General features: G+C 50.1%; 1 protein-coding gene across 5 annotated transcripts; it reads right to left on the bottom strand.

Moving 5' to 3' along the window:
* Positions 1–17,995: 17,995 nt before the first annotated feature.
* On the bottom strand, positions 17,996–61,796 carry STARD8 (StAR related lipid transfer domain containing 8). 5 transcript variants are annotated; one of them, XM_037821710.1, is made up of 15 exons: positions 54,707–54,848; positions 36,805–36,876; positions 34,338–34,419; positions 33,255–33,318; positions 30,665–32,040; positions 29,830–30,003; positions 28,711–28,870; positions 28,010–28,208; positions 27,402–27,612; positions 26,992–27,106; positions 26,473–26,697; positions 25,270–25,487; positions 24,981–25,157; positions 24,662–24,775; positions 17,996–18,351 (listed from the first exon to the last, which is right to left on the bottom strand). In XM_037821710.1, exons 4-15 carry the CDS (start codon positions 33,309–33,311, stop codon positions 18,318–18,320), a joined length of 3,060 nt encoding a protein of 1,019 aa, XP_037677638.1. In that variant the 5' UTR covers positions 33,312–33,318; positions 34,338–34,419; positions 36,805–36,876; positions 54,707–54,848; the 3' UTR covers positions 17,996–18,317. The 5 variants fall into 5 exon arrangements, with proteins under 5 accessions (XP_037677638.1, XP_037677640.1, XP_037677636.1 ...); XM_037821712.1 differs by lacking the exons at positions 36,805–36,876; positions 54,707–54,848 and adding an exon at positions 61,723–61,796; XM_037821708.1 differs by lacking the exon at positions 34,338–34,419 and having other exon boundaries at positions 54,707–54,885.
* Positions 61,797–70,997: the final 9,201 nt, after the last annotated feature.

Below are 70,997 nucleotides of genomic sequence, written 5' to 3'. Positions count from 1 at the left end.
TGAAAAAGGTGACATAACTGCAGATCCTGAAGAAATTAAAAAAATTATAAGAGGATACTATGAACAACTGTATGGCAATAAACTGGACAATGTAGAAGAAATGGACAATTTCCTGGAAACATATGAACAACCTAGACTGACCAGAGAAGAAATAGAAGAACTCAACCAACCCATCACAAGCAAAGAGATCCAATCAGTCATCAAAAAATCTTCCCACAAATAAATGCCCAGGGCCAGATGGCTTCACAGGGGAATTCTACCAAACTTTCCAGAAAGAACTGACACCAATCTTACTCAAACTCTTTCAAAACATTGAAGAAAATGGAACACTACCTAACTCATTTTATGAAGCTAACATCAATCTAATACCAAAACCAGGCAAAAATGCTACAAAAAAGGAAAACTACCGGCCAATCTCCCTAATGAATATAGATGCAAAAATCCTCAACAAAATACTTGCAATTCGAATCCAAAGACACATTAAAAAAATCATACACCATGACCAAGTGGGGTTCATTCCAGGCATGCAAGGATGGTTCAACATAAGAAAAACAATCAATGTATTACAACACATTAAAAACTCGAAAGGGAAAAATCAATTGATCATCTCAATAGATGCTGAAAAAGCATTTGACAAAATCCAACATCCCTTTTTGATAAAAACACTTCAAAAGGTAGGAATTGAAGGAAACTTCCTCAACATGATAAAGAGCATATATGAAAAACCCACAGCCAGCATAGTACTCAATGGTGAGAGACTGAAAGCCTTCCCTCTAAGATCAGGAACAAGACAAGGATGCCCACTATCACCACTGTTATTCAACATTGTGCTGGAAGTGCTAGCCAGGGCAATCCGGCAAGACAAAGAAATAAAAGGCATCCAAATTGGAAAAGAAGAAGTAAAACTGTCATTGTTTGCAGACGATATGATCTTATATCTAGAAAACCCTGAGAAATCGACGATACAGCTACTAGAGCTAATAAACAAATTTAGCAAAGTAGCGGGATACAAGATTAATGCACATAAGTCAGTAATGTTTCTATATGCTAGAAATGAACAAACTGAAGAGACACTCAAGAAAAAGATACCATTTTCAATAGCAACTAAAAAAATCAAGTACCTAGGAATAAACTTAACCAAAGATGTAAAAGACCTATACAAAGAAAACTACATAACTCTACTAAAAGAAATAGAAGGGGACCTTAAAAGATGGAAAAATATTCCATGTTCATGGATAGGAAGGCTAAATGTCATTAAGATGTCAATTCTACCCAAACTCATCTACAGATTCAATGCAATCCCAATCAAAATTCCAACAACCTACTTTGCAGACTTGGAAAAGCTAGTTATCAAATTTATTTGGAAAGGGAAGATGCCTCGAATTGCTAAAGACACTCTAAAAAAGAAAAACGAAGTGGGAGGACTTACACTCCCTGACTTTGAAGCTTATTATAAAGCCACAGCTGCCAAAACAGCATGGTACTGGCACAAAGATAGACATATAGATCAATGGAATCGAATTGAGAATTCAGAGATAGACCCTCAGATCTATGGCCGACTGATCTTTGATAAGGCCCCCAAAGTCACTGAACTGAGCCATAATGGTCTTTTCAACAAATGGGGCTGGGAGAGTTGGATATCCATATCCAAAAGAATGAAAGAGGACCCCTACCTCACCCCCTACACAAAAATTAACTCAAAATGGACCAAAGATCTCAATATAAAAGAAAGTACCATAAAACTCCTAGAAGATAATGTAGGAAAACATCTTCAAGACCTTGTATTAGGCGGCCACTTCCTAGACTTTACACCAAAAGCACAAGCAACAAAAGAGAAAATAGATAAATGGGAACTCCTCAAGCTTAGAAGTTTCTGCACCTCAAAGGAATTTCTCAAAAAGGTAAAGAGGCAGCCAACTCAATGGGAAAAAATTTTTGGAAACCATGTATCTGACAAAAGACTGATATCTTGCATATACAAAGAAATCCTACAACTCAATGACAGTAGTACAGACAGCCCAATTATAAAATGGGCAAAAGATATGAAAAGACAGTTCTCTGAAGAGGAAATACAAATGGCCAAGAAACACATGAAAAAATGTTCAGCTTCACTAGCTATTAGAGAGATGCAAATTAAGACCACAATGAGATACCATCTAACACCGGTTAGAATGGCTGCCATTAAACAAACAGGAAACTACAAATGCTGGAGGGGATGTGGAGAAATTGGAACTCTTATTCACTGTTGGTGGGACTGTATAATGGTTCAGCCACTCTGGAAGTCAGTCTGGCAGTTCCTTAGAAAACTAGATATAGAGCTACCATTCGATCCGGCGATTGCACTTCTCGGTATATATCCGGAAGATCGGAAAGCAGTGACACGAACAGATATCTGCACGCCAATGTTCATAGCAGCATTATTCACAATTGCCAAGAGATGGAAACAACCCAAATGTCCTTCAACAGATGAGTGGATAAATAAAATGTGGTATATACACACGATGGAATACTACGCGTCAGTAAGAAGGAACGATCTCGTGAAACATATGATAACATGGATGAACCTTGAAGACATAATGCTGAGTGAAATAAGCCAGGCACAAAAAGAGAAATATTATATGCTACCACTAATGTGAACTTTCAAAAATGTAAAACAAATGGTTTATAATGTAGAATGTAGGGGAACTAGCAGTAGAGAGTAATTAAGGAAGGGGGAACAATAATCCAAGAAGAACAGATAAGCTTTTTAACGTTCTGGGGATGCCCAGAAATGACTATGGTCTGTTAATTTCTGATGGATATAGTAGGAACAAGTTCACAGAAAGGTTGCTATATTATGTAACTTTCTTGGGGTAAAGTAGGAACATGTTGGAAGTTAAGCAGTTATCTTAGGTTAGTTGTCTTTTTCTTACTCCCTTGTTATGGTCTCTTTGAAATGTTCTTTTATTGTATGTTTGTTTTCTTTTTAACTTTTTTTTTCATACAGTTGATTTAAAAAAGAAGGGAAAGTTAAAAAAAAAAAAGAAAGAAAGAAAAACAAGGAAAAAAAAATGATGTAGTGCCCCCTTGAGGAGCCTGTGGAGAATGCAGGGGTATTCGCCTACCCCACCTCCATGGTTGCTAACATGACCACAGACATAGGGGACTGGTGGTTTGATGGGTTGAGCCCTCTACCATAAGTTTTACCCTTGGGAAGACGGTTGCTGCAAAGGAGAGGCTAGGCCTCCCTATATTTGTGCCTAAGAGTCTCCTTCTGAATGCCTCTTTGTTGCTCAGATGTGGCCCTCTCTCTCTGGCTAAGCCAACTTGAAAGGTGAAATCACTGCCCTCCCCCCTACGTGGGATCAGACACCCAGGGGAGTGAATCTCCCTGGCAACGTGGAATATGACTCCCGGGGAGGAATGTAGACCCGGCATCGTGGGACGGAGAACATCTTCTTGACCAAAAGGGGGATGTGAAAGGAAATGAAATAAGCTTCAGTGGCAGAGAGATTCCAAAACGAGCCGAGAGGTCACTCTGGTGGGCACTCTTACGCACACTTTAGACAACCCTTTTTAGGTTCTAAAGAATTGGGGTAGCTGGTGGTGGATACCTGAAACTATCAAACTACAACCCAGAACCCATGAATCTCGAAGACAGATGTATAAAAATGTAGCTTATGAGGGGTGACAATGGGATTGGGAAAGCCATAAGGACCACACTCCACTTTGTCTAGTTTATGGATGGATGAGTAGAAAAGTAGGGGAAGGAAACAAACAGACAAAGGTACCCAGTGTTCTTTTTTACTTCAATTGCTCTTTTTCACTCTAATTATTATTCTTGTTATTTTTGTGTGTGTGCTAATGAAGGTGTCAGGGATTGATTTAGGTGATGAATGTACAACTATGTAATGTTACTGTAAACAATCGAAAGTACGATTTGTTTTGTATGACTGCGTGGTATGTGAATATATCTCAATAAAATGATTAAAAAAAAAAAAAAACAATATGTGCTAAGAAGCTCAGGTTGACCATCCCTAGGGCAGGTCGGCCCCAATTGGCCCTCAGGCAGCATATTGGATGTCAGATTCTACTTCACTTTGGCTCTGCCCACGAGCTGCTTTCACTGGTTCCATGGGGGTAAACCAGGAGGAAAAGGCCTAAGGATCCACCCACCTTCATATGAGGACACTGGGTGTTCTGGCTTCTGGTCCACCTCCATCTGGATGATGCCCCTCTCATCTCTCTGGGCCTATTTCCTTCTCCTTCCCTCTGAGACTTGGAGTTAGCAAGTAGGGAAAAGAAAGAGACTGGAAGGAAAGGCCAAAGTTAGGGTTTGGATGGGCTTTCTTGAGGGTAGAATCCTGGCACTCAGCACTGTAACTGGCATAAATATGTACTCAATAAATACTTGTCGAATAAATGAACTTGGATTAGGGAGCCTGTTCCAAAAGAGTAGCTATTGAAGCCTGCCACAGTCCCTGAATTTCCACCATTAATGGTCTATCCTTGGGGTTGAAACATTGTGTCTTCAGGGGGCCCTTTGAAATGCAAACATTTTACCATGGAAAAGAAAGCAGCATTTGGTCACCCCACCAACCTGCCCTAGTGTGTGTTCATTGACCACTGAGCACCTACAAAGGACCAGACACTGTGTTAATTAGGCACAGAGTAAAGGCACAGTGGAACTCACAGCTCCATGTTGGAAATGCCCACACCACAGTGTCAGCCTGACTGAAGACAGAGTAAGGTTTACAGCTTCATTTGAAAGATTCCAGTGCTAATTCATTCAGCATTTATTTCTTGACTATATAATAGGCGTCAAGTACTGTTCTAGATGCTGGAGGTACACCAGAGATCAAACCAGTCAAAAATCCCTGCTCTCACAGGGCAGGGTGAAGTCAGATCAAGCTCCTGCAAAGTTCATTAACCTTCAGCAGTGCAGGTACCCCCAGTGCAGGTCCCACCTAACTTGGAGAAAGCCCTGTGTGTTTTGCTGGAAGGAAGGGAACGAGATCTCTGGAAGGCGCAGGTAGAAACCCTGAATCCAACCTGGGAGAGTCATTGGGGCCAGGGACAACTTTTGGGGACCTGGTTCTTCCCTTGTGCCCTGGGTTCTCCTGGTGCAGGAGGGTATAGGATGCTATGAGGTGCCCCAGAACCTTTCTCCATCCATAGCCTCCTTTAGTGCAACTTAAGTCCACTCTATCACTCCCAAGACCTTTGAAGGCTTGTCAGAAAGCTGTGCATGCCGGGTTTCCTGGATAGAGCCTGGGGCTAGGAGGCTAGAGAAACTTAGGAGTACCCAGCTATTTGACTGGGCAGGGGAATAGATGAGGCCTTTTACCAAAGAATCAATAATCGTTGTTGGAATGGGCATCTGGTCCAGAAAGAAATCTGAGTTTAAGGTGGCCTTGATATTTTCTTTGGAGTCCATGCCTGCTGGTCACTGGCCTGGGGAATGGAGAGCTCAGTCCCCAGTTGTAAGTGACCTTGGATCCAGGAGTTACACTTATTTTTTTATCTCAGGGACCACTGGTTAGGCCTGGCAGAACATCTATCACCTCTCACTACTCCACCCTTGGTCTGTGGACCAGGATTGTATATTGTGTCTCTAGCAATTGGATGTGTTACACAGAACCTGCTCTCACCTACTCCCCACAACAGGCAACACTGGACACTGGTGAGCTGGCTGACTAGAAATTTGCCATGTAGTTCTCTCTTAAATCAAATTCATTCTTGAGGATTGCTTTTCCACTCAAGCCAGCCCGCCTGGGCCCTACAGAATACCCATTGCCCAGATAAGCCCCATGCCCAGCCCTGCTCTTGCCTCTGAGTCTGCTCTGTCTTTTTAGGCCACAGCTTTCATAATCACATCTGCTCACTGGCCCCACAACCCTTTTAGGATCTTTCTGGCCTAGAGTGGCTGTGAGTGGCTTCCTTCCTACTGAGGGTGGGGTGGAAATGAGGAAAGTCAAGAAAGGAACTAACTGAGACCAGTTCGCATAGCAGTTTTCTGGCAGTCACCCATTGTGCTTGGAGGAATCAGGACAACGCAAGCTGAGGGCCTGGCAAGGCCCACCTTTGGAAGCCGACTTCATCTCGGATGTTTGAAAACTTCCTGGCTCCATTGTCCCTGTAACTCTGTGACGCTTTCCTGGAGGCTCTCCAAGCTGAAGGCAGCAGTCAGGGGGAAAAGCAGGTTGGAGACCATGCCTCTGGCCACTCCCCATCTCGGAGCTAGGCCACCTGGGTTTGGCAGCTCCGACACGCTGCTTCCCTCTTGCTGAGACTTGTCTCCTCACAGGATGTTGGACAATAGTAATCTCATCCAACTGCTCCCAGACACCTTCCTGGGGCTGAATTCCTTGTACTTTCTGTAAGTTCTTGATCCTGTTCTCCCTGCTCCCCACATTTGCTCTAGACAGAGAGCAAAGAATCTGGTGTCTGTGTATGTGTGTATGTGTGTGAATTTGTGTGTACACACATGGGCATTGCACATATTATACAACCTGCCAGCGGGCCTGTGTGTGCATGCATAAGCCTGCCTGCACATGGGAGAGGGTCAGGGGTATCTGCTCAGAGAACAGGGAACTAGTGTGGAGGGCAGACCCTGGTTCAGCTCCCTGGAACCACGTCTCTACTTCCACCAGTTGGGATTTGATGACAAGCTGAGTGATGAAGAGTTGATCTTGTTCAGGGTCACATAGTTCAGAAGTGACAGAGCTAAGACAAGATCTCCATGGCTCCCGATTCTCAGAGCTGTTTTTTTCCCACTAACCTAGAACAGAGTGAAGACTCTTTGTCCTGCCAGTCTCAGGCAGTATTCATGAGACCTAGATAAGCCAACAGACAAAGCAATGTTTCATGTGTTGTAAAGGGTTGTTTGGCTCTGAGGGATGATTCTTAGGCATTATATCTGCCTGGTATGTCCAGCAGAGTGCTGAGCTCCTGGAGGGACTCAGTCCTGTCTGCTTACTTGCCTCCTTCTAGTTACGTATTGAACAATTCTCAGGCTGCATGCCTTCTCCATTTATCTGCATCCAGATGCCCAAGCTGAACTGGCTGCCTCTTGAGTGCTCTGGGCATAGGGCTGGGGGTTACAGGAGCTGGTTCCTTATAACCCTTCTTCACTTCTCCCTTTATCTTCTCACTCTTCATCTCCTGGCTTTATGGACTTTGGTCCCATGGACCTTGGCCAGTTAATCCCAGTTGCAGCTGCAAGAATTTTGGTTAGACCAGGGTTTCATGACCTTGGCACTCTTGACATTTCGGGTCGGATAATTCTTTGTTGAGGGGGGTTGTCCTGTGTGTTGCAGGATGGTGAACAGGATCCTTGCCCTCTACCTGCTAGATGCCAGTAGAAACTCCAACCCCAGTTGTTACAACCAAATATATTTCCAGACATAGCCAAATGTTCCCTGGGGAGCAAAATCATTCTCAGTTGAGAACCACTGGGTTAGACTAAGGCAAATGCTTCACATTCTTGGGAATGCTGAGGTACAAGTGATGGGCCCGGCCAGCTCTAAAGCTCTCAGTACTTCTCTGAGACCCTTTTCCTGCCGGCCTCGTTTGCCTGCTTGGCCACAAGACCTTAATTTCAGGGGCCTACACTTGGTGGCTAGGCCTGGGCACACCCATCCACACAAGTCCTGAGGACCCAGGAAATGGATGACAATGAGAGTTGGTAGGGAGAAAGGGGGACAAAGGCTGGAGGAGGATACCAGGACTTGCCTATGTGTTTTCAGCTTGATTGTATGCATTGGAAATGCCAAGACATATGCCAATGTATCTCTTTCTTTTTGGAGCCCCAGCTTGGATTTTTTAAAGGCCTTGCTGTCCTGCTAGGTGCTCATCCCAAGGCTGACCTCACAGCTCCTGGCTTTCTCCTCTCAAGGCTCTTTGCCATCACCATAAGCCAAATTCCTCTGGGGGTATTGAGCCTAGGCTTGTCCCTGGGCTCCATCCTCAACTCTGATGCCCACGTACACCTGGAATGCTACGATGTCAGTGGCCTGAGCTCTGCCACATTTCAGGACTGTGAGGCCTTCATTATGCTGGAATTAACCCCATTCTCACTGCCCTTGCCCACACTGCCCACTGCTACCCTGCTTTACCACCCCTTAGGCACACTCACTTTTTCAAGCCTATGGCATGTGTGGCAAGAGTAGCCAAGGTTTTGAGTTTGTTCCTCCAGAGGCTCTCAAAGGAACCTTGGTAAGGCAGAACCACAGGGAGAACCACAGCCCAAATTCCTCATTTGCAGTTTGGTACACTGAGGCCAAGAGAAGGGGAGTGGATTTGACCGGGGTTACCCAGTGACCCAAGGGCTCAGCTGGGTCTAGAACTGAGGTTTTGGGCTTCCTGTTCCTCCCTTTTGCCCTCTCTCACCAGGAGTCTTAGCAATAATCTTTTCTCTGGGTTTCCTGCTTCTAGACCCTCCTCTTCTATTCTACCAGCCACATGCTGCCAAGTTTATCTTCCTTAAACATAGCTTTAGTCATGCCACTCCTCTGCTCAAAAGCCTTCAATGGCTCCTTATCACCTAGGCTCTAGGGATTTAAATCCAAAGTCTCCCTCTGGCATGTAGGGACAGCTCTCTGCTCCACCTCCATCCTCTTTTACTCCCTGTCCTCACTATGTTTACGCCAACCCAGTTCCTTAAGTTCCCCAGATGGAATCTGTGCTCTCCCAACCCTAGCTCGTTCTCTTCTCTCCTCTAAGACACCCCCCACCACACACACACACACACACACACACACACACACACACACACACCAGCCTTCCAATACTGCCCGTCTTCTGCAATTGTACTCACTCTTCTGACCTTCTCTCAAATAACACTTTAAAAGGATGCCTCCTCTGCAATCATTAGGATGAAATCTGGCCCTCCTTTAAAACTCTGACACTTGGTACATCCCCTATGTTTCCTCTCCCATTCTAATGCTCTCTGAATCCCAGTTTCCCTGGCCTATAAAATGGGACTCTAAACCCTTGGCTCATAGGACTACCGTGTAATTCAGATTAAAGGAGCCTATGTAGCATGAAGGTGTTTGACAGTGGTCTGTCCTTACTTTCCTCACCCTACCAGCCCCAGTGGCTGAGTCCTCAGCTGGTGAGGTTCCTAACTCTTTGATGCTGTCCCGACCTCCCATCCTGTGGATGGGCTGGGGGCGGAGTGAGTCTCCCTAGGTGCTGTACCTCTAACTTACAGCAGTAAATTTGCCACTTGGATATAAACAATCAACTACACAGCCAGGGTCCAGACTTGGCCCAGGAGAGAGCCAATGGTGTGAGAAATCCAGTGTTTGGGGTTTAGGCCAGTTTCTACTCCTCCCCACCTGCCCCCATGAGCTGGTCTCCAGAGTAGGAACTCAGCCTTGCAGTTTTCTGGGCAATTTGGATCTTTGCATGTCTTCTCTAAACTGCAGTTCAAACTCCAGTTCTCACGGCGGTAGCTCCCTGCCTCCAAGGAAGATGCTGCCGATAAGTGGGTGCTTTAGTGATCTTCAGAATGAGAAAGTTCTTCCTAATGTCCAGCCCCAATCTCTCCAGCTGTTCCCTAAACATACTTCCTCTGACTCTTGGACATGGAAAACCACTGCTCACTGCTCTCTGGATGAAGACTAGGCTCCGTTAGTGGCTGCTCCTTCTGTGACTACACTTCATTTTCAGCCCCCTTTACTCTACTGAGCTTACCAACTGGTTCTATCACCTCCACCCACCCACCCAACCCCAGCCTTTCTTTGGTCTTTAGAGTCTAACTGACCAAGCTTCAAATCCAGTTTCCATCATTTGCTAGCTCTGAAGCCTTGGGTGGATCGTTTCACCTGTTTGGGTTTCAGTTTCTCTCATCTGTAATATGGGGCTATTAATAATAAGGTTGTTGTGAAAAGTAAATGAGCTAATGCCCCTGGCATAATGAGCACACAATAAACATTAGAAAAGGGACTGGCATGTAAAGCATGCAACCCAGTGCTTGGCAGATAGTAGACACTAAATAAATATTAGCTACAATTATGCTGATACCACCTGAGGGTCTTTGGGAAGTAAATCAAGTATATTTAATGGAGCCAGTGCAGAGACTGACCTGGCTGTCAAGATGGGTAAGACCATGAGAAAAGGGGCTCCTGCCTCACTTACCCCTCCCCACCACCTCACTAAATGATCTTTTCCCCACTCACTCCAACACATCAGAGTCACACAAACCTGATTTGTTTAAATATAGCATCACCACCAACTAGCTGAATATCACCTTGGGCAAGTTCCTTGCCTTACCTCTTCCAGCCTCAGTTTCTGCACCTATAAAATGTGAATAAAAATGGTACCCACCTGCAGAGTTTTGTAAGCATCTCATGAGAATACAGGTGGGCAAGCTGTGTCAACCACGCTGGAGAGGGATGAGTTATTATTTCTGTGGTTCCTCCTCCTTGCCCTGGGCCCTGGGCCCTGGGCCTTGCCTCCCTTCTCAGCATCCTATCCTCTTACCTCCCATCTCACTCTACCCCCAACTCCACCCTCCATTTTCCATCTCCTCTGCTTCCCCTCCTCATAAAGCTACCACAGGCCAGAACATAACCACTTCTTAGGCCTACACAAGCAGCGTTTGTTTATGATGACAATTTTCTGTGACAGGCACATTGTGGCCCACTCCATGAACAAGCTGGAGTGACTGATCCAGCAGCTCCTCACACCCTATCCCCACTTCATCCCCTAACACTCCCCCAAACTCTGGATTTAAAGGAGACTGGCTTCAGGCTGGCCCTAGCTCTTTCCCCTCCCTTCAGATGTGAGGAAGCTGGCTGTCCTGGACTCTCCCCTGAACCTCCCAAGGCCTCACTTGATGTCTTTCAAGTCAGGAGCCCTGTGGCATAAATTGCCCACATTTGACAGTAAGGGGCTTGCCCAAGATCATAGGAGTCAGAGGCCCTGACCGGAAGCTGCTTTTCCTTTGGACTAGGAAGTGTGACCAGGGTTGGGTGTGGGAATAAGAAGGGGTATCTACATTCTAACAAGGGTGGCAGGAAGTGCTGAGGCACACATCCTGGCTGGCTGCACCCCAAGTGTAACAACAGGCTTCCCGCTGTCGAAGCTTCGGTATATCTCTCCCCCTGAGCAGCACTGTTTTTACTTTTTGACTGGCTCTGTGCTGGCCTCTGCCAGGGCCAACTTGTCTGAGGCACAGTAGGCCCAGCACCCAGGGCCCACAATTCTCTTAGGGGCCCACAAAAATATTTTTATTTTAATTTCTTTTACCATCAGAAGAAAAACATGACTATAATAATAATAATGAATGTATGCCAATGAATCCAACTTAGATTATATTCATCTTTATACCAATGCAGAAAAAAATAAAATTTTTAATATTGTTTATGGAGGAAGGGGCCCATAGAAGCAAAAGTAGCTAAAGCCATGAAAATCCATAAGACAGCCCTTGTCTCTGCTCAATGCCAGGCCCTCCCCATCAGCGCTGAAAGACCAGCTGTCTTAGAGGTGCTGTGTCAGCCCGGGACCACCCTGGGACTCTTCCTGACTGGGACCAGAATTCTGGAGACAGGACAGGGAAAGTCAACTCCCATCTAGCAGTGGGGGTGGGGTGGGGGCAGAAAACGTCAGCCTCTATGGACAACTGCACATGGTAGCAGCCCTGCCCTTCTTCCCTTCCTCCTGGTCTCACTTCTCTTCAGCCAGCTTTCCTCAAACACCCTCAGTCAAATGAAATTCCTTCTTTGTTCAACACTCTCACACATACCACATTCTACATGCCTCCCCCTCTCAGTCCCCTCCCCACTATTGCCCCCCTCCATTCTTGAAGCCATTAGCAGGACACGGGCATCTCCTCTCTCTTTGCATTGGGCCGCAGTGGAAAGAAAACAGATTTGGGAGTCTGGGTTGAAGTCCTGGCTCGGCTGTTTACTTGATGCATAGCCTGGGAAAATGGGGATGCTAACACCTCACAGGGTGTTTTTGAAATTGAAAGGACCTCCTGTGTGGGAAAGCACATGACATCGTCCTGGTACACAGAAGGCACTCAGTATCCATGCATGCCACCCTTGGGCAGCCGAAGGGTTTTGTACCATCCTCACCTGCCCTTCCCCAGGTTCTTTCCAGCTCCAGGGTCCTGTCTCATCTCCACAGGCCCATCTCATGTACTCTCATGTGTCCCTGCACCTACACCCAAATATTTAACTGCATTCAGCACACACTCTCTGAGCTCCCTGAGCACCGACTCTTCAAGACCCCCCTCTGTGCCAGGCATGGAAACCACAGAGATGGCTCTCACCTGGACACTGACATCACAGCCTAGGTGAGGAATCTGGCTTGTACATTTGAGGATAGTTTATGTGACAAGTGTCCACTCAAAAAGTGCTTCAGGAGCTCAGGGGTGGATTGATTAGGGAAGGCCCCACAGTTAAGAAATGGCAGAGCTGGGACTCAAACCTGGCCCTTGGAGTCCAAGACCAGTACTACCTCCACTCCTGGCAGAGGGAATGAAAGGATCATACTCAGGACAAGACTGGAGAGGGCATGTGAAGGGAAGGAGAAGTTTTGCAGACAGGCTAAGGCCACATTGTGGGATTCTGAATACAACAGTTTAGTAGCTTATTAGGGGTGTGTGTGTGTGTGTGTGTGTGTGTGTGTGTGTGTGAGTGAGCAGTGACAGTTTTTAAGCCAGAGAAACCTATGATGACACTTGGCTTTAGAAAGATTCAACTGGCACCCAGTATAGGTGGAAATGGGCAGAAGTGAGAAAGAAGGTGAGAGACTCTCCCTACTATCCAGGTGGGAGGGAATGAAATATGAACTGGGATGCCTCAGGCACTGGGGGTAAAGAATGTATACAAGGTCCCTGTAGAGGTAGATTAGGATTTGTCCTCAGAGAAGCCCTCCCTGACTCCCCAGATCGAAGTAACCACCCAGTCACTGCCACCTCACCCTGCTTTAGTGCCTTCATGGCCCTAGTGTCTAGCTGGTTAGCTTGTGTGTGTATTTGTTTATTGTCCACTGCCCTCCACTCACCAATCTACTAGAAGTGTGCTGCAGGATGGTAGGAACCTTGCCCTGTTGTGTGTACTGCCATCTTCTCAGTGCCTCAGCAGAGCTTGGCATGTAGCAGACATTCAACAACCACTCGCTGAAAATGGAGGAATGGATGAATAGATGGATGGATGAACTGGTTGTGGGGGGAGGCGAGAGGGAGAGAAGGATTGTGGCTTATTTGTGGGGGTCTGAGCTGGGCAGCAAAGAAGATAACAATGCCACTAACAGAGACCGAGAAGGCAGCAGGGAATCAGATTGTGTGAGGGAGGATGATAAGTTTGACTTGGCCCTATCAAATTTGATATGCAGGTGGGGCCTCCAGGTAGAAATGTCCATTCTTGCAGTTGGAAACACTGGTCTGAGTTCAGGGAAGAGATGAGGACTCTGGATAGTGATGTGGGGGCATCTGCACAGAGGGGTAAACTGAAACAATGTAGGTTGGTGAGGCCTCTCAGGAGGAGGATGAGGCAGGGAGGAAAGTGATAAAGAAGAATCCTGAGGTAAGCCTGAGGTTGGGGTGGGACAGGGGAGTAGAGGGGTGGGAGGAGCAAGGAAAGAAGGCCAAGATGCTGTGGTCAAAGGAGTGGGAAGAGGTCTAGGAGACCACATGGAGGAAGGAGGGGTTCAAGGAGGAAGGGGAATGCAAACCAACCAGTAGATTTGACTGCAAAGAGGTCACTAGGGTGTTTTGAGGCTGGCAAGGAGGTGAGTCTGTTCCAGAATGGTTGGCGCTGAGGCTGGAGGAGGGGGGGTTCTGGAAGCAAAAATGACAGGTAGGGCCTTGGATGCCAAGCAGAAGATTACATACATACCTACCCACCCAAAGTGGGATTGCACATCTCAAACCACGATTTTGTTCTGACACCCACTCTTCTGCTCCCAAATCTGCCCGCCTTATCCCTGCCCTATCCATGAAACCTGATCACATTTCTTGAAAGATGGACCCATAAGGCCAGAGACTGGATCAGAGGAGAAAAAAATAGAGCCAAGAAAGCCAATCCACTTGTAGCTGCATCCACATGTTTCGCATGAGATGTGTCAGAAGGGCACAGAGGCTTTATCCTTGCCATGGGCTCATGTAAACTGTGCTAACTTTAGCGAGACTTACTTCCTCCTGGCAGTTGAGCACTGCATCCCAGTTGCTGTGCACTGTTATGGTCCTCCTTACATCTGGCTCTCCTAGGGCCACCTACTTTGCCTTCTCAAATGGCACCTTCTCCATAATAATCATCTTATTAAAATTACAGCCACCACTCCCCTGCCCCAGCACTCCCTGCACCCCCCCCCCCAAAAGTACTTTTCATCTTCAAACATATGGTATCATTTGTTTATTATGTTTGTTCCTCCCTCTAGAATGCCAGCTCCAGGAAGGCAGGGATTTTTGTCTGTTTTGTTCACCACTCTATCCCCAGTGCCTAGCACGTAATAAATGCTCAGTAAATGTTTGTTGAATAAATGACTGGCCTAATGGAAAGGGCACACACTTAGATCCCAAGGGACATAGGTTCCATCCCGGCACTGCCCCTTCTCTCCTAGTGACCTTGATTAAACAAGTATCTGTAACTGTTAGTTCCTCCTTGTCTTCATTTGTATAATCAACTTGGACAGAAGTTCTCCCATCCCAGGAAATCGTCATTGGTGGCACATGATCTGCTGGCCCCAACATCTATGGAAAATCACTGCTACAGCAAGCCACACAAGAGTATATTTCTTAGGAGGACTGGGGCAGAAAAAACATCAGGAGCCACTGAGTGAGAAGACATAACATTTCCCTCCAGCCTTGTTATTTGGCTTATGGTTGTGGGACACAATTTAAAGTTTGTCAGCCCTAGAGTGACAGGCAAAGGCAGTATCCCAGGAAGACTAAGATTGACCTAGCAGCAGAAAGTAGAGAGACTCGATGCAGGGACTGTTTAACATGTGGCAAGGGCTTGGGCCAGAGTTCCTGAAGGCACCAGAACAAGGAAGAGACAATGTGAGCTTCTGCAGAAATGAACAGGGCTTGGAGACCAGACAGGGATAAGGGAAGGATATATACCCTATAATACACATGTACATATACTCTGCTAATCTTTACCATCACCCATTCCCATTGGCACAATTAGTAGATGAGGAAATTGAAGTTCAGAGAAGGTAAGTAACTTGCCTAAGGCTGCACAGCCAATAAGGAAGTAGTAGAGCCAGCTTTCAAATCCAGTTCTGTCTGATGCTGAGGCCCTTCCATTTCCCACTGCTTCACCCTGTCTCCCTAAATATTTGAGTGGGAGGTCAGGAGAGGCCAGGAGAATGGCACTGTGAGAAATGAAAGCAAGGAAGTTGGATGGGGGGGGGGAGATTCCAGTCGAAATAGAGAGTGGGTAATTGAGAGGAGAAGGAAGAACTAGGCACAGTACTCTTCAAGTAAAGCCAGGGAAGGGGAAGATGGTGAGGAAATTACTGTTTTGTTTCATACCAACCATGTGCCTAGCAGGTACATTATCTCATTTGGTCTTCTCACAAACCCATTTTATGGGTGAGGAAACCCTGGCTCAGAGAGGAGCCATGACTTGTCCATGCTCAAAGTCACATGGTTAGGAAACAGCCAATCAAGGATTCTAACTGGGGTCTTGTTCACTACAAATTTAGAGTTCTTCTCTACTCTACTGTGCTGAAGAATTCAATCCCAGACCATACTGAAATCCAATCCTCCAATTCCTGACTGTGCTACCCTCAGTCATATCTGAGTTAGAAGATGAGTACATTCAACTCCCCTCCATTTAATGAGAACATCAAGTGGATAGAGGAAGGCACCTTTGCTGAGCTGCCTCGGACTGTGAAGCCTTCTGGCTCTGGCATGAGGGTGGTCTCCCTACCTCCCAAGCCAGGCCTGGACCCCAAATCCCTTTTCTTCATGACCTTGCTAGAGGAGGATCCTGCTACAGCAGTCAAAAGTCAGCTAAGGGCCTCCTTGCTCCCATCCCCACCCCAGGAGAAAGCCCTACCCTCTCCAGACCCTCCCATCCCAGCAGGCCTCTCTACTCTACTCCTATAGGGACCTGTCAGCCAACCGACTGGGGGAAATGCCCCCAAAGCTCTTTCATGGCTTGTGGGATTTCCAACTGCAGGTGCACAGAACCTGCCAAAGGGACTGGAAGGGGGGAGTGTCAGGGATGCTGCCTTCAGGAGATTTCTTTGCAGAAAGAAATGGAAAAAGGCATAGACAATGGGTCTCCTCTCCTGCCACATAGCCCCACACTAATTTCTCCAATTTGGGTAGGTCAGGGTCGTTGAAGTACATTTCACAGATGGGGAAACTGAGGTGGAGAGAGCTCATGAAAGAGCCAGGACTGAAATCTTCTTCTCACTCACCCTTGTGCTGTTTGCAGTGCCCTGCACCCTCACTTGTCACCCATTGCCTGCTCTCTGCTCCCAGGAGTCTCTCTGGCAACTCCCTGAAAAAGCCCTCCATGGACCAGTTTGACAGCCTCCCCCACCTAGGCTCTCTGTAAGTGTGGGTACCTCCCTCAACCCTCCTGGAGCACGGAAGGATGCTCACTAGAGGCTGAAAGGTTCCTAACACAGAGCTAGCCATAGAACAAATCTCCCCTCCCTCCACCATTTCTTCTGGAGGCCCATTTCCATGGTCCTGCAAACTAAGGAGCTGCCCCTGTGGCCTCACACTCTGCTTTTCTCCATTCCATGCACTAGAGCATGGAAGACACTGAAACCCCCAACATTCAGAACTGCAATGTTCCAGAGAATGTCTAGTCTGTCCCACATTTGAGTGCCCCTAAGAGTCATAGACTGAAGGCCCCGAAGGGGAGGGAAGGGAGGTGATGGGAGAGGGACAGACATTGGAGAGTCCTGTGATAGAGAGGAGAGGGGCAGGGGCTGGGGGAGAGATGAGGGGACAGGGAAAGAGACAAGGTCTGGGGGACCCTGTGAAGGGAAAGGGGCAATCAGTCACCAGGGGCCACTGAGAAGACATCAGGGGCAGGGGCTGGGGCTGCGAGTCCCCAGCAGCTTTCTGTCACCTTCAGCCCAGAGATCCACATAGAGCAGCAGTGCCCCCTTGTGGACTCTGCTGGGACTTCACTGTCTTCAGGCTGCCACCCTCCCATATCTCCCAGCCCACTCCCTACCGCCTCCAGCCCCAGCTCTCACGCAAGCTCTCTTTATCCCATCAGTTACATCAAGCGCTTCCAATACTGTGTGCAGCTGCAAAGACAATTCAGACAGCAAATCCTCTTTGAGAACCTACTGCTTTGCATCTGCATCTGGGTTATTGCCTCTACCACCTGCCTAGGCAACTTTTTTGTGTTGTGTGTGCACTCCTGCTTTGTCCCCGAGCACAGCTCCCATGCCATGGCCATTTAGCACCTGTGCTGTGAGTTGGGCAAGCACCAGTGTGGGGGCAGCACCGGGAGGCCCCTGGCCTATGCAGGGCCTGGGCCTATCAGGGACAAGGATGCCTACCCACAAACCTGGCAAAGGAGGCACATCTTTTTGCAAACACAGATCTGAAGCATAGGGTGCAAACCCATGGGCTACTCGTGTTTGTGTGGTTGGTTGACTGTGGGATATTTTAAATTTTGCTAATGTGTTGCCAACATTTAAAAATGGGGAGATTTCACATGAAAATCTGAATTTCTAGATTCCCTAATAAAATCAGAAGGTACAACTGTTTTGATTTGGTCCTACATTCCCACCTATGCAGCGTGAGTAAGAATAGAATAGCTTCTGCCCCCATTAGATGAGAAACGCGCTCTCCAATGACCAGGCTCCTTATGTAGCATGCTTTAGCTCATCTGTGTTACATATATGCTGGATTAAATCTGGAATTTTCAATCCCCCCCCCCACCCCGCCACACTTTTCTTCTGGTCAAAAGGCAAAACAGGAATTGAGCCATACTCCTTGAGAGGTCAGAGGTAGCTGAAATGAACCAAATGGAAAATGCACTGCAAAATCCAAATATAGCTTTTGCAAGCATTTTAGGTCATAGTAATTGGTAGGAGTCACTTTTAGAAACTGAGACAGCATCCTATCATCATATAGTTTGGAGACGAAAACAAACACATGTAAACACAAAGTTAAAGTTTGACACTCCTGTAGTCTGCCAGGAAGGGAATGGGCAGACTTATTAAAGTGAAACCCAAGCCATCAAGGCCTGATCAGAAGAAGCCCTTGGAAGGAGTCTTCAAGTGGGGAGAAAGTTAAAGTCAGGAGACCCAAGGGGTGATGCAACTTGGGGGTCAGGGGCAGGAATACCAGCACAGACACTCTTCCTGTCTTCTCCTGCAGACTTTCCTCCCTGAGCTCATCTCTGCCCAAACCTGGAAGTGGGCTCTGTCCTGTGTAACAAAGGAACATGTGTGTTATCATTGTTATTATTCCTATTACTATTTCTAACAAGACAAATAGCAATAAGGTGGGTACTACTTATTAGGCACCCACCACATGCTAGAAACATGATTGACAAGTTATATTTTTATTATTAATTTAATATTATCCCCATTTGAAAGATGAAACAGGCTCAGAGAAGGATAAGTATTGCACATAGTTAGAAAGGGGCAATGCCTTTGAGCCCTTGAGTCCCTTGAGACTGAGGTGGAGTTCAAACAGCTTTTGATTTGATTTCCATGGAATGAATTTGTGTCTTCCTCCCCCTCCTCATTTTATAGATTAGAGGTTTTTGAAGTGTGGTGTCTGAACCAGCAACATAAGCCTCACCTGGGATCTTGTTAGGAATGCAAATTCTCAGGCTCCAGCCCAGACCACATGAATCAGAAACTCTGGGTGTGGGGCCCAGCAATCAATGTTTTAACAGGCCCTCTGAGTGATGCTGATATTCACTAAAATTTGAGAACCACAGGAGTAGTCCAGGCACAAGCTTTGGTCTCAGGCAGCCCATATGACCACTAGCTATATGACCACTTTAGAAGATGAAGTAAGGTCACAGAGATAGTAAATGGTGGTGCTGGGATTTGAATCCAGGCAGCTTGGTTCCAGAGCCCATGGTCTTAATTACCATCCCATCCTTTCCTGATTTGATGGCTCCCCACCTAGACTTACTGAACTCCCAGGTTGTGGCGGTTGGAACCATCTTTTTGATTCCTTAAAAGCTTAAAGAAAACCAGGTTTTTGTCCCCAGTGCCTAGAGCCCACCTCAGATAGCTAATTCTGGCTATTTCATTTAATGTCTCCTTAAGGGCTCCTTTGAATTTTACCCTTTCCCTGTAGACCCCATGTTTTACACTAGCCCATCACTCAAACAAAAACATTCATTAAGCAATCATTATTTTGTTAGCAAATTTTATAAATTTGCAGACATGGAACCACCCATGAAAATTGATCCAGGCCAACCCTTCTCCTTTTCCATTTGGGGGAAACTGAGGCTCATAGAAGAGAAGCAGCTTTCCCCCAGTCATAGAACTAATGAGTAGCTGAGGTGGGATTAGAATCTGGCTCCACCTGACTCCCAGGTTAACACTTTCTGTGCATCGCTGGGAGGCTTGGGAAGGGGCCTTATCTGACAGCTTACACTTGTGCATGCATGGGTCCAAGATCCCTCTCCATAAGCAATGGGCCAGGACAGATCTAGGAGGTTCTGTGTGGAGGCAGTGGGAATCCAGTTGTCATTGTCTCCCTGTTCTCTTCCAAGTTCTGACTTAATCATGGGCATCTTCTGTTTCTTCACAAGTTGTAGTGTGATGGGAGAGTCCAACAAGCATGTCAGTGACTGGATGGACAGTATCCAGTGTCAGGCCATGGACAGCCTGGCCACACTTTCCTCTGAACTCTCCAGCCTGTGGCTCATCTACATGACTCTGAAGAAGTACCTGCGCATCGTCTCCCCATTCAGTGTCTACCGTGTCGGCCACCAGCAGTCCTCAACACCATCACACCATGGTGCCCTTCTGTTGCCATGGCCCCTTTGACAATTACTAAGGCACCAGTGGCATTTGCTCTCCTCTCCAGTTTGATGTGTATGAGAGTTCTGCTGCCCAGGGCTACTCCACTTCCATCTTGGGTGAGGATGTGGCCTTTGATAAAGGGGAAGGTGCTGCTTTGGCTCCCTCCTTAGCACTTGGTGGGGAGCTAGTATTCAGACCCTGCTACTGATTGGCTCACAAGGCAAGGGGCTTTCTGCTCAGGAAGTATCACATTGATAGTCTGCCCTAAGCCACTTTCTAAGGCTTTTCCCCCACTGCCTGCAGCTTCATGCCATGCCCATCTCTGAATTCTTCCTGCTGACTTGTCCTGCTGAGGGCCCTGACTGCTGGCTTCTCTCCATCACTAGGTGAGGGGCACCAGCTCCTGAGGTTTCCTGGATCTCCATAGCCTGAACCCTGTCCCCTGTGTACCTCCATGCCAGGCGACCTTGGGCTTTCCCCTGCCCCTGTCTCCATACCCCTGGGCTTTGAGAAAGGAGTGCAGAGGCTGTCTGTGACTTACAACTATAAACCTCTAGGCCATCACCACCACCGTCTTTGCCTACACCAGCATGTTCTACTGAATCCACACCACTGGGGCCCAATTGCATGGTGTCCTCCCTGGTGAAGTTTCCATTGCAAAGCCTTCTGCTTCATTGTCTTCACTGATGCCATTTCCCAGCTGCCCATCTTTCTCCCGATGGGAGAGGAACCCATCAGCTCCTCTCCCATTGCAGCTGGAGAGGTGAGGGGCCTGGGCCCTCGCCGTGAAGCCTGCCTGGCAGTGAAGAGGGAGGGCAGGGGGGACTACCATTTATTGATGTTCATTTACATGCTATGTTCTGTGAAGCCACATTAACAACAGTTGTATCTTTTAACTGCTCTGAGACCTTGCCAGGCATGAAAGATTATCCAGATTTTCTGGAGGAAAAAGAAATTTGGAAAGGTTAAATACATCACTTAAGGTCACACAGACAAGAAATGATGTAATAAGATTTGAACCTGAGTCTGTCTACCATCTACCCTCCACCACTGTACTGGTTTGAATGTATTATGTCCCCCAGAAAAAGCCATATTCTTTGATGCAGTCTTGTGGGGCAGACATAATAGTGGGGATTAAGTTGGAACTTTGGATTAGGTTGTTTGCATGGAGATGTGCCCCACCCAGCTGTGGGTGGTGACTCTGGTGGGATACTCCCATGGAGGTGTGGCTCCACCCATTCAGGGTGGGACTTGATCAGTGGAGCCATATAAATGAACTGACTCAAAGAGAGGAAACTGAGTGCAGCTGTGAGTGACGTTTTGAAGAGGAGCAAGCTTGCTAGAGAGGAACGTCCTGGGAGAAAGCCATTTTGAAACCAGAACTTTGGAGCAGACGCCAGCCACGTGCCTTCCCAGCTAACAGAGGTTTTCCGGACGCCATTTGCCATCCTCCAGTGAAGGTACCTGATTACTGATGTGTTACCTTGGACACTTTATGGCCTTAAGACTGTAACTGTATAGCCAAATAAACCCCCTTTTTATAAAAGCCAATCCATCTCTGGTGTTTTGCATTCCGCAGCATTAGCAAACTAGAACAACCACTCTGGCAACAGGGCACTGGAGACTGGAAAATAGATCCAAGATTGCAGATAGATTGTCCAATTTCCATGTGGGACTCATCAACAACTTGATTTCCTTGAGGGACTGGGTCAATGGAAGCAGAAGAGGAGAGAGTATAGGCAACATGGCTGGGAATTTGAAGGTGAGTGTTTTCTGGCACTAGGGAAAGGAAGAGGCCAACTCAGAGCTGGATAGAGATACAAGTCTAAGGGCTACAAATGATCATGAGAGGGTGTTTGCAAGGTGCTGTGGGAGTGAGAGGCCTGGGAGGCCTCATCATGATAACAACCACTCCCACGTGTATAGGACAAAGCAGTCAATTCATGGACTGCAGGGTGGGGCAGGACTGGTAGCCTCTGCTTTATGCATGGGGACCCAAAGGCCCAGAGAGGCTCCTCTGCTTGGAACTACCTCTCCCAGTATCCTGGGTCTAGGTGAGCCATGCTAGGCAGCTTGTCCAGAGCCACACAGAGTCCAGAGCTAGAAGCCTGAGGACATTATCTGGCCCTTCCAAGAGCCTCCCTCACAACTCATCTCCTAGGTACTAGTAACTCCTGGGAGATAATTTCCAGACTGCCTGTTAACAGCTTGCCGAACCCTATTCTTTATACCATCGCCACAGCCTCCTTCCATGAGAACTGAGGTGGGGGGGGAGCAGTGCCTGTGGCAGAAGGCCCCCTTGCTGCCTTCCTCAAAAACTACTGGCCAGGGCATCACAGAGGTGTCCCTCAACCCCAGCACCACTTGAGCAATCTCCCACCCCACACCCACAACATGGGGAGCCTCCATTGGGTTGTCCCAGGTGCAAGGGGCTGACTGGTCCCCTGCTCCATCTCCCTCCCTTCCAGGGCCAGGCATGACCCCCAGGAAGCAGCAGTGAGGAAAAGTGTGCAGGATGACTGAATCCAGAAGGAGAAAGTGAAGAGGTGACAGAAAAGTGGGACCTGACAGGCGCTCCAATCTGTTTAGGCCTGAGTGAGTTGCAGACAGCGGAAGGGGCAGAAAACCCGAACACCTATTGAGCCTGGCTTGTGATGAGGTATTGTGGGCCTCATCTGACCTACCAGGAGGCTGAGGTTCATAGAGAAGGGCATGCCTTGCTTGCCATGGATACTGGACAACATTTAAGGAATTCAAACATAGATCTGCTTCCAAAGCCTGTACTCATGCTCTACTGCCCCTCTGAGCTTGGGAATTTTATGGTCACCTCAATAGTCACCAAGACAAAGGAAAGCTCCTTTCTTTGGGGACGTCAGACAAGGGGCTGCCTCAGGGTACTCAGATCTCTCTCAGGTTGGCTTAAGGGTGGAACAGAGCCCTGAAGCTTCCTGGGCTTAGGTCTCTACCCTTGGTTCTTCAGCTTGTGCTATGTATACAAGGGGAAAGAAGGAGAGCACAGCCTGGGTCATCTTTCCCTAGGGCTAACGTGAGGAAGTCTGAGGTCATGCTTGTAGGCTCCTCAGATTGGAGGCCCTGACGATGTCATGGGATGGGGTGGCTTCTCTCTCCACCCTGTTCCCCAGTCCCTAACCCTTCATCTCAGCAAAAAGACTGCCACACAGCCATAGTGCAACTCTAGTAGTGCTTTATTGTTCTGCTGAGGGATCATGCTGTACCCTGCTCTCAATCTCTCCCATCTCATCTAAGTGCCCTGCCCCCACCCCGAGGCTTTCCAGACCTCTGCCCTCACCCAGAGGTTATAATACACTCGTGATAGATTATATATATATATATATATATATATATACATACATATATATATTCCAACTGTACAGTATTTATAGGTACAAATAGATAGGCTTAAAAATTACAATTAGAATAGGGTGACTGGGACCCATCCCACTCCAGTTTATTCAGACAAAAGAAATTAAAGCACCCATTGGCCTTTGTATTTCCATATGAACGGCGGGAAATCCAAATTCCACAATGGACTGTGAGTGGGATAGACCATGTTTGGACCAAGCCCTGTCTGGTTAAGATGATATTAGGCCCTTCCATCTGCCTGGCTGGCTGCCTGACTTGGAGGCTAGACCTCTGTTGGAGGCAGGGGTTGTCAGCATGCTACAGCAGGCAGGAAAAGGAGAAAAAATGATATGGACATCGATACTCATTTCCTTGCCAATATCTGATTTTGCTAGGCCTGTGCCATGGGAGTGAGCCCGTTTCCTCTCCAGGCATGGCTTCTGGGTTTGGGGAAGTTGGCCCAAGGGCTGAGAGATGTCAGGCTTTGGAAGCCTGTCCATTCAGCCCCCCGGGTCCTTGGCCAGGCGTGACAGCTGACCAGGGAGCAGATTATGAGAAGGTCCGCACCTCATGTTATAGAGAGGAGGCTGCTCTTGTGCCCCTGGCATCTGAGCTTGCAGTGCATGGACAAAGGCTAGATGGGACCCCAGGGAGTGGCAGATAAAGCCTGGGTCCCCAGTCAGGGAAGAATGGATCATTGGTCTCTTGAGACCTGAGAAAGAAAGGTCTCCCTCCCCTTCTCATACCCCAAACTCCCCCAAATTGTCATGTTGCCTAACTAGGGTGCCCATCAATGTCCACTCTTTAAACCAGCCTCATAAAAATCAGCATTGTATTTACACAGAAAAAACAGCATGTGGGGGCTCGGACTGCCCCTGTGCTCTGCCCCAGTGCTCATCCACTCCAGTCCAATTTCTCTGGAAAAGCCAATTCAGGGCCAATATTGGGTCCAAAGGCAGGACGAGAGTCTCCCGTCCAACCTCAAAGGGACCCTGGCAGGGAGCTGGGACCACACCCTGGTCTCTCGTTCCTTCCCCCTGCAGGTGGGGAAGCTATGAAGGCTTTGGATGGAGTGGTGGCTTTGTGGGCAGGTGGAGGGCAGCAGCCTTCTTTCCGTTAAAATGATCCCCCTCTCTTGGGAGGGCAGAACCAAGAGGGTTGGGGGTGATGGTGGAGTGGAGACAGGACACCCAAGTTCTCTTGCACTCCCTTGGGTGTGCAGAGTTGCTTTGGGAAGTAAGGGGCGACAGGCAGCTGGAGCTACAAGTGGGGCTCTGCCTCTGTCAGCAGCATCCAGAGGCCTGCCCTGCTCTTAGTTCTCCCCTTACTCCCTTGGTGCTAGAGGGCCTGGGTGGGGCCACCCTGGGACCAGCCTGCAGCTCACAGCTTTGTCTCAGGGCCACCGGACTTCAGGGTGGGGAAGGAGTCCCGGATCTTTGCCACTTCCATGGCACACAAGTGCCCAAAGACTTTGTTGTACCAGTCAGGAGAACGGCCCCTGGGGAGGTAGAAGAGCCAGACATAAGCAATGGGCCCATCCCTGGAGCCCGCACCAGGAGGAAGGATGGACTTTCTCCCCAGCTCCCAGGGATCAAAGGGCAGGGGGGGTGGGGGTTGGGCAGAAAAGCAGTGGCTGAGGCAGGGGAGGGGGCCAGGGCTAAGAGGGTGGGGCAGGCAGTACCTGCCTGGTATGGGCCTTGTACCTGAGGTCAGCACGGCAGATGTGAGTGAGCCTAGAGCGGCCCAGGCCGCAAGGCTCCATGAGGTACTGGGATGTGAGCATCAGGGCCCGCACCCCCGACTCTGGCACGGGTTGCTGGGGATCCAGGGACTGGGAGACCAGCAGACAACCGCCGCGAGGCAGGTCCGAGCGCCACATCCTGTGGGGGCAGGGGCACACAGTCAGATCCCCGGTGCTGGTTTGCACCTCATCTCCCCAGGTCCCCCAAGCGAGCAACAAGAGCCCAGCAGGATGGCCACTCAGCCCCTCACCGCAGCACCACGAAGTCACGGCAGGGATGTGGTGCCATGCTGTCAGTGACATAGTGGTACAGCTCCACACCCGGCATCAAGGCTTCCAGCACCTGGGCCCGCAACAGGTCCTCGTCCCAAAGGGCCCGCTCCCGCAGAACACGGTGGAGCACCACAGCTGGAGGGGCTGCCACCTCCGTGGATGCTTTCCACATCCTCAGGGGGTGCCCATCCGATGCCTGGGGTTCATGGGGGTGGGGGCAGAGAAGCAGCTGTCAGGACTGGAAATTCTAACTCTGCCCACCCCACCACCCCTCCACCAGTTGAAGGCCATAGACTACAAGGCCTGAGGCTCCCCTCCCTCCAGCCCATGAAAGGGAAGGTTGCAAGGCTGTTCTGCTAACCCTATCCAGAACCAGACAGGGCCACTCCCATGGCCCCTCTCCTCTATCCCTTCTGGATGTCTGCTTCCCAGCCTGCTTAATAGCACAAATTGATGATGGGACACGCATTCTTAGAGACCTATGTGGCTCTACCATGAAATGAGCACAGTCCTTGGCATTTCTGGAAGTGGGCAGGAAGATATAAGAGGGTAATCATCTTCAGGGAACTCACAATCTAGTATGGGAAGTAAATCAGCACACAAGAAAAGCCGTCATTTATTGAGCCATTTGCATGTGCGAGTTCTCAACCACTCCTATACGGGGGTTTTTATGGTGACAATTTTAACCATGGAAAACTTCAGGCTCGCAATCTTACAATCAGAGCTGGAGAAAGAACATGGCTAGTGCCGACAGAAACCACCTCCAGTCTGGGGCATAACAGAAGGCTTGGAGTTGAGAAGGGGGATTGAAGTTTGGGCTTATAGACCGTGTAAGTATGTTACAGGCCCTGCAAGTATTAATTCCATAAGCAGAAGCACAAAGGTGGAAAAGTTCAGCTAGATTGTAGCACAGGGAGAGGTGGGAGCTGAGGCTAGAAAAGTAGGGGCATGTCTAGAGTGGGGCTTTTGGAAGGTGGTTCTGGCAGGAGGTTCCTGAGAGAGACTCCTTGGTCTAAATTGGTTCTTGATTCCTTAAGGCTGACATTCTCCAGTTATCAGGCCCAGGCACAAGACTGGTGGGATGGCTCCTTCCTGGTTCCTTCCTTTGGTTCCCTTGACCCACCCCCTTGCACCATGCCCTCTTCCAATCCCATGCCAACCATGAGTGGTGTGGCACTCACCTTCTTGCAAGCCAACTCTGTGCGCTGGGGCCCTGGCACGCTCATCCAGCCTTTGAAGCGTTCAGCAGCATCACGGAGCAGCTCCTGGATGCTCTCCTCCATGTAGAGGCTCAGGCTTATTCCAGCAGCTCGGGCCTGCCGCAGCTCAGCCAGGGCTGGGCCGGGGGGACTGAGCTCAGCTGCACTGTAGGAACCACACAGCTGCAGCACCATATCCTGGGGCACCTGGAAGGGGACAGACACATGGGGCTGGGGGCCTTGGGGAGCCAGAGAGAGTCAGGGAACCCCTCTCCCCCATGCCAGCCCTAGAACCCACAGGGTCAGTCAGGTTCATGTGAAGGGCAGTGGAGAGGCCCAGCTACTGCAGTGAGGTAGATGAGAAAGTTTGTGGGGAAGAGTTGGAAGTACAAGACTGAGGGGGATGTCAAGCTTGTCCTATCCCTGATGTGGGGTGCAAAGGTCAGGCCTGATGGTTCCCCCAGAGCTGGTAAGCAGGCACCATGGCCTGGAATTACTCACTTGGAAAAGTTTCTTGCAGTCACTGATCATGTGCAACAGGCCCTGGGTAGCAGCCATATTATCACTCAGGTCCCTAGGGCCTGGCCGGCCAACCAGGCTGCGTTTGCTCTTGATTCTGGGTGGGGGAAGAGGGTGGGGGGAGAGGGAGGCACAAGGACACAAGACAAGAGGGCTGACAGGCTAGCTTTCAGCTTTCGGGGAGCTGGCTTGACAGTCCTGACCACCAAACCACCTGCTACCTTTTGGAAGATTCTGCTCCAAAGCATCCAACCAGTCCCTGGGGCCCCTGGGGAGTCAGACCTCCCCGCTGTGGTGAGGCCTGGGAACTGCAAGGCCAGTTATCAAGGGCCAAAAGTCCTTCAGGGCCCACCCCTTCCCAGTTGGCCCTGACATGCCCTGCCTTGTTTCACCTGGGGGAGGTGCTGTCCTTCTTGGAGACATTGAGGTGGAAGATGGAGGGAGCCAGGCACACTGCCAGGTTGCCGGCTGTCATCTGGTTTTCCTCAGCTGAGGCGATGTCACTCAGGAAGTAGAGCAGGGTCTGCAGTACCTCTCGATTCTCATCAGGGAGCAGCAAGGTGGCGGCTTGCGCTGCTGCCAGCCATTGATCTTTGGGAAGGACTGCAAGGAAAGATTGGCAGAAGGACCTTCTGTATTCCCCCAGAGGCTTCCAGGGAGGCAGAAGGCACACTGGCCCCTAAGGGCAGATGATGAGTGGGAGGGAGATCTGCTCTGGGAGGTCAGAGCCCTGGACACCTGATCTCGCCCTGCTGCTAACTTGCAGTGTAGCCTTAGGTAAGTACTTTTCCTCCTTCAGGGCCTCAGTCTACCTTTCTGTGCAATGGGTATGGGGGAGTAGAATGTGGTCTCTTTTCAAGGGCCTTTCCAACTGCAGATAGTAACTGTTTCATGAGCTCAGGGGCCCAGCTACACTTGCCTACACCTGCCCTACACAAGCACTAGGATTCAGGGAGGTTGAGAATGGGCAGGCTCTTGGGGATAGGTGCAGGCAACTCACGCTGGTAGATCTGCAGGAAAGTGGTGGTGAGCTTGCTGGTGAAGATGGGCTCAGGCAGGTCCCGGAAATACTGCTTCAGCAGGTCTGCCACATCATAGGCTGACTGGCCCTCATAGCAGACATTGTCAGGGGAGGTCTCATTCATTTGGCGCAGGTTCTGGATCCTGGACTTCACCCCAGACTTGCGGAAGATGCCCACCTGGCTCATGCAAGGGACGGGGGGAAGGGAGGGGGAGATTGGTGGCAGGGAGGAGACTGCGAGGCCAGCCCTGGACTAGATGTCAGGAGTGTGGGCCACCCCAGAGACTTCCAGGCCTGGCAGGCTTCCCGCTGGGCAAGAGGGGAGAGAAATGGCAAAAACCAAACAGAAGGGATGTTATAGCTCAGAGCCAAAGAGAAAAAAGGCTTTGGTAGAGACAATATAGGAAAAGGTGGACCGAGGCGAAGGCAGGCTCCTAGAAGATGGGAACTACAAAGCCTGTCCAGAAAGAAGCTGGCACAGAACCAGGCAGAAGGTTCTGACTCTCAGGAGTGGAAGGGACTTTGGGCTCCATCCTTTCTGGGCCTTCCTTGGATAGGAAAGGTCTCTGGTGTATCTTCCCCAGCCAGGGGGAAAGCCAGAGCAGTTCCCCTCCTCAACTCCTCAGACTTGCCCCCCTCCTTAGTTCCATCTCTCCACAGGCTCCTCTGGGAAGGCTCACCTGGTCCAGGCACTGGCTGCGCAGGTAGCGCATGGCTTGCTGAATGCTCTGTGGCAATGGCTGGCCTGTGCGCTGCACATGGATGAGGGGCGGCACCCCAAACACATGCTGGCCCCGGTAATCTGGCATCTTGTTCCTTTTCATGAACTTGGGCACTGACCTGTTTGGGGTAGATAAGAGGTCAAGGGTGGGGAGGGATTGGTACAGGCCTGGGGCACAGTTTGGAGACTCTGGCTGCAGTCTTGGGTGGGTACAGGTAGGGATGGGGGTGGGCAGGATAAGAAACACACCATATCCCCAGATTCAACACTCACTGAGCATCTGCTTCAGGCAGGAGTCAAAGAGGAGTCTGGTTAAGGAGACAATTGTGTCAACAGACAGTGATAATACACGTGGCCAAGAGTAGGTCGAGGACTCAGGGAAAGAAGTATGAGGGAAGGAAACTGTACCTAGCAGATCAGGGAAGGCTTCAGAGAGGAGGTGGCAATTCAGCAAGCTCTTGAGGGACAGGTAGGTGTTGTCCAGAGGAGAAATGGAGAAAAGGCATTCCAAGTAGACGGAACAGAATGAACAGAGGCCCAGGGACAGGCGAAAGAGCAGGGCACATTCAGGGAAGGGTGACTATTCCCACGAGCCCATAAAGTGGCATCACTTGAGAGTGGCAGGATGAGAAGCCAAAAACATGGAGCAGGGCCAGAGAGTGAAAGGGTGATGATGGGAAGGAATCCAGACTTTATTTTTTGGCAATGGGGTTCCAGAGAAGGGTGACATTTTGGGACCATCTTGCTGGCAGCAGCAGGGAAGGTGGAAAGGAAAAGGTCCCACTGAAGAACCTACAGGCCCCTACCCCACATCTATCCTCACATACGGCACACATGCACACGTGCATTCCATGTGCACCCCCCACAGACATACACAAGCCTACCAGGGCCACGTTGACTTCTCAGGCCATGGCACCTCCAGCCTCCGGGTATATCACACCACTCTGCTGGCCTGAGGGCTTGACCTGCTGCCCTTTCCCTCTGGGGCCGACCCTTCCAGGGCCTTGAGATGGGGGCAGGCAGGGACCCAGAGCCTGGGTCAGCAGATTCTGCTCACCATGGCTCAGGAGCCACTCACCAGACCCAGCCCTGCTTGTGGGGCACAGTGTATTTCTCCATGAAGGCAGTGAGCCGCAGCAACGAGCCCTTGTGCAGGAGGTTGATCTGGCCTGCAAACTGGCGGTTGATCTCCAGTGACTCTGAGTTGAGGCTGGGCCGGTGAGAGTTCTGGAAGCTGTGCCAATGGAGCTTCCTGGGAAGGGGAGGAGGGGGGAGGCCAGAGGAGCAGGTTTGGGCAAACCTTAGCCCAAGGTTGTGTTCTTCTGGTCCCTTTTTCACGAACAAAAGAAAGAAAAATGCAGGAAGGTGGGAACCACTCTCAGTGCTGCTGCTGCTGGGCCCCAGGGTGAGAAAAGCTTAGTGCTTAGCTTCCAGGTCTGCCCAGCAGCCAAGAAGCTCTCAGGGAGGGTGGCACAGAGCTCAGACCCATCTAGTGCCAACAAGCAGTACCAGCCCCTACCCATTCCAGGACAACTGTGGGCGGGCTGCTCTAAGAAACCCAGAGTGGTAAATCTGGGGATCAGAGACCATCTCTTATAACATCCTCAACTTACAGATGGCGAAACCAAGAACCACAGAGGTGTCATAATTTACTCAAGGTCACAGCAGAGACAGGTCCCAAACCTAACACTAGGGATTCCCAAGTCCCATGCTCTGTCTACTTCTCTCCTGGAGGCCATCATCCCAGGATGCCCCAGAATCCTGCCCCTGAGCCTCACAACTACAAAATCTGCTTCCCTGGGGCAGAGAGAGAGAGAATGGGGTGTGGGGAGGGGGGGGGCTGGAGTGGAGAGAAAGACACACACACACACATAACAGAGACCCCTAATCCCACCTCTACCCTGGACTCCCACCTGCAGGGTCTGGTAAGTGAGGCCCCAACACCTGAGTCACGCCGTTCACGGGGTGCTGATGCCTGGATCCCAGCTGGGGACCCTGCTGCCTCAGCCTCATTCATGGAGTTTCCACTACTGTCAAGTTCACTGGAGGAGGCCACAGTGTCAGAGATGGAGTGTCCTTCTTCCACGGATAGGCTGGAGGCTGAAGTGGGTTCCCTGCCTGAATTTGCCTCCTGCTCATCGTACTGGGCTGGGGCCTGGAGCTGGGCCTCTGCCTGTGCCAGGGCCTTGGCCTTGGCGGGAGCCTGCACCTGAGCTGAGATTACTGTCTGGACTTTGGCCTGGACCTGGGCTAGAGCCTCAGCCTGGCAATTGACCTCAACTGTGGCTATTTCTACTGATGGAGTAGCCTCCTCCTCTTCTTCCTCATCTTCTTCCTCCTCCTTGTCTCCAGGCTCCAGGTCTGGGTACATGGCCTGAGACCAGAGCTCAACCTGCTGCTGCAAACCCCACACACGCTGGAGGATATCATCCAAGTGGGTGTAGCTGCCCTTACCCTCCTCCTCATCTTCGGCTTCAGCCCCAGCCAGCACGGACTCAGCTGGGTACAGCTCAGGCAAATTGTCATAAGTACTGATGTGGCTGCCCGTTGAACCACAGGAGCCCCGGTGCCCTCTGTAGCCCCAGCGCCCACCTGCTTGCCAGTCTGCCAGGCGGTGTCCATCCTCAGGACACAGACTCTCGATGGACAGGGAACGAGGGAATGTGCCCGGTTTGTGGTCCCCGGGCACATGCACAAGGCAGTCACTCCGGTGGACCTGCTGAGGATGCCGGAACATGGCCACCGGCCAGGCCTCCCAGGGCCTTTGCGTCTCGGTGCCACTACCATTGGCCGAGGTGGCTGCCCGGTTCTTGGCCCTGTAGAATCCAGCAGATAGGAAGCTTCGGCAACTGCGGAAAGATGAGGCTTTGGCAGCCTTCTCCGAGGCAGCTGGGTTAGGTTTGGACTCTGTGTGCCAACTGCCATTCTTCTCCTTCCACCTCAGAGACTCGAGATGCCTGAGGAAGCTGCGGGAACGGTGCTTCTTGGTTTTGTCCCGGGGTCCCTTCTGGCCCTGGGTCGGGCTGAGAAGGGGCCGGTCACTTGGGCTAGGGGCACAGCCCAGCAAGGGCAAGTCTGCTGGCTCGGATGCCAAGCTCACAGTGATGGCCGGCAGGGAGGTGGTGCTCAGCTCAGTGAGGACGCTCTCACAGCTGGAGGTCACTGGCAGGCCAGGGCTCGGTGGGGCCAGCAGATCAGAGGAGCCCATGCGAGACCAGCGCTTGCTTTCCCTCTGGAAGGCCCATTGACTGCTGATGGTGCACTGCTGTTCCTCCTCTGAGTCTTCATTCTGGGGAGGGTACCACAGGGTCAGGTCAGGGGAGTCTAGCCCACAAGCCTTTGCTTGTGCTCTCAGGGGACTTCGAGGTGAAAGGCCCCAGTTGGTGGTTGAGGAAATGGCCTGGGAAAGGAGACCAGGCTCTGGGAGCACCAGAGGAAGCAAGAGTTATAGATGGAGCCCAGACAGATATCAACAATCAAAGATTTTAATCTACCTTCCCCATTTTACAGACAGGGAAATCAAGACCCATAAATGAGAAGCAACATGGCCAAAGTCATAGAATGGCATGCAGAACCAGACTTAGAACCTGGGTCTCTTGACCTCCTATTCTTGGCAGCCTCCAGGATCTCTAGGATGTAGCCTTAGATTAGAACCACAAAATGTCAGAGATGAAAGGAGATTTTAGATTTTCTAACTCATCTCCTTTGCAAGGTGGGGTAACTGAAGCCCACAGAGGGGGAAAAAGCTTCCCTGGGATTCCTTAGGAGTCAATGGCAGAGTTGGGACCAAACCCTGGGGGTCTTGTGCTTCCCAGGCCAGGGCTTTGGCAACTTGGCTGCTTCACCGGGCTGCAGGCCTCTGGTAGAGGAAGCCCCAGAAGAAACCAACAAAGCCTGTCCCCAGGAAAGGATGGGGTCATTAGGTCCTCATTCCAGAACTATGTACAAAACAAAAGTCCTCTCAATTCCTGTAGTTCCAGACTGGCAGAGTGAGAAAGGCCACTGGAAGAAATGAATTCTCCCCAGATTCATGTAGAGATGGAGAAGATGAGGTTTGGAGAGGAAAGAGCTTGTGGGGGTGAGGATGGGGGTCCTGACTTCTAAGACCACATAGTCCACAATATTTCCACTGCATTATTCTGTGTCTGCCCCCTATTCAAGGAATTTTAGCCTTCACCAAGCAAGTAGTGGAGGCAGAAGGATTTCCCTGAGGAAGGGGCCATCGCTAGTTCATGTTACCAAGTGGAAGAGGCGGGCTGATAAGGGTGGGTGAGTCCATGTGTCAGGGTACTTGCTCTCACATGTAAACCTCTAGATTGGACTCCCCAAAGCCCAGCAGCCATATGGAGCCCCTTACACCCCCAACCCCAGGCTGGAGCAAGGCACTGCTCTGGATACCTCAGCCTCCCTGTGTACTGGAGGTTGTCTTGCAAGTGGCTAATGTATGTCCTGGGTTCCTTATGGCATCACAAGACCACAGACCTCACCCCTGCCATGACTTACCTGCTTGCACTGAAAATGCACCTCCAGTTTCATCGAGGCACAATTGTTCAAGGTCATCAGCCTCCTGCAGTGAAATGAAGCAGTATTCACCCAAGGGTCCCAACCCCCAAAGCCTGGCACAGCCTACTGAGATACCCCAAAGATGCAAAAATCTAGCTAGTGCTTCACATGCCCAAGCCATCAAAACTTATCCCTATCCTCAGTGTTCATGAAAGTTTAAAAGCCAAGCAAGATGCTGGGAAGATTATGGGCTCTATCCTCAAAGAACTAATAGATGGGGAAACAAACCACTACAAAGATGGAACAGGACTGAGAAAAGTAGAGAGAAGGCATGACAGACACATAGAAGGTAAGTCAAGGAGTCTCCATGAAGGGAGTGGAGGTGCCATCAGAGAAGGCTTCCTTGGAGGACAGAAATGGGATTTTGAGGGCTAGAAAAGCTGGGATCCCTCTTCCAGTCTTGGCCCAGAGCCTGTGACAAGGTATGGAAGGAAGTGGTCAGTCAACTGACCAGTGGGGGTGTGAAGGGTGGGATTGAGGTTGACAGGGTAGGTCAAAGCCATATTGCAAAGGGCCTTGGGGGTCATGTTAAAGCTTTGGATAATTCTCTGCAAGCAGTGGGGAGTCAGTGACAAATTTCAAGCTGAAGAGCTTTAAAAAGCTGACTCTGGTGGCTCTGTAAAGAGAATGGATGGTGTGGAGGAAGCAGATTTAGGGTAGGAAGGCCTGTCAGGAGGCCACTGCAATAGATCCAAGGAGAAGTCGTGGTTTGGCCTCAAATAAGGACTGAAGTGCCGTGAGGAGAGAGGGGCTAAATCGGAGGAATTAGGGGAGGGGGGGATAACTTAAGGGAGCAAAGAATCAAAGCCAGATTTTGGCTTTCTAGCTACAGTGACTGGGTTGGTGAGGGTGTCACAGACACAGAAAACAGAATAAGCAAGGTGAGTGCAGAAGACGAGAGCATGGCTTTGTCTGCACTGGGCTTCTCCCCTGTTACAGGGCACAAGGAATTGTTTTTTTTTTCCACGAGGAAGCCCCAAGCCAGGCCCCTGGCTTCCTGAACCTGGCTCTCAGCACCCCTACCTGCTCAAGGCCCCCAGAGAGTCCTCGTCCAGAAAATCGTGGTCCTTCTTCACAGAGCCAATATCCAGGGGAAATGAACCTTCTGCACGGCAGAGAGAAGCAAAGATGAGTCCAGGGTGGTCGGTCAGAAATTCAGCCCCAAGAGCCCTGGAGCTGAAAGGGAAAGGCCAGGAAAGGAGGGAAGTGGGAAGGCAAGAGCCAAAGCAAAAGGACAACGGCCCAGAGCAAAGTAGGGGGATCCAGAGAGCTCACAGTTGGAAGTCTGAGGAAAGGTCAGAGAGAGGCCAGGAGGGTTGAGCTGGATGAGAGGAACCTATGATTCAGTAAGGCAGGTCCATGAGGGGACAGCAGGCCTGATGCCCTGGGTGGCTGCCAAGAGCCAACCTGGGCTCCCCCAGCCCCCTTCAAATCCTGGACTGCTCAGCCAGGGAACCTCTTCCCTGGCCCAAGGTGGAGAGGTGTGAGAGGGAGGGAGGACAGATGGGATGGTGAGTAGCCAAACAATACCTCACTTCCCCTTATTGTCCAGAGCAGTGAGAGCCCGCTCCCTGGGATTTAGGGAGGGGAGAGGAGTGCGGAAGGAACAGAGAGGAGGGGGAAAGAAAATCTGAGACGTCCCACACCTCTCTGCCTTACTGGTAAAACAAGCCCATTTATTCACTGACAAGTTCAACTAATATTTATTGAGCATCTACTGTGTGCCAGGCACTGGGCAAGACACTGGGGATACAGCCCTGAACAAGATCAAACTGATAAAATGATCACTGCCTTCATGGAATTCAGATTCTCATGGGGGAGATGGAAAATAAGCAAAACCCTAAACATAAGATAATGCAGTTACATAAACATTATGAAGGAAATGAGCCAGGGTGATGGGGTAAAGACAGGCTGGTGGGGGCAGGGGCTCCTGGTAGAGAAGGGAGTTGGGGAAGACCTTTCTGAGGAGGGGTCTTCTGAGCTGAGTCCTGAAGGATGAGAAAGAGCCTGGGAAGAGAGTTCCATGCAGGGGTAACATCAAGGCTCTGAGGAGGGAGAGAGCTTGGTGTGGACAAGTGGTAGAAAGGAGTCTGGAATGTCATGAGCAAAGGGGAGAGTAGTAAATTGAAGTTGGACAATGCAGAGTCTCATCCTCAGCCAGAGCACAGCATTGGGGTTTATTCTGTTCTGAGATTGCTGGAAGCCATTGCAGGGTTTGGAGTAGAAGAGTGACAGAGGAGGAGTGATCCCTCTAGCCGCTGTGTAAAAAACAGATGATAGGAGGGCAAAAGCGGAAGCAGGGATGCCAGGAAGGAAACTAGCGCACTAGTCCCCACAAGCAACAAGGGTAGCTCAGACAAGGGTGCTGCAGTGGGAGGTGGGGAGAAGTGGAGCAATTCCAGCTACCATTTTGGAGGGAGAGAGGCTCAGCAGAGGAGTTAGATATATGGGGATGAGGGGAGAAAAGGGTGGTATTAAGAATGATTCCTGGATGTGGGGCTTGAGCAAGTGGGTGAGTGGTGGTGCCATCTGCTGGAATGGGGAACGCAAGGTGGGATGCGTTTACATGGCAGACATCATCAGGAGTTTGGTTTTAAACATGTTAAATCTGAGATGCCCATTAGACATTTGAGAAGAGAGATTGTGTTAGCAGTTGAATATATGAATCCAGAGCTTGGGGATGAGGTCTAGACAGAGAGACATTTGGAAGTCAGCAGAGAGACATTTGGAAGTCAGCAGAATATACACAGTACTTAGATGAAGATTATGTGGGAAAGAAACATTGAAAGAGTAGAGGGCCCTGGATGGAGCCCTGGGACAACTCCCTCCCCACCCCAACATTTAGACAGCTGTTAGAGGAAGCAGAGTCAGCTAAGGAGACTGAGAAGCAGCAGCTAGAGGGGCAGTCAGTAGTGGTCAGGAGAGGCATGTGTTCCAGAAGCCAAAGGAAGGAGTGGCCAACTGCACTGAACGCTGCTGAGAGATCGAGCTACATGAGGCCTGAGAAGTGAGCGCTGAATTTGACCACATGGAAGACCATGATTGAGTTTGATGAGGATGGTTTTGTCGCAGAGGTGGGGGTGAAACCAGTGTACAGTGGGGTGTGGGAAGAAGAGGGGAAGGGGAAACAGCAAGGATGAACAACTTGAAAGGAAATCAGAAAAATGAAGGAAAACAGAGAAATGAGGTCATCACTGTGAGGAAAGCAGGGCCAGGGCCAAGGCAGTGGCTTTGGTCAAGAGAAGGTACTTTAAAACATGGGAAACATTGGAGCTTGCAGGAGCTGATGAGAGCCATCCAGTAGAGAAATGATGATGTAGGAGAGAGTGTTTATAACTGCTGGAGCAAAGTCCCTGAGAATTTTTTAGCAGAACCAGGACACACAGATTCTTGCATGGCAGGAGAAAGGATCTGATGCGCCCCATTCTACAGGTGAGAAACAAGGCTAAAGAAAGTTTGGGGTTGGGGGGAGAACAACTGAGTGGCTTGCCTTCAAAAAGCTGAGCATACTGAGGAAATCCTGCTGCTCGGAGCCACTGACATGCTTTTTTGGCCTCCACTTCTGAAAGAGAACAAGGGGAGAAAAACAAGAGGAGAAATGGGTTCAGCAGGGAAATGGTAAGAGAATTGCAGAGGGGCTGGCACATTTGCTCCAGGCCATACCCTGCTAGGATTTACCCCATGCTCCTCTGTATGTCCTGGCCACAGCCTTCTTGAGCCTCTTTCCCCTGCCTGTCCCCAAATCCTCTTCCCACCCCACCCCTAATCTGGCCCCCTGTCCAAGAACAGCATCCACCAACCAGCAACCCACAGCAACGGCCTGGGTCAAGGAGCATTGCTGGGATGAGAAGCCACAGCTATGTTCTCTATCCCCACCCCTCCTCAGGGAGCCATCCCCTTCCAAGGTTCTGAGTAGACCTTCCCAGTCCAGCAAGGAGATATGAAATGTTAAACAAAACTTATTCTTTCTCTTATCATCACACCTAACACTCTCTAGCACTTTGATAACCAAATATCATTTCATACACACAGCAACCTTGAAGAAGGTTCTACAATCCCATTTTACAGATAAGCAAAGTGAGTCTTAGAAAGGAAGACTGAAAGACTTCTCCAGTCTTGCAGTTGAAAAAGCAGCAGTGCTGGGGTTGCGGTCCAAGCTCAATCTGATGCCAATTCCAGGGGCCCTTCCCTCCTAACATAGCAGCACCCCCATTGCTCTCCTTCCCTACCACTCATCAGGTTCCAGCCCTCTATCCCCTGTGAGCCTGGACTGCCCCTGCTCTCCTTGGGGGTTCTGCATATTTCAGGCACAGTCTGGTGCTGAATGTCATGCTGACACAGTGCTGGCCTGCGAGAGAGTCTTGGAGGGCAAAGGCTGGATGGGCTCCCACCTCTACCATGGGAGTGCCCACCTGGCACAGAGCTGGGCACCCCAGCCAGCCTCAGTGAAGAAGTGCAACTTGACCGAAGCCATAGAAGAGACCCCTTGGTTGGGGTAGGCTGCATACCAGCCGCAAAGCTCTGGGACTGCTCAGGCAGTTATTTGCTCCCCACCCAGGCGGTGCCAGAGAGCAGTGGGGCTCAGACCATGGGAGCGGCTCTGGCCATGGAATCCTGCCCCCAACATTTCCTCCATTTCCTTAGTGCCTGTGGCTGGAGTCTCATCTGGCCCTGCTGACCAGAAAACTCCAAGGAGACTGGTAGGGTTTTTCCAAGACAGGAAGAGCTCTCTCTTCCCAATCCTCTCCCACAAGGAAATCCAGGATGAGATCCTGGCAGCCAGGGCTGATAAGATAAAGGACAAAACCGTATTTCAGAGATGCTGGGTGGGTAGTCCAGGGAGGGAAGAGTGGGCGAAGGCAGAAGAGAGTCAGAAAAAAATAATAGGTTCCTCTAGGGTCACACACTGATGAGGATTCGAGGGGGAAAAGAGAAGGTCCAGCAGCCTCTGAAGCCCCAGAAGGTTTGCAGGCCAAACAGGGGTGGAGTGCATCTTGGTGAGTGCATGCATAGGGTAGGTGCCTATCCCAGCATCTGTCTCTGCATACAGCTGTAGCCAAGATTTGCTCATGTCCATGATTTGTCTGGGTCTATGTAGGATATGGGATCATGCACCTTGTGGTAGGTTGAATTATTTACCCCAGGGGGACAGAAAACAAGCAAATGTTCTTAATCTCCACCCATTCATGTGGATTTGAATTCACTGTAAACAGGACCTTCCAAAGATATTATTTTTAGTTAAGGTGTGTCCCAACTGAATGAGGTTGGGCCTTAATCCTATTACTGGAAGCTCTGTGAAGAGAAAGCCACATGGAGAAGCAAGAAGCTGGAAGTCAATGGAACCCAGAAGAGAAAGGAGAGGCATTGCCATGTGTTGAAAAAGCCAAGCAGCCAAGGATCACCAGCAGCCAGCCCCAGAATGCCGCAGACTTTGGGGAGAAACCATTAGCTTGCTGACACCTCAACTTTGGACTTCTCCTAGCCTCAAAACTGTGAGCCAATAAATTCTTGTTGTTTGAGCCAACCCATTGTGTGCTGTTTGTTTTAGCATCCAGGAAACTAAGACATGCCTGTATGCATCTATAGTATCTTGGTCTGTGCATGCATGCACCTGCATCTGTGTGTGTGTCAGTGTGTTTCCTTGCATATATACTCAGCTGTCCTGGCATGTCTCTGTGCAGACTCCACTGGCAGGTGCAATGTGTGAATGGTGGTGTGCATTATGTACACATGTGTGTAAGGGTATATCTGCAGCTATGCTGGTGTACACCTGCTCCTGTCTGGGCCTGCCCATTTGAGCAGATGTCATCTCCTCATCTGACAGCATTTCCTAAGCACCTACTGGATGCCAGACATTCTTTAAGGGGCTCTCAGGCTAGTGAGGGTGGCAAATGAATAAAGAGACAAAACAATGCCCCTTTGGCAAGGAGCAAATGACAGAGGTTAGCAAGGGGGCTGCAGGATGCAGCTTGGGGTAGAGGAAGTGAGTGTGAACATCTGTACCTGATTTTCAATTGGCAAAGCCAGTTCCAGATCCCAGGGCTCTTTCCAGAAAAGAATATATGTGTGTGGGGGGTGTGTGTGTGTACGTGTGTGGGTGTGTTATATGTCAATGCAATTTTCTAACCTATGATAGAGAGCTAGAGATCACCAGGACCTTTGTGATGCCCAGAGAAATGTTTGTTCCAACAGAGCTCCAGCTAGCAGTTCTTCTGCTCCCATCCTACCACAGCATAGCTGGCAGGGGGCAATGGAAGTCTGGAAAGGGAGCCAGGTTTCTGGGCCAGTGGTGGTCTGGGTGATGTGGTGAAACCAGCCCTAAGGAACTTCAGGACAGCCCAGGGAGCATTTGAAGGACATGGATTTGTTGCTAGGACAGCAAATCCCCACTGCCACAACCACTTCCCTGTGCCCCGCCCCTACCACCTCCTTCCCGGAGAAGGCCCTCCTTGGTGCTCCTGGCAGCAGCCAGCTCTGCTTTCCTGTCCTTAGGACAAAAAGGAGGTGCCAAAGGATGGGCCAACTCAGAATTTCCAGGAGGAGCCAGTGACCCTAAAGAGTCTGGGATGGTCACCCCAGGCAGGGGAGCAACGCCCAGGGAGAGGCCTTTATGCCATGAACACACACTGTTCTCACTGCAGCCCTCAGTCATTTACAGCTGGAAGAAGAACAAAGAGAAGAAGTAAGGAGACAGATGTTTCTCATCCCATCACTCCTATTCTCCTTCCTAAGCTTCTTACACATCTGCCCAAGCCACAGAGCCCATGGGAGAATGACAGCCTGTGCTAGGCAGTGGCCTTGGCAAGGGTTGGCAAGAAGTGAACCATCTCATTCAGGGTGGGGGCCCAAGTTCTTTCATTCACATCTAGAGACTTCTAGCCCCTTTTTACCCAGACTGTGATCCCCAGAATAGCAGCATCAGCATTACCTGGGAGCTGGTGAGAAATTCAGAATCCTGGGCATCACCCCAGGCCCAACCAAAATGACCAGCGAGGACCTGGGGAACAGGCAAGACACAGGTCCCAAGGCAAGCAATGGATGGTTGTCACAGGGACTCAGAGGAAAGGGTCCTTTGGTAACTGCTGGAGCTTCTTAAGGAGGAGATTTGGTCTAGTGGCAGAGGGCTTGTAAAATCAGAAGCTACCTTCCTCAGCATTTGGACCCAACTCTCTAGGACCAGCTCCTTTTGCCCTCCCATGAGGATATACTATGAGGCCTAGGCCAAAAGAAGCTTGCCCACAAGCCATTAGACCCAGCACAGGGCTGCATCCCTAGGAGGCAGTGTTTATTCTAATTTGTCCAAAGTTACCCTCAAGTTGGCAGCAAACCTGGCAGAGATTCTGCAACAGACAACTGACAGATTACTCCCCCTTCCTCTGGGGGACAGAGGGACAGGGCCTTCCCAAGAACCTGTATCAAAAGGTGTCACGGATGCCAAAACTTCCCCCTCCTGACCTTGCAGCAGACATCCAGGGGGGTCTGCAATACACTTGTTGCCTCTGCCTGCTCCTGCTGCTGTTAGCTGGAATAGTGACTCTAACTAGATTCTTGCAGGGGAGGGAGGCACAGGGAGGGAGGGAGACAAAACCAAAATAGCTCTCATCCCACATTCCAAACCTCACAGAAGGGGCACCAGAGCAAGGGCCGCTGTATTTCAACAAGCCTGGCTTGGCAGTGCTTGACACTGGCTGGCCTCTGACTTAGTAGGTTGACGGAAAGAATCCAGGGCCCCTGCTACACCTGTTCAGATGCCAGCCTCAGTCTCAGCCCATTTGAGCCACACTTTGGGAACACCATCAGGGCCCCCGGGGGGGGCCATATGGCAATACCTGGAAACATTTTTGGTCATCACAAATGGGAGGTGAGTTGCTACTGGCATCTAATGGATAAAGGCCAAGGATGCCACTAAACACCCTACAGTGCAAAGGACAGCCCGCTCCCCACAATGAAGAATCATCTGGCCTAAAATGTCAACAGTGCTGATGTTGAGAATCCTGCTCTACCGCAAAGCTCAGAACATAATTATACATTGTCTTGTATTGTTTCAGGAAAAGCAGCTGGTGTTGGAAACTCCAGAAGATAAGAGGCCCCGGGGTCTGGTCTCGGCCCTGCCAATAACTCCCTCTGGATCCCAGGCGACTCACATTCTGTCCTGAGCCACAGTGTCCTCATCTGTAAAAGAGAGGTAAGAATAACAACCCTCTCTTTTGCCTCAGTTTCTTCATCTGCAAAATGGAAAGAATAATGGGACCTACACCTTATCCAGCTATAGTGAGGAAAAATGAGTGAATACATGTAAAGTGCTTAGAACAGAGTAAAGGGCTTCTTTGAGTGTTTGCTATCATTGCCTTAGTTTCCTCATGCACATAATAAAAAAGTGTGGTCATATGAGCTCGTGGTGAAAGGCCTTTGTGAACTGTAAAGTGCTTTCTATGCAAGTTATTAAAGGCCTTCTGAGCCCATCCTGGTACATAACAGGTCCCACACACAGGCATACACAGACATGCCATTCCTTGGCCTATGAGTCCCTTAGGCTATGATTCAGTTACTAGAAGCAGGAAGGAGAGCTCCTGAGTTCAACCACCCCCTAGCAAATGTTTATGGGGGTAATGGGGGCACAGAGACACCCTGGTCTGTATCTTCAGAGACATTCCCTATTGAGCACCTTTATACCTACTCTGAACCAAACCAGACCACCATGCCAGAGTGACCCACGACTAGATCTCACAGGCCTCGGAGGTGGAGGTAGGGCAGAAGATGTCCCACACCAGTGGCACTGAGAGAGACAGACTGCATACCTTTTGGTTTCATCCATCAAAACCCATCTCCCCAGCCTTTTCAGGATTCCACCTTCCAAGCTACCAGCTGCTGGTTCAGGGAAGTGGGGAGATCAGAAGACCCTGCCCTGGGAAGAGCTTCTTGGCTCAGCAGGAGAGGCTAGGTCCACCCCTACCCACTCACCTGTCCTTTCTCCCAGAGCCCTCACCCAAGTGGAGCAAGTCAGCCTGGCATAAAGGAAGCCAAGGAGCCAAGTGGGAATAAGGTCCAGTGACAATGATGGCATTGTGCCTCCAAAGCCCCCAGCAGCTTAAAAGCTCAGCAGGGCAACAGAGGTCTGTCATACAACAGCCAAGTGTGCCTATGCACATACAACCTGGGGGGTGCACACAGAGCTGCACACAGGGGCCTGGAGCCCACAGTGCCAGTAGCTGTCTGGTACAGCCTATCTTCCTCCACAATGGCAATCAAGCCAAGTCACCATGAATTGTCCACCTGGCAAATACCAGAGCAAGGAAGTCTCAGGACACACAGCTGTTTCCCCTGGGGAGGTTGGCACAGCCTTCCAGGGGCAAGCCTGGGATACCCACACTTTGCAGGGCCCATCCTATTTTGAGGTTGGCTCTGGGAGTCTCAAGTAGCTAGAGCACCTGATCCTGACTTGAGGATTTCCTGGGGCCTAAGAGAAGAAGCACTGGCTTCTGTGTCAGACAGAGCTGGGCTCCCTGCTGGCTGAGTGACCTCAGCTCAGTCCTTCACCTGTCAAGCCTATTGCCTCAGCCATAAAATACCTGACATGATTGTTGTAAGGATTCCCTCTCATAATGTAGGCAAAACCTGCTGTGTTACTAGCACATTCTAGTGAAAGAAAGGTGGCCTTCAGATCCAAAGCTGTAAGACCATAAATGTCAATCTCTGCCTTACCTGGGGGCCTCAGGTACCTCTAGGCAGCCCCCCACCAACCAGACTGGGGATGTCCTGAGGGGTGAGGTGAGGAATGGATATGACATTCAATGGCTGTTCCTTGTCTTTGGACACTGTAGACACTTGCAGGGCCAGCTAGGGGGAGGTGGCAACTCCAGTTTAGAGTTTTTGTAAATACAGAAGTTATACTAAAACCCCTAACCCCGTTCCATTCTGTGAAGCTGTGACCTGAGCTCCTGTATGGGGATGTAAATAAATGAATCATGAAGGCCCCGTGGCTAAACCAGACCTCTGGCCTGCTGGGGTGATTGAGGATTTGGGTCCAGAGTTGGCCTGGCCTGTGATCTCCTAGGTTGGGCCCTTAGAAATTGATGCCATGACCAGTGCTCGATACAGCAGGGCCAAGGCAGACAGCTGACATTCCTGCTTGGCCCAGGACTTCCCTGTGACAGGGAAGGTCAAAGCTGCCACCTGCTCTGCCACAGTCACTCCACTAGCTTTCTTGCCCCTAGAAGCTCCTGCCCCTAAACCAGTCCTAGATGCTCTGACAAGGTCATGGTGACAAGGAAAAACAGGTGTTTTAATAAGCCACGTGATACCCCACCACCTCCAGTTCCCAGCCTGGAGGCAAGAGGTGCCAGCCAAACCAGTCTGGGGCAGATGTTAGACCAGTGGTAAGTTGCTCCCCACTGTGTATGGGTGGGAAAAATATTGGATGGAAGGTCAGGAGAACTGCATTGTGGCCTCAGTTCCACCAGGAATTTGTTGAGTGACCTTGGGCAAGCCACTATCTCTGTCTGAGCCTCAGTTTCACTATCTTATAATGGCCACTCTCCAAAATCCAGACCAGGAACAGAGGTATCTGTGACTGGCAGTGACTGGTTCTGTAGAGGGGGTTGTCCCCTTCCTTTGCATTCCCTCCTGGAAGACCCAAATGGAGGTCCTAGGTGGGGACCTAACCTTTCTGCCTCCACAAGCCGGCTCTCCCAATGTTCCTGCCTCCAAAGGCACCAGACATCTAGGCTTAAACTTCAAGGCATCCTTGTCTGTCTTCTCTCCTCACATGTATTTGGTCACCAAGTTTGGTCAATTTTTCCATCAAATCATCACTGATTCTTATACCCAATCGTGCTCCAGGTTCTCATGCCTGGATTACTTCAAACCTCCAATTTCCCACCCTCCAGTCTCTCCTTTCATCCTGCCTTCTTCATCTTCCAAGAGCCTGGCTCTAATCTGGCCACTCTCCTCCTCCACAACCTAACCAGCTCCCCATTGCCCACAGCCTTAGCCCAATATCAGACTCATCTCTACCTGGCATTTCAAGGCTCTCCAGATTCTAGACCCTGTCTGACATGAAACTGCAAATTCCTATTTATTCATGAAGTCGCCAAGTTGAACATCCCAACCTGTGAAGCCTTACCTGACCTCCCACCCAATGACTCAGTTAAATTAAGTGCCCCCCTACACATTTCTGTAGCACATGAGTCTGCTTCCCCCATTCAACTGGGAGCTCCTGGAAGGCAGAGACTGGATCCTATTGGTCTTGGTGTACCCAATGCAGTGAGACAAGGGCTACTGAATGTTCTGGCAACACAGACAGGGAGTCTTGCTTCCTGACTAAACATCATGCTTTCTGAATGCAGACTTCTGACGCCATTCTGTCCTCTGGCATCACCACTGCGTAGAGCACAGAACTGGGTGCACATTTTCAACTCAGTGATGACTCACTGACTGGCAGATAACCTAGCCCCAGGGCAGAACCCCAGGGCTAGGCACCAAGGCCCAGAGGTGTGAGAACTGAAAATGGACTTTGCCTCAGGGTGGAAGTATATGGGCCTCAAGGAGCGAGAGCTTAGCTCCGCCACCCAAGCTCATCTGAAAGGACCCACGCTTACTTGAGAGAACCGAATCGTGCCACTTCCTGCTTCCCTCTCCTTGCCGGCACAGTCCTAGTGCTTGCCTGTCTTGATCCTGTGCCACCACCACTGCGTCCCACCCCCTTTGCCTACTTCCCTTTCCTTTTGCCTAGGCCAAATATAAACTCCCGGGCAGGAAATGCCTTAAAGGAGCTGGCCCCACCCTGAGATCCAGAGAAAACTGTCTCTGACTGAAAGGAAATGAGCCTCAAAGAAGTTGCCTCCACAGGCCAGACCAGTTCTCCCTCAGGAGGCAAGCAGAAACAGCCCCTCCCCCGAGCCCAGCAGGTAGCCAAAGGGGACTCAGGGGCCTGGAGCCTTGGGGACGGGGTGACAACTGGCATGTTGGGGCCATGGTGGTCCAAGGGAAGAGAACCCCAAATGGTGGCCTAACAGCTGTGTAAAACCCAAGGACAAAAACGTTGTGGAACTTGGTGGAAAGAGTAATAGGTTAGCAGCCTGAACACATGGGTTTTAGTTCTGGCTCTGCTACTTAATAGCTGTGCCTGTGCTCATTATTGAGAACAATGTTCATGATGCTTCATGTAATTATTAATAATAATTGCTAATAGGTACTAATATTTATTGAGCAGTTACTATGTGCCAGGCCCTGGGCCAAGGATGTTACAAAAATCATGTTGGGCAAGTTACTTAATGTCCTGTGCCTCAGTTTCCTCACCTGTAAAAGAGGACTATAATCATAGCACCTACATCATGAGGTTTTTGTGCGTGTAAAATGAGATTATAATAACCTAAGTGTACTGAGTCATTATTATGTCCTAGGCATTACTTTAGGTCCTTTTTATACAGATTATATCATTGACTCTTCACAAAATCCCTGCAGGTAAGTGCTATAATACAGGGAAGGTGGGACCCAGAGATATCAAGTAACTTGCCCAAGGTCACACAGCTAAGAAGTGGTGGACCAAGATGCAAATCCAGGCAATCTGGCCCCAGAGGCAGAGCCACCAAGTTACAATAAATCCTCATTTAGTAGGAGAAATTGCCTAAACCAGGGCTGGGCACACAGCAGACACCAAAAAAACCTATCAGGGTTTTTACAGTATGAACCATAAGATTGAAGTAACTTCCCATAGCTGTGAAAACACTTGATAATCTGACATCTCCTCTGGTCCCCACAATGACCCTGTCCAAAGCAGGTACCACCCATTGCACAAACGGGGTAACTGAGGCTGTGAATGGTCAAGTGGCTGCTATTGCCAGAAGCCTGCCGAAATGTCCAAAGCCCTTCTCCTGATCTGTTTCTATTTCAGCCCCCCTTGGCTCTCCCCTGCAATCCAACACCCCCACCCACCCACCCACCTGAGAGTGCACCATTATTCAGCTAATAGCACCAGAGCAACTACTCGGTGCCAAGCCCTTTGCTATGCTAGGCACCAATGTCTGAAAACTGAACGAAAGTGGACACTCCTGGAGAATTTAGCCAGAGCTGCCACCAGGCTCATCCTTCTCAGGGAGGCCAAGGTCAGGACAGATTGTCCTTTGAAGCACCCCCTGGAGATGGTTTGGGAGGCAAGATAACAAGAATGAGCTCCAGAGCAGTGGAGCTGGCAGCTGGTATGGCCACAGGGAAGGAAGCTTGAGCCCCCAAGGCCCTGAGATGCAAATATGGTGGGGAGTGGGGTGGCGGGCTGGACCTTCTGGACCAACCACCCTCCACGAAATTCTAGCAATGGCCCTCACCATCTGGAGAGATCACAAGAGTTAATCCAGTTAGCATCCTTCCTGCCTCTAGCCACCCACGCCTTCTAAATAATGCAACCTCATTGTCAAGACGGCTCATTAAAACATCTCTTCTTTCCTGATGCCACCCAGCACTATGCTGTCCACCCCCAGTGCTAGATGGTGCTAATCAGGCGGGCCAATCCCCCCCCCCCAACTCTCTCCTGCACGCTCTCCCCCCACCCAACACAGCTCTGTTTTCGAGCATCAATACCTACTCCTTCGTGGTTTCCCTCCTAGCCATTTGTCCACTTTGGGGGCGGTGGGGCAGAGCAGGCAGGAAAGGACCTGGGGACTGTCTTTCCAGGAGTGAATGATCGCTGATGGGTGCCATGTGCAATCAGGGGCAGAAGGGAAACCCGGACCTTAGCTCTTGCCTCGTGGCCAGGCATCTGGGAGAGGGACGGTCAAGGCACAGTGGTTAAGAATGGAGGCAGTGGAGTCTGAATGGTCTGAGTCCTAATCCCAGCTCCACCACTCCATAACTGTGTGACCTTGGACTTCCTTTAACCTCTTCTCATCTTGATTCCTTCATATACGAAATAGGGATGATGATAGCAGTGCCTGCCTCACAGAGCCATCAAGAGGGTGAAGTCAATTAAAACGGGCCGAGCACTTAGAAGAGTTCACTATTATTATTGGTGTTCTCATCGTTACTATGGCCTGTTGTCGTGCCATAAATATCACCAAAGGAGGCCAGACGGAGGGAGCCCTATAGGTGAGGATGGCCAGGGAGAGATTTCTGGATGAGGCAGACCGTAAGTGACAGAAAGCACTCCAAGTAGAAGTCCAAATCTAATGCCCAGGAGGTGGCAGGTTTGAGCACTGCATATCCCCAGGAGAGTGAGGGGAAAAAAAGGTACAACATTGCAGAAAGCACTACTAAACAACAACATGAGTGGCTAGAATTCTATTTACGTTATTGGATTTAATATCAACAACCCCATGAGGTAGGTACATGTTTCCAATTTATAGCTGACAAGATGGAGGTTTGGGGAGGCTAAGTAATTTGCCCAGTCCTCCAGTGCTGAGGATCTTAGAGCCTGTGCTCTAAAGCGTGACACTCTCTGCTCCAGGCACCCTGTGCACAGCTCAGGATGTGTTTTACTTCTGCTCCACTCTGGCCCCTTTCCCACATTCCCCTCTTTGTTTTTCCCATTTAGAAGGCCGTGCTGGGGTGGGAGCAGCTCAGCCCAGATGTTTGGGGCCAAGCTTTTCCTACAATCTTCCTGCCCTTGCCCCGGCCCCTATCCCAGCCTGATTTGGCTTCAGCCTGGAGCAGAAAGGCTGGCTGCAGATACCTATCTCACACCTCAGAGAGGCCAGTCATTGGACAGTCCAGATAAAGGGTAGGAAATCCTTAGCCTCCTCCCCTGGGGGTCACAAAGGGAGCAGAGTTAGGGCCTGGGGCAGAGGTTCCTCTGTGGTGTGTGGTGGGGAAGCTGCTGAGTCAGCCCCAACTGCCTTGGCTGTTGGGTGTGGTTTGGGAGAATCACATGGGGAGGGCTGAGAGTCAGGAGACCTGGGCTCCAAATCCTCCAGTACTGGGAGACTGTACCCTTCTCCTCCCGGGGCCTCAGCTGGGGACCACTAAGGCTCACACCAGGGGATCCCACAGGGGATCATATTGTCTACCTTACTGGGCTGCTGTGAGAACAGAATGGGTCATGGAAGTGAAAGTGCTTTGTAAACTGTAAAGCTCTTCCAGAAATGGAAGGTCGTTGCCATCGTCATCATCTGCTGGGGGAAGGAATGGCTGAGCTGGTGTTTTTCCCCGTATGATTCACCCTTCTGGGCCCCACTGTAGGCATGGCTCACACTCTTTTCCTGCTCCCGTACTCCCTAAAATATCCCCTTCCCCTCCATTCCCCACCGGGTAGGAGAGGACACACTGGAAGTCCCACATATTACATTGTATTCAACTCCTCAAAGTGAGCAAGTAAAATGGCAGGCTTGTTCTCTGCTACGGGAGAACCAACAAGAAGGCCCTACCCTCCAAGGGCTCCCTGATCCTGGGAGCTGGCTGGACCTGAATGACAAACCAATCAGGGGGAGCTGCATGAGGTGTTTGAACCCAATACAGCAGGGGTTCCAAGTCTGCCTCTTGGAGTCACCAGAAAAAGGATTACAAAGAAGTCATCTGGAAAAGTTAAGGCTGGAAATAAACAGAGGAGAGGGAGGAGCTCCCAAAGTCGCCATTTCCCTCTCTAGCACATTAAGGGGGCCACAAACAGGAACATGTACAGAGGACAATGACAAGGCTACTAATGGGGCTGGAGCACCTGGAGGAGCCGAAGCTGTTTGGCCTGGAGAAGACAAAGGGGAGTTGGGTTCTAAACTCAGACCTCTGAAGGGCAGAGAGAGCAGACACAGTCTAAGTGGTCCCAAGCAGCAGAGTTGGGACCCAGGGGTAGAAGCCTCTGGGAGACAGTCCAGCTCAACACAATAAAAAACTTTCTGACATTCCATGGATGAAAACAACTGCTGTGAAACACACTGAGCTCCCGGATACTGGAGATAAGTGAGCAGGAGCTGGACAAGCACTTGGTGGGAAGATTTAAGCTTCAGAAGGCAGAGCCTTTAAAGGCCCTTCTACCCTGCACTCTGTCTGCATACCTACCTCTGGGGGTATTGGTGGGAAAAAGCACAAAGGTGACTGGAGCTTGCTAGGCCCTGGGCTGATTCTCACAGAGACCCGGGCCTGCCCCCTCCCAGCATCCAGGAGCACCTTGGTCTGGGACTACCCAGAGGAAGTGGGTCACTCATTAACTTGTTGTTGAATGGGTCAGAGGATGGCCACCTGGGACAGATGTAAGCATGGGGGTGGCAGAGGAGGGAGACACACTGCACAAAAGCCCATGCTCAAGGGGAATCCACGCTGCGGCAGTTTGACACCTGTACAGCCCAAAGTGACCCAGCCAGTTGAGGATATTTAGTGACTGAGCCTGTAGAACTGGAGGCGAGCTTGCCTTTGCTCTGAGGATAAGAAAAAGATCTTGACTGAGAATACATGGTTCTGCTGGAAGGGAGCCTAAGAGACCACTGAGTCCATGCCTCTCCCCCACCTGTGTTATAGGTGGGCCCAAGAAATCAAAGGTCTTCCCCAAAGTCACTTAGCTGAAGAGAGGTAAAGCCAGAAGCCAAATTTCCTGGCTCTGTAGCTAGCCCACAGGGTTCACTAAACATTGGTCTCTTCTCTTCCCACTGAAGTGGCAGTAAGCTGCTTGTGGTCTGGAGCTTTCTAAAATTGGGTTTGGGTCCCGGACCAACCCTCCCCAGCCCCCACTGCTTGTCTAGATATAGACTCTCTGAGGAAGGCATCCTCCACCACAGAGGCCCTCACCCTCTTATCAGCAGTTCACCCCCCCCCCGGGCTGGTGTGGAGGGACCCTCAGCTGTGCCGAAAACATACACACACAGCCTCATCATATCCCCACTCCCAGCAATGGCAGACCCTTTAGGTGGGCATTTCTTGCCCTTTTAGACTTTCAGATGGAAACCAGGGGAGTCAACTGCTCCTGGAAACACTCCCCCCATCCCCTCTGGCACCTTTAATGATTAAAACTACCCCGACCCCACTGCCATCCAAATCCCTATAAAATCAACTCCTCTGACCTTCTCAACACCACCCAAACTGAAAGTAGGTCCTTCGAGCAATGTGAAATAACTCCTGTTTTTCCAAGGGAAGGACAGAGGGGCAGAATTTTAATTGGCTCCACAAGTTCCCATGACTGAATGTTTTTCAGTGTCCCCTCAGGGGAAGAGATTCGGGATGGGGCCCCTTTAAGGCCTGGGATGGACAGGGAGTTAGTTAATGGCCAGCCCCTAGAGGTGACTTTCCAAGGTGGTTATTATGTGGCTCAATCATTAACCAAGCAGTGGCAGGACCCCAGTCTTGTTGGAAAGGGGCCACTCCTTTCCCAAGGACAGCCCAAGAACAGAAGGTGCAGCCATGGAGAGGACTACTGGGGTCTTTCTCCCCTTCTCACTACAACCTGTGGGTGGGGTAGGTGAGAGAGCCCTGAACTTAAGAAATCTCTCCCTTAGCCCCACGTGGGGGTGGAGGAGGGCTGGCCCGGATGTGGAGGAAGTCAGCACACCCTTACTGGGGCGTGAGGGAAAAGCGAGACAGTGAGGGTTTTTATCATGAATGAGAGAGGAAGCTCAAAGCTGGGTCGTGGTGATTAGATGACAAACTGGGAAAGACGCTCATCCTGGATGCATCCTGTTTTGCTCAGAACTGGCCTCAGGGGCCGGGGGAGGGGAGGGGACTGGGTTGAGAGCAGTCTCCCAGGAATTCTCCCAGGCCTGACTACCTCAAGCTCCTGGGTGTCCCTAGAGCTGGAGAGGCAAGTGGGTAGGTTATAGAAATCCCATTTACCACTAGAGAAATGAAGGCACAGGAATTTTTGCAATAATCCTCCACAAGTCAGCCTCAGGATCTGGAGCCCCAGAGGCCAGGTAACATCTGTAGTGTAGGGGCCAGTGCTAGCAGTTTGGCATCTGTAAAATGTGGGGCTGAGGCTCCATAATTCCTCTAGGTCGGATCTTTTGTGGATCTCTCTTCCAAGGTTTAGCTCAAATGTCACTGTCTCAATCAGCGACCTTCCCCTCAGTCATAAGCAGTCACTCCCTGGTCCAGGCTCCCAGGGCCAAACATCCTCCTTGACATATTGCAAATATGAACACTGACTGGATATTTGATGATATTAAGTGACTGTATTAGTAGGGCTAATGGTAGTCTGGTTATTTTTTATGAGTCCCTAGCTTTTAGAGATATATATTGAAATATTTACAGATGAATCAATAAGGTCTCTGGGATTTGTTTCAAAATGACAAGAAAGAGGGTGAAGCAGACAGGAGTGTGGGTAGGGCAGAAATGGCCATGAGCCAATAACCATTGAAGTTGGATGATGGTTACCTGGGGTCTTATTGCACTAATTATCTCTACTTTTATATAGGTTTGAAATTCCTCACAATAATCATTCAAAAAAAAATAAACTAACAAAGCCCTTGCTGAGGTAAAGAGTCTTAATATGTCATGTATTGTTTATGCTGCTAACCCCAGAACTAGATGGTAAATTCCTCAAAGGTGGGGGCTAAAATCTCTGTGTCCCCGGAAGACATAGCACTGAGCCTGAACTTAATGACAGATAATTCATATGGCACTTGGCAGTTTACAAAGGTCGAGTGAAGTGGGAAAAGCAGGGAGAAACCAAGGGTCTGAGATGGTGAGCAGGCAGAGCCTGGATTTAAACCTCCATGCATCCAACTGGCAAGCCCCTGGTTCTTTGCTCCACACCACCCTGGACTCCTAAGGAACTTAACATTCAGTTCTGAAGTTCTGTGTGTGGTCGAGGTAAACAGGAACAGCAACTGTCTGTGTGCAAGTTCCCAAGGAGGGCTGGGCAAGAGGAGACTCAACTCACAAACATAGTGCTTCAGGCTTGTGACGGGGGCCCAGACTGTGGCCTCTGGTCCCCTGGTTCACATCTAACCAGGACTCCTCCTAAAACATACAAACCAAGATCCCAAGGCACAGATGAGTAGAGTCTTGGTACACACTTGGTGCCAACTGTGTGTCACCCCAGTGCACAACTATCTGTTTGGGACTGCAGGGTGGGAGGGAGAATATAAAACTGTCTTGGACTTCACGGAGCTCACACTTCCCATCCAGAAGCCCTTATCCCTATTTTAGCTGATGAACAACCTCCCCAAGGCCTGGGGCCATGACACTCAATCCTACCCAAACTGTGAGCCTAAAGAAAAAGTTTTCTCTATGGCGATCAAGCCAGGAGCAACTCCTTCCATTCTGAGACCCCTTGTCTCACCTCCTCCAAGAAGGAACACCTACCTTTGTGACACCTACCATCTGTTGAACCTGCACTCTCCATGTCTGGAACAACGGGCTCTAGGAGTCTACCAGCAGAAAAGCATGGGCAGCTGGGACAGCATCCCAATTAGAGACTCATCCCCTCCTCCCTTTGGGACTTTCCTGCTTTTATGTCACTGCTGCTAACCCCACACCTGGCCCCAGGGGTCCTCTGCTCCCTCTCCAATATGTAGCCCCAAGAATGGAATTTTAAAACTTCAAGAAGACAGAGAGGTCCAAAGTTCAGATCACTTAGTGTCACCTTCTTTATTCCTTGGCTCAAATTCAGGCAGTATTGTGTTTTTAATAAAGAAGGCCCTTATATCCTCCCTGCACAACTCATTGCCTGCCCCCAACACACATTCAGTTCACCTTCACCCCTCTTGTTCTAAACACCTCCAAATATCAACTCCCAACAGCCTCTTCTCTCCAGATGGGGGAGAGGAGTCACAGACGCACAGAAAGGGTTAGCCTATTTCTTCAAGAGCTGCTAAAGGGGCAGAAAGAAGGAAAGAGGACCAGGTAGACCTGACTATACAGTGTGGTGTTTCTAGCCCTAACTAGAGGTCCAGGGAACAGAAATTCCAAATCCGAAATTCAGAACTCAGTCTGACAAAAGGCCGAATCCCTGAAATGAGGACCAGCCCAGAATGTCTACCTAGATTTTAGCTGTAGATATAGGATGAAAGAGTCACACACCCCACCCAAACACCATCATTCCCATCACACACATTCATCCCACTTCCTCTGCCCCCCAGAAACCACCTGCAGCCTTCTTCTCTACTCTCTCGGGCAGCCCACCCTCCCATCCCCAGACAAAATTTGTCCCTCCTTCATTCCAGGAGGGTGAAAGTGAGGGCAAAAACACAGAGGGCAATAATGCAAAAGGTGGGTGGGGACAGCAACCCCTACAGTGGGGCCAGAAGCAGGTCGCACAGTAGGAGTCAAGGTTTGAAAATAGCTCCGGGTGTGATTCATCACCCTCTCTTCCCCAGTGGGCAGACCTGGGTGCTTGGAGTGGGACCGAGACAAGCCAGAGCCCTGGGACTTGGGGTGAGTGCAAATTCCAAGCCAGCCCAAACTCTGGGTCTCAAGGCAAGGGGTTGGGAAGCAGCAGCTCCAGAAGAAAATGCCCTCAGCCCCACCCCTCCCTACCTTCAGTCTGGCTTCTGTCCTGCTCTCCGCCCCCACCATCACTAGTTTTCCAGCTGACTTAGCTGCATAATCACCACAAAGCTCTCCATCTGCACAGTTCCTATCGCCCCCAAGCGTCTCACAGGCAACACTTTACCTGCCAGTTAGGAACCTGGACCCATGCACCAAGTCACCAAATGTCAAGGTGGAAGAGACCTGGTCTTTTAGATACTGACCTCCAGCCCACCCCTGCGGTGCCACTGAAAACACTCTGGCCCTCAGAAGTGGCGTGACTCACCCAAGGTCACATGAGTTAGTGGCTGAACCCCGGTTTCCTGAGTTGTAATTCAGTGCTCAATTTTAAAGTGTTGGAAGAATTGGAGAGAACCCCAGAGTACCTAATTTGGAAATCCTAAAAACTTCCACTAAAAGGCCTTTCCTTAGAGGTTTCTAATCCAAACCCATTGTGAGCTTCCTAGGGAATCTGAGCCCTGGAGAGATGTGTCTTATCCAAAGAATTTCCACAGCTACCTTCATACTATATGTCCTAGGCGTTTCTCAGAAAGGAAGACAGTGACTGACAGGAAAACCCATAGGGCCTGACCGGGGGATTCCTGGAAATGCCCTCGAAAGCTAAGGAAGGAGAAAAGGGTAGGAGAAGTCGCGTCACCCGGCCGCAGAACCCAAAGCCCCGCCACCCCCGCCCAGCACCAGTCCCCTCCGAAGTCCCAAAGCGACAGGCTCCAGCCAGGCCCGGGGGTACCGTGCGGACAGCCACCTTACACCTCTCCACTCGCGGGACCTCGCGGGGAGACGCGCGGCCAGCACGCTCAGCGGTCTCCCAGTTTCTGAGACTCCGACCCCAAATCGCGAGGGCAGATGTGGCTCGGATCGCTTCCTCCCCGTCTCCTTCCACAAGGAGGGGTGCCGGGCCAGGGGCGCCAAAGAGGATAGGCAGGGCAAGGGAGCCGAGGTGTCCCCATCTGTCCGGAAGGGTCTCCCCCTGCCGTCGCCCCGACTCCTACCTGGAAGCCACGTCCACCCCTCTGGTTTGGGACCCGGACCCAGCGGCCAACGGGAGGGAGACAAGCGTAGGCGGGACTGCTCCGTCTGGAGCACGCGCGGAGCCTGGGGTCGAGCGGGGGTAACAGTGCCAACCAGAGGATCAGCTGCCGCTGCTGCTTAGCTCTTGTCAACCGGAGTCCACACGATGCAGGTGGGGCGGGAGCAGCTGCAGAACGGCTGCAGAGACGCCCCGCCCACCTACAGGTCCCTTGACCAATGAGGGCGCAGTCCGGCCCACCGGACTTCCCAGAAAGTCTCCCAAATTGGGGTGGGCGGGGTTCTGCATTCTGGCTCCTCCAATCCCCGCTTGGTTGCCACGCCCTCGGGTCACACGGCGGGGAGGGAGGAGGTACAAGCCGAGAGCCAGCGACCAAAAGCGAAGGAGCGACTTGGCCAGGCGCACAGACTAATATTTGAGTTCTGAATGTGGCTGGCAGCGTATGAGGGCTTGGAATACATATGGCATGTGCACGGGAGGGTTCAGCGACTTCTCAGGATAATTTGAGGGAAATCCAGAAGAGACAACCTGGGTGAGATCTCCGACTAGCAGGGCAACCAAAAGAGAACTGGGAAATTGGGCAGGAAGTTGCAGTCCCCAACCGCTCAGGCCCCGCATTCTGTGACTTCCCCAGTACCCCTATCTTTCTGCCTCAAGTCCAACCTCTACCTCCCCAGAGAAATGCACGGAAACCTTGGGACACCGGAATTAACCAGGGCAGGAGATATCGTCCCAGGACACTCTGACAGCAAGTACCACCATAAAGCCCATTAAAATCCAATAAGACATACTTTTAAAAAAAAATCCAATAAGACAGAGGGTTAGGGCTTGAGTACTCTCTTGCCTTTCCTTGCAAGGGTCGGACACAAGTTCATGACCTTGATTTCATTCCTGATTTAAGGGCTTCTACTAGTCAGGGCTGGAAGGATCCTAGATTCCATGCAGTCCAACCACCATCCCCCAGATTGACAAATAAAGAAACTAAGGAGAGGTGACTCACTGAAGGTTGCCCAGCAAATCCATGGCAGGGGGACAATCCCTGCACACTGGTTATTTTTTCCACACCTAACGGATGGAAGTAGTGAAGCTGAGGTTCCTAGAAGGCAGAGACTATATCCATCTAACTTGCCCAATAGCAAATCCAGTATAGAGGACAGCAAAAACGAATGCTTCTGAGGATAGCAATTTTCTCAAGATCACCTGAGACAATGACCCAGCCAGATCTACCCCAGGCGCCCTCCCCTCTGTCTGGCCTTTGATCCACTGGGCCAAATTAGAATTCTCCTGCCTCCTTTCTGGACTGGCCCTGATGAGAATGAGAGGAGCAATGATGAAGCCAGGCTACTTCCATTGTTTACCACCCGCCTCCTTTCCTGTCAGTGGTAGGGCTCCAGCTGTAATCCTCTGGCAAATTGTTCAAGGTGACCCTGCAGGTCTTGGATGTGGACGAGGCCTGCACATCAGAACTCACTCCTAGACACAAAATCCAACCCAGAGTCAGAAACTCTTATAATGGGGTGGGAAGGGAGATGACCTCCTTCCTGAGGCTGAGCTCCTATATATTTAAGCATCCCTAAGGTTCTGAGTTGGAGCCCAACTTATTCTGCTTCTAGACAATGCTAGAAGGACATGGAAGTGGAGGTCCTACAGTGATTCTGCCACTTACCCATGGGCAAGAGCCATGTAGAGCTGATTCATCTGCCCCATGGCAACAAGCACAGTGCCTACTACAAAGTTCTGACTAATGTCTGTTAATGGGAGAATGCATGTTGAAAGATACTCAATAGACACCCAAGAAGAAATCAGAATCACAGGCATAATGAGCAAACCCAGCTTACCTTTTAGTGGATACATGTAACTGAACCAGATAAGATAGGTTCTGGTTTTTAAAAAAACGGCAATCAAACCAGAAACATATGTGTACCTAAGGGAAAACTACAAAAAATGACAAATGCTATCAATAACTATAATGAGAACTTCACAGTGCCTGGCATAGAATAGGCTCTCAATAAACATTTGTTTTACAAATAAGGAAATTAAACAATCATGAAAAGCTACAATCTGAATATTTGCCATGCACTTTGTGAGATTTTGAAATGGCCCAGGTGATCTGGTTTCAGAGCTATTCCTTTGGGTCTTTTTTGTTCTCTCTCTCTTATCCTGGGAGCTTCCAAAAGGCAAAGAGAGCTCAGCTGTTTCAGAAGGGCAAAGAGCTCATCACCTTCAATCTCCTGCCAGCCTCTGCCCCCACCCCCACCCAGACCCCGACCTAAGCCAGAGCCTTGCATAGAAAGTATATTCAGTAATTGTGCCTGGAATGGATGAGGAAATGGTGCCTGGTCACAAGCTCCTTTCTGGGCTGTAGCTTGAGTGGCTCTGGAGAAAACCAGAGCCTTTGCATCCTTGGCTTCCCTTTGTCCTACAAGCACCCACATTTGCCTGCGTGTCCTATAGTGCTGCTGCTACTACCCTGGATGCCAGCTCAGTCACTGGGCAGGGAAATGTAGAATGTCTGGATGTGTGTGTGTGGGGGGGGGGGGGTGGTGTTCATGCCTGAGTCATGGGACTTCCCCTGTTCTGCAACCATCACAGCCTAGCTGTGACAGAAAAGAAGCAGTATAATGGACTCTAGAGCCAGTAGGCCTGGGCACAAATCTCAACCTTGCCACTTAACTGCTGTGAACTTGGGCCTTTCCAACCTTCTGTGCCTTGGTTTCCTTATTTGTAAAGTGAGGGTGATAATCACAGTACTGAACTCACATGACTGTTGTGCAGACCCACTGGGAAAGATAAACACAGAAAATGATGGCTGGCACATAGTAAGTGCTCAATTAATGTTAGTATGGTGATAGAAGCCCTGAGAAATGGTGGAAAGAGCCCTGAATCAGGAAGTAGGAGAGTTGGATGCTAGTCCCAGTTCTACCACTTTCTGGTTGTGTGACCCAAGGCAAGTCATTGTACCACTCCGAACATCAGTTACTTCATCTGCTGAATGCAGATAGTGTAAAATACCTACTGGGCAATACTGAAATAATGGAGGTGAGAGGAAAGGGTGGTGACAGGTAGCAGGAGCTGTAGCTAAGCTTCCTTCCAGGACTAATCAGCATTTTTCTTCTAAGCTATGGCAGAGAGAAACTCCATATGTGGTTACCCTTAGCAACATTCCAAAACCCTGGGGTACCAATAAGGGCCTATCTGAGGTCCCGCAACAGTCCCTGCACCCCTCTCTGCCTGGGAGTGGGGGTTTCTTGGGATCTTGCAGGCAGACTTAGAACCCCACTCTGAAGTGGATGAGATTAACGTTAGGGAGGAAACCCAACAGACCTTTCCATTGATCTTCTCAATGAGGGTTAAATGAGCACAGCAAATCATTCCAGGGAACTCAGGTGGGAAAGAAGAAGGGGAGTGGGAGTGGTGAGCGGAAAATGAATTATACTCAAACCAGCCGTACCCATCACGTGACCACAGGTACCCTCACACACATACTTTCACAAATACACGCATTCCTGCATGCCTCATCTAGAGCCCACCAGTCAGTCCTGGGAGAGTAAAGGCCTGCTCCCGGCTGGCTAGGGGCCCCCACTCAGCTTCATGAATAGGGGCTATTGACCAGGTTCCCACAAGGTGGGATAGTCACGGTTCACAAAAAATTCCTGAGGAGCCATGGCCAATGGAGAGGAGTTTGCATTAAGAGGAGCCACAGAGGCAGAGGCAGATGTAGGGGTGAATGTGGGAGGAGGCTTGCAAAGCTGAGGGACACACAGGGACCTCACTGTTCATGAGTTGCCAGGGTGGGGTGAGGACAGAGAGCTATGTCCTGGGGGGAGTGCAAAGAAACCCTCACAGCCCACAGCCCAAGGGACCACCTGGCTGTGCCTGCCCTGCACCCCAGAGCACCCTGGAAGGAGGAGTGCTGTGCTAGGCTCAGAGCCATGGGCTGACAGGGATGGGAGCTGGAGTACATGCCAAGCCAGGGTCACTTAACCTCTTTGGGCAACCCCTCCCTAACCCATGAAAGAGGGGGTACTCATTCCCTGCTGCCTTCCTCCTGGAGCGATTGAGACAATGCAACAGCTCCTGACCACCTTCCAGGCACCTGGAATGGGGCAACAGGAGGAGGAGAACCCAGGCCCACTCAGTCCCTGCCTAGGCCCTTTCCTGCCCAACCCCCAACCAACACCAGGCAAGGTGTCAGCTTGATGGAGAGTTGGCCCCCAGCATCCACACAACAGACCCACTGCGCATGATGGCACTGATGGCAAACCCCATGCCACATACAAGGTGGGCCATTGGCCCGACTTTACTGGCCTATCTCACAGGGGTCAGAGTTTTCCTGCTGCAGGCAGATGGAATGCCTCACCTCCATGGCACTCCCACAGGGAGGTCTGCCCCACCTCACCTCTGCACAAGTGAATAGGTGGGTCGCCCTGGGCAGCAGCACTTGGTGACCTTGGAATGAGGCTGGGCTCAGACTCTCAGAGCAGGGTGGCCACCCCACCCCCACCCCCACCCCCATTCCTGCCTTTCCGAGGAAGGTCACAGTGAGGTGAGGAAAGACAAACCCACTTCTAACACAAGCCCCTCTCCTTGCCAGCTGCATCCCCCACCACACACATACGCAAGGGCTGAGGCCAGAGGAACCCTCCTGGCACACCCCCACCCCTCTCATCCCCCACCCCACCCGATTTAGCCTCAGCCCCCACAAACTCGCTCCTCCCTGGCTAGGCTCAGTTTCCTCATCTGGAAAGACAGGGAACTGGGCCCTGGTTTCTAGGGTTGCTCCTTTCCAGAACATTCTCTGCTTCTATGAGTTTCTCGGTGGGTTCCCGTGGAAGGGTGGCTCCCAGAAGCCCAACATCCATGGGCTTCTATAGAGGAAGGGGGTGCGAGGGGCATGAGGGTCCTCTAAGGATGAGGGGGATAGCTGGGGCCAGGTCAGAAAGAGCAGAGGAAAAGGAAGGCGGAGGGCTGAGGAGAAACGCAGGGCAAAGGAGGGAGCTGAGGCCAAGCCAGCACAAAAGGCGGGAGACCTGGTGTCTGCCCCCAGTTCACCCTGCGGCTGTGGGCACCCAGAGCCCCTGAACAGAGCTCAGGTTCCTGCCCCCTGCCTGGTACCCTTCCCTGTGTCCTTCCAGGACTTCAGCTCCCAAGACAAAGCCTGGGAACGTGAGGAGGAGGAGAGAAGGGGCTCTTCCTTCCCACCCACAGGCCTCACCATCAGTACAGCACACCATGGCCTGACTGCACTCTGCAGCCATGTTGGGGCGGGGGGGGGTGGTGCTTTTACAGGCCTAGCTCAACTCTGATTATGGTTCTCCAGGCCTTGGCAAGCTCAATTCAGGCAAGTAGCGCCCCTCCCCCAGAAACCATCTGCCCTGTCTCCTGTCCCTAAAAGGCAGCCCTCAGAGGCTCCAGGATGACATCAGAGAGGGTTTGGGTAGAGGGCCACTCCACAAAGTGGTCAGCACTCCTGTTGGCCTTAAAGTCCCTGTGCCCCTCAGTGAGCCCTTCCCAAAACACCAATTCCCCACCTGCACACACACATACACTCTCTCTCTCACCAAGTAAAGCTCTGATCTGACCCTCAGCCAAGGCCAGGGCTTCCCCACGCAGATGGATCAACCCATCAGACATCATGGGCACACAGACCTCACCTGTGCCAGGCACTGGCAGGAGGCCGGGACGGGGAGTGGGACAGACAGGACCAGCATGACAGCTTGGAGTCTCTGCCTTCCTGGAGCTCCCACACCAGTAAGGGAGGACGAGCATCCTGGGCAGTTGGGAAACCAGGTCAGGTATGGAGAGCAGGGAGGGAGAAGGCAGCCAGGCTCCCAGGTTAGACAGGCCCTGATGTCTCTGGAACAACAGAACCCCAGGAAAGTGACTCTTCATGCCCTGCCCCCACCCCACCCAGGCTCCTGGTTCAGGAGTCAGGGCATTGCCACTCTGGAGCTTCTAGCCTGCTTCTGCCCACTGAGGAGCTGTGTGACCTGGTCAAAAGGATCACCCTCTCTGGGCCTCATTTCCTCCACCAGTACACTTGGAGTGTAGGACCAGAGGATCTTCAGGGGCTCTTTCAGTGTGCTTATGTTCCATGACAAATCTCTTGCTAGAAATCCAACCCTTTTGCTATTTCCTACCTGCTATTTGGGCAGGGGCAAAGGAAAATTCCTGGAGAAAAGTAGGGAACAGAGCCTGATTTTTTTTTCAGGGCTCAAAGACACATATCTTTTTTCAAACTTTAAGAGGACAAAGTGCCAGGCACTCTGGGAGCTCCCCTGGAGTGGAAACAGGCCTTGGGGGTGGAGCTTTTGGGCTATGGGAGCTGCCTGAAGGGCTGCCAGGATAGGTGAGCTGTGTAAGTGCCACTAGGAGAGAAAGTGAGCAGGTAAAGAGGCCTCAGAGGGGTGGGGGATGCAATGTAGGTGATAAGAACCCAAGGATTTGAAGACAAACAGAGGGATGGCAGGACAGACAGACAGTGGACTGAAGAAGTAAAAAATATAGACCGGGTGTCAGACATACAGTGGAACAGGAAGACAGACAGGAGGTAGAAGTGCAGACACCAGAGGCAGAGACAAAGAAGGTCCTGGGGAGTAAGGGGGTGAGGGATGTACCGTTTATTAAGCACCTTCTATGTGTCAGTAACCGAATGGTTCTTTATGATCAGGGATAAAAGCAGAGGGAGAGAGTAGGCAGGGGCAAAGCAGACAAAACATCAGAATAAGAGGATGGGGCATCTATAGGACAGAGCCAGAGCTGGCTAAGAATTAGAAGGAAGCAGGCGTGCAGGGTGGAAGGCCTGAAAAAGAAGGATGAGGTTTTAGACAAACAGAGCTAACAGATGAAAACGGGACTAGAACCAAAGATGGGGAGGCGAGAGGGACTGACAGCTTCGCGAAGCCGGCCTGGAAGGTGTTCAGCAAAGTGGCAGCGGAGCGCTCATCTCTCCACCGGGGTCTGCCCGCCTGTGTTCACCTGGTTTCCAGCGCGGTGGGTCCCCCCGGACGCCCTTCACACCCCACAGCGTCCACGTCCGGGATTTCGGTAGCCGCAAGGCGGGCCCCCAACCCCGCGCCGCGCCCAGGCGGCTCCCGAGCCCGCGAGCGAGCCAGAGAGCAAGAGCGCTGGGGCCTCAGGTGGGTGCACCGGGGCTGAACTGGATAGCGAAGGAAGCCGGGAGGGAGGAACTGACGGACCAAAGGACGCCGGGGAGTGGGGGACGTGATTGCCCCGCCCCCTGAGCTAACGACTAGAAAGTTCCACGCCGTCCTCCTAGGGCAGGAACTCCTCTCCTCTAACCTACATTGGTCTCTGGTCATCCAGCACTGCCGCCACCCTGTCTTCCCATTGCCACTCTGCCTCCCCTCCCGGGCTGGAGTCACCCTCTAGCCTTTTCCACCCTGAACCCCTACTTGAGAGGTATGGCACCGCTGACCCCCCCCCCCTTCCTGCTCTCATCCCCCAGTGCAAGAGCGTAGGTGTCTTTTTGCCTCCACCTCCTGTCTACTCCAAATCTCACCAGCCCTGTGACATGGTAAAAGACCTAAGCCAGATGAGGAGGGGAACAATGCCCCTTGATCTCTTCCTGGACTGATTCACCGAGTGTCCAACCAGAGAAACAGGACCAGCTCTGTCCCAACAAGGATGCTTTGAAAGCTTCTAGTACTCGGAATATCTTGGACCTTATGAACAGTCCTTAGAGTGTCCCTTATGTTACAGATGGGAAGCTGAGGTCCAGGAATGGAAACGGCTTGGCCAGTAGGTTAACACCTCTGACCTGTTCTTTCCGCATCATCAAAGCAGTGATAATTATCTCCATGTTTCAGGATTGTTGTGAGGATCTAGAGGGCTGAACATGGTGCCTGACATTGAATAGGTTCTCCGTTAAAGCAAGGTTAGTTTTTATTCTTAAAGAGATCAGCACTGGGGATCTATCACTAAAAACAAAAACAAAAAGAAAAAAAGCCTGAACCTAGGATCCTAAATTACATAAACCATTTTCTCTTACCTCTACTCCCCCACCCACTGCAAACAAACTTGCATTACCTGGTTTGGGGATGGGAAGTGGACTTGTGTAGATTTGTTTATGATGGAGGGAAGGTGGAAAGTTGCCAGCTCTCAGACCTGGTCATTTCCACTCCACTTCTGGTGGTGGCCAGTAACAGGGACAAGATTCTAGCAACTGGCTCTGCACTGACTGTAGCAGAACCTGGGCAGTTTTGCCTCTCTGAGCCTCAGACTCCTTATCTGTAAAATGAGGATAATATATCTTGTGACACAGTGGGGATAATGAATGTACTTTGTAAATGATAAATGAATACACAAGTGAAGGTTACAGTCCCTCAGCTACACCTTCTCCATACTCTGAACCATGAATCTAGGGCTAAGCAGCCCCATTTGTGAAGGACAGGCTAGGAGGGGTCACCAGATGGGGTGTGGAGGCTATTCCTTCTTCTCAGTGCCTCTGGAAGGGACCCTTCTGGTTTATTCCAGAAAAGGAAGAGGAATTTGGGAGTTGATGTGTGCTTATTTGCACGAGATTTTCATCCACTTTTCTTAGACTCAGTGTCAGAGCTGGAAGGGAATTGGAGATCAACATGTTGACCTCCATGTCATTCACCCCTTTTCCCCAGGGCACATTGTAGGTGTTCATGAAATATTTACTGAATGAATGCGTTCTTCATATGGGGAAGGGGACTTGCCCAAGGTCACAGAATGAGTCCATTCTGGAACCAAGACAGATCTTCTGACTCCAGTCTAGTCCTCCTTTCACTGCATTATGGAATTCATCTCCCACCCCCACCCCCCCGCCAAAAGATCATAAATCAGTGGGGAGCCCATTCCTCTTCTCCCAGCACTCTCTGACCTATCAGCAATCCCTATTCTGGACTAGCTCAGCCTGGAAAAACAGCCATCAGGATAGTCCATCTTTGCACCCAGCTTGGTGCTGCAAATTCTTTCACTTCTGAATTTCCAGCAGACACTATACTGTCCCTGATGCAAGGGTAAGTTGCCCTCTGAGGGAGAGAAAGTTTAAATCAACTTCCTCTGAGCACGAGAGTTTCTCTTTTGCTCTCCAGTAGGGCAAGAGTGTGGACACAGCCCCTCAGCAGCATAGAAGGAAAGGTGGCTGCCGCCATTTCCTACTTTGCTAAGACATCTCCCTCTATGGCCAATCTCTCCCGTTTCCTGAGTTCTGCTGCTTCCGCTCCATCTAGAACAGTGATATAAAAGGGCTCCAAAGATTAACCTGAATCACAGAAACCTGAAGCGAGAACCTTAAAGGTCATTTATTCCAACCTTCTCCCTGCTGCAGGAATGCCCCCTGTTAGCAAAATGGGCAGGAGGGTCTTAACCTCTAAGAACTTCAATTTTCTGCTCTGTAAAATGAATAGGATGACACCTATCTGATAGTGTTGTTGTGAGAGTAAATGTGAGAATAGATTTAATAAAAGCTAATTTTATTGAACACTAACTATATGCCCAGTATTGTTCAAGGGCTTTTCAGGTATTAACTCATTTGATTCTTACCTCAACCCTCTGAAGTAGGTACTATCATCATAATCGTCATCACCTCCATTTTACAGACGGAGAAACTGAGGGACAACAAGGGTAATGTAACTTGCTAAGTTCATACAGCTAATAAGTGGCAATGGCAAAATTTGAACCCTGATCCTGTTTCCACACATAAATTGGTGATGATCATCCTTACCCCAGAGAATGATTCATCACATGTGCCTTTGTGGCTGGAAATTTGTACCAAGTGTTCCTAAGGGTGGAGGGGGAAGAATGTGAAGAAACCCTGGGGATCTGAGGATGCAACCTGAAGTTTCAACTCCAAGCAGGGAATGTCTTTAAAATCCATGCTTTTATCTTAAACATCCACTTGAATTTCCCAGTTAAGTCCAGTATATATCCCAGTTTGTTTTCATGTAAAAATTGATGCTTTTCTACACTAAGCCTTTGAGGAAAGCTTGCACTCCTGGAAGAAGGGCTGCAGTGAGCCTGTGGATTAATACACCTCCAGGCCACTGCCTTGTACCCCAGGAATACCAAACACTCAGCACGTATTTGGCCTTTCATCAATGAGAATAGTGAACCTTTATGAAGTGCTTTTGTGAGCCAACATTCTAAGCAATTTCTACATGTGATTTAATTATCACAACAACTCTATGAAAAGTTTGAATGATTTCCATTGCCCCCATTTTCAAATGGGAAAACTGCAGCCCAGGGAGGTTATGTGACTTGCCCAAGATCACAGTTTGTAAGTGACCACTGGGCTTTAAACCCAGACAGCCTGACTGTTGACCTTGGCTAATAACCTCTATACATACTGCTTCTCAGTCCACATCAAACCCTCTCTTACCAACTCACCTCCACCACTTCCCACCAGGATGATTGATTTGATTCTTGGCAGAAGCAGGATTGTTGCGATTAGATCAGCCACTCTTTGAGGACAGAGATGTGGAATCTCTTTCACACCCTCCCCTCCCCCGGGTCAATGCTAAGCTGAGGGCTGTGCTGTGCACAGGGCTTGTCCTCCCTTCATATTGGACAATTGACTGCTTCCTGACTGGTGACAATCTCTTGGGCCTGTTGGGCTGATGGACAGAGTGCTAGCATTTCACACAAGAGTCCTCTGCCACCCTCTGTGGCAAAGATTAAGCTCAGGAAATGGTTGCTCATCACTTACAGGGACAAGATCAACTGGCATTAGCAGAACACACTTTGCTTGGTTCACCCTCCAAATGTGTGTTACATGTGCTCTTCTCTCTAACAAGGATGTTCATCCTTATTTCCTTTATTTATTTCACAGACACTTATATGGTACTTTTGATGGGCCTGGCACTGTTCTAAGCACTTTACAAATTTTTTTTCATAGGCTCCTCCATAACCCCTGGATTTACTCTTACTGTCCCATTTTACAGATGAGAAAGCTGAGGCACAAAGAAGATAAATGATTTTCCCTATCTCCTGCACCTGACAAATTCCTACATATCCTTTTAGCACCTCCTATAAGTAGCATAAACCATCCCCTTTTGGGGTACTCCCACAGCTCAGTTACAGCAGCAATCATTCTGTCTTGAGTTTAGTTATCTATATGTCTTCCTGCCCAATTAGAGTTTGAAATCTCTGAAGGCAGGGACTGTGTTTTATTAGTTATTCTGCATCCATTGCTCAAGAAGGGGCTTGGCACAGAGTTGGCACTTGGTGAAGATTTATTGAAGGATTGAATAAATAGTGAGGGAGGGACTGATGAGTGAGTAAAGCAGTGGGTGGATGAGTGAAACCCCAGAAGCAGCCTTGACCAAACCAAATGGTGGCTGAGAGATTTGGAGTTTTCTTTACTCAGTATAATTGGGGTGGAGGAATGTAAAGATAAATCAAAGACCAAGCCAGAACTGCAACAACAGGTAGTGAGAGGGGAGAGAATGCCCCACCCCCACCCCACTCATGTGGCTGGACCAAAACTGGAACATTTGGGCTGACAGGACATCTATTAAGTCAGAAAACCTCTGGGGTCTGCTCTGGAGAACTGATCTCACTGGCTTCTCTGTTTCCCCCCTGCAAAGGCCTCACAAATGCCTCTGCAATTCAGAGGTTCATATGGGAAAAAGCTACAGGCTTAGATGTGACCCTGGGAGTTGAGGTTTGTTGCATTTAGTCTCCAGTATGCTTCAGTGAACCCGCTCTGTCCCTCCCTTGCTGGTCAAACGCACTTTACGGAAAAGCAGAGGGGAGATCGGACACGACTTCGGTCTCAAGCCCTGGCTCTGCCTTTCTGTCACCTTTGGCAAATTGCTGAACCTCAGTTTCTTCACCTTGAAAATGGAAATATTTTTTTCTGCCCTGAAAATCTCGAGATAATGTATTGGTGAGAACTTTGGAAGCAGAAAACGGCCAGACACACATACAAAAGCAATGGGAGCACCACTTCTAGGAGTGCTCTGCAGCATTCCAATTGAAAGCAGAAAGGTGAAGGAGTCCAGTCCTTCCCCTGTCTCTAGCTTGCTGTGTATGAGTATGGCCCAATGATTAGCCTTCTCTGGGCCTTAGTAAAATGGGAAGGCTATTTCCCAGGCCCTTACAGCCAAGTCTTAGAAGGGTTGTATATGTGTACAGATTTTATCAACTCTCAAGAAGAGGCCCCTAAGAGCTTCAACTCTCACAGCAGCCCTTGGGTTTGAAAACCAGCTTCAACACTTACTAGAGGCAACATGTCATAGCCCTTCTCTGGGCCTCAGTTTCTCACTTAAGTGGAGACAAAAACATCTACCTCCCTGAACTGTTATAGGGATCAAATGTGAAAGCGTCTGGAAGAGGCATTTGTCAGTGGAAAACTCACCACTTACCCCTTCATCCTGCCTCATTTCTTTCATCCTATCCTTGGATGACAGAGAACCATGAATTGGGCTACTCTTATAGCCACAGAGCACAGACTGATCCTCCAACCCTTAGTAGCTGCTCAGTTCTCAGGCCCACTAATTCTTTCTGCCTCTATCTGGGAAATGATTCCAGGGCCCATCCATGGTCACCTCTACTTTCTGCCTTAGTACACATACCTTTCTCTTAGTCAGAACTTGCAGAAAGACCTTCCTCCTCTTCCCATCACCTGGTAGTGTGCAGCACCATCACACACTAACCACACACCCGCTTTCTAGGGCTCTGACCATTTGAGCAACTGGCCTGCCCATAAAATAAAGCTGTTTTGTGTCAGAGGAGTGGTTCACACCTTGGGGGTCAGTAATCTGCCTCCTGCATCCCCACCCTCTTGGCACCAGCAAGGAGGGCTGGTAAAATATGACAGGGGCAGGCCTTGTTACATTTATCATTTGGTATCTTCCCCTGGGATTCTAGGCCAGTGCATGAGAGAGCACCATAGAGATCAGGGCTTCCACAGAAGCCCAGCATGGAGCTGGTGTGCCCTCACAGATCATGTAGTTCACCCCTCATGGTACAGATGGGGATCCTGAGGCCTTCACAGGGAGCGGCAAACAACTCAGGGCTCTGTACCTGGGCTTTGCTCTCCAGTATTGCCCCTGCCTTGCCCTGCCCTGCAGATTCAGCCTTCAAGGGCTCTTGTGGAGCCTGAGGGGCTCAAGAGATCAGATCAGAAAGAATTCCAAGAAGTTCCAAAGTTCTCTGTTGGGGGGAAGTTCTGTAATTTCTCCTCAGTGTGGTGTCCCTAGGTAACCCATACCAAAGTCCTGGAAAGAAAAGTTGGCAACACACAAGTTCGTAGATAAACAGCATCAGCAGCAGCACACCACGGAGAGTTACAGGCTCTCACACACATAAGCTGTGAAAATGGTGGGGCCTCCCCAGGCTTTCCCCACTGTACTTGTCCTACAACAATGGATTGGACCCTGGAGAGGAAGGAAACTTGTGAAAACACCAGCTTGGGCCAAAAGCTCAATCGATAGGTCTGGATAGATGGCCTTAGCCCAGGTCAGCTGCATCCCAAAGACTGGAAACCTTGTTAAAACAGAACCCCAAACTGTGTGTAGTGAGAGATCCCAGGCAGATAGGGCCTTGTCTTGTTGTCTTAAAGTCTGGGGTGACCACAGCAGTGGTAACACTTGGGGCCCAGAGGCAGGGCCTTGGGATCAGTCACACCCCTTCCCTCCTGCTCACCCTCCTTTCCTGCTACTTCTCTGCCTGAGCCTGCAATGTTCTGTGTTCTCTTTTAACCAAAGAGGTTGTTCCCTTTGGCCAGGTTATTGCCCTCCAGGCTTGGTGGTGCTACATGTACCCCACTCTGCCTTTGACTTGCTGTATAACCTTGAGCAAGCTGCTTGCCCTCTCAGGGTTACAGTTTCTTCATCTGAGCCAGAACAGTGGGCTTTCCAGTTGCGCCTCACACTGGCTGAGAAGAAGCCTCAGGGCCTGCCATGAGGCTACTGGGAAAGGAGAGAACAGGGGAAGGCTGAGCTGGGGCGGAAGTGGAGCTCCAGCACCCACCACCACCACCTCACATTACTTCAATGTCAGAGTCACACTGCTTTTTATCCGTTTTACATATTGGGATTCCACATAGGATTCGGTTTGAGGAAAAAAAGATTCTGTAACTAGGGAAAATTTAAAAGCCAATGGATTAGATGTGTTCTTCTTGCACCCGGGCCTCAGTTACCTTCTGAGTGGTCATTACACAGCATAATATGAGTAGAACACTTAGAACAGTGCTCAGCACATAATAGCAATTATGACAAAAATAGCTCCCACTTATTGAGTACGAATTATGTGCCAGATACTGTTCAAAGTGCTATACCTGGGTCAACTCATCTGATCCTTCCAAACCTTCTCAGGAAGGTCCAACTGTTATCTGCATTTGACAGATAAGGACACAGAGAAGTTAAGCAACTTGTCCATGATCACCCAGTTACTGAGGGATATGAGTGGGATTTGAACACAGGCAGTTTGGCTCCAGGAGCCTCACTCTAAATCAGTACATCCATTGTTTCCCAATAAATATTTAGTTATTTTTATTATTCCTGTTTTTGCTTTCATTGGCAGATTGAATTACTTCTTTTCTGTAAAATGGATTGAGTTCACCTCACAAAGTGACTGTGTGACTAAAATAAGAGTATGCGATGGTTGCTAACATGCCCACAGACATAGGGGATTGGTGGTTTGATGGGTTGAGCCCTCTACCACGGAATTTGCCCTTGGGAAGACTGTTGCTGCAAAGGAGAAGCTAGGCCTCCATATAATTGTGCCTAAGAGCCTCCTCCCGAGTGCCTCTTTGTTGCTCAGCTGTGGCCCTCTCTCTCTAGCTAAGCCAACTTGAAAGGTGAAATCACTGCCCTCCCTCTTAAGTGGGATCTGACACCCAGGGGAGTGAATCTCCCTGGCAACGTGGAATATGACTCCCGGGGAGGAATCTAGACCAGGCATTGTGGGATAGAGAACATCTTCTTGACCAAAAGGGGGATGTGAAAGGAAATGAAATAAGCTTCAGTGGCTGAGAGATTCCAAAAGGAGCAGAGGGGTCACTCTGGTGGGCACTCTTACGCACAATATAGACAACCCTTTTTAGGTTCTAATGAATTGGAATAGCTAGCAGTAAATACCTGAAACTATCAAACTACAACCCAGAACCCATGAATCTTGAAGATGATTGTATAAAAATGTGGCTTATGAGGGGGGACAGTGGGATTGAGGGGGCCATAGGGATCACACTCCCGTTTGTCTAGTTTGTGGATGGATGAGTGGAAAGGTGGGGGAAGGAAACAAACAAACAAACAAACAGACAAGGGCGCCCAGTGTTCTTTTTTACTTTAGTTGCTCCTTTTCACTTTAATTATTATTCTGGTTATTTTTGTGTGCGTGGTAATGAGGGTGTCGGGGATTGATTTTGGTAATGAATGTACAACTACGTAATGGTACTGTGAACAATCAGATGTACGATTTGTTTTGTATGACTGCGTGGTATGTGAATATATCTCAATAAAATGAATAATAAAAAAAAAATAAGAGTATGGCTATAAAATGGCAGACCCAGGGTTGGGCACACTACAGTCACTTTCCTGCTTTGTCAGCCAGGCCAGGCTGTATGGTGCCTTTGTGCTGGTGTGCCAAATCTGCTGAGGTAGAGGCTAGTGTCTGGGGCAACTTCTCCAAACAGTGGGCAATGGAAAAGTGCTGAGTTTGCTAAGTAAATAAGGACTGGCCAGCATGTTCAGAGCCTAGAAGAAATCAAGCAGCAGATCTGGTGGTGACTTATAAAGTGGCTGGATGCCCGACATGGGACAGGACTGGCCTGATTTGCTATGTTCAGCTCTGCTACTGACCTGTCACTTGAAATGTCCATTGTCCTGGTCTAGCCTTTCTTCTTCCCTTTTTTTCTCCTTTTCTGGCCCCCTCTATTTTAATCTTCCTCTACCCTCCCTCCCCTTGCTCAGCAAGACTCATAATAACTTGCTAAACCACAACCCTCAAATTTCTTATGTTTCCACTTTTCAGGGGAATTTTGCAGCTGGTACCATCTGCTTCTCCTGATTGATCCTCCCTTCGCTGGCCACTTTTATCTCCTCTCAGGCCCCACCCAACTTCCCCAGGCTAGTTCCCTGAATTTTAACCCCACTGACCCATAGGTTAATTGCAGAGGCTTGCCCCAACCCCCTGCCTTTACTTGGCTGCCAGAGTCACTAACTCCCTGGGCAAGTCCTCTCCCCTTTCTGGATCTCAGTTTCTCCATCTGTAAAGCGGTGACAGGGAGTGATGAAGGTTAGACCAAATAACAGTCTAGC

This window comes from Choloepus didactylus, chromosome X, assembly GCF_015220235.1.
Source record: "Choloepus didactylus isolate mChoDid1 chromosome X, mChoDid1.pri, whole genome shotgun sequence".
Classification (NCBI taxonomy): domain Eukaryota; kingdom Metazoa; phylum Chordata; class Mammalia; order Pilosa; family Megalonychidae; genus Choloepus; species Choloepus didactylus.
This window is presented reverse-complemented; position numbering and strand designations above follow the sequence as displayed.

What these genes read in the sequence shown, in the direction of transcription:
- STARD8 (XM_037821712.1), bottom strand. Translation starts at nt 33,311, where the DNA reads ATGACCTTGAACAATTGTGCCTCGATGAAACTGGAGGTGCATTTTCAG. An exon ending in ACTGCAAGAAACTTTTCCAA is followed by an intron (nt 26,698 to 26,991) that starts GTGAGTAATTCC and finishes GTCCCCTTCCAG; the next exon opens with GTGCCCCAGGATATGGTGCT. An exon ending in CGTGACTTCGTGGTGCTGCG is followed by an intron (nt 25,158 to 25,269) that starts GTGAGGGGCTGA and finishes CTGCCCCCACAG; the next exon opens with GATGTGGCGCTCGGACCTGC.